General features: G+C 38.4%; 2 pseudogenes and 5 gene segments (V, D, J or C); all 7 read left to right on the forward strand.

Moving 5' to 3' along the window:
• Positions 1 to 5213, forward strand: part of LOC122125403 — a 7634-nt pseudogene extending 2421 nt beyond the window's left edge.
• Positions 5214 to 5247: 34 nt separating this feature from the next.
• Positions 5248 to 5797, forward strand: LOC122125405. The segment is given in 2 exon segments: positions 5248 to 5331; positions 5487 to 5797. Coding segments are annotated over 2 exon segments (363 nt in total).
• A 17510-nt stretch (positions 5798 to 23307) lies between these two features.
• On the forward strand, positions 23308 to 23864 carry LOC122125406. The segment is given in 2 exon segments: positions 23308 to 23398; positions 23509 to 23864. Coding segments are annotated over 2 exon segments (432 nt in total).
• Positions 23865 to 29561: 5697 nt separating this feature from the next.
• Positions 29562 to 30617, forward strand: LOC122125396. The segment is given in 2 exon segments: positions 29562 to 29638; positions 30171 to 30617. Coding segments are annotated over 2 exon segments (417 nt in total).
• Positions 30618 to 43477: 12860 nt separating this feature from the next.
• On the forward strand, positions 43478 to 45087 carry LOC122125399. The segment is given in 2 exon segments: positions 43478 to 43535; positions 43708 to 45087. Coding segments are annotated over 2 exon segments (516 nt in total).
• Positions 45088 to 53837: 8750 nt separating this feature from the next.
• LOC122125407 lies at positions 53838 to 54387 on the forward strand. The segment is given in 2 exon segments: positions 53838 to 53909; positions 54053 to 54387. Coding segments are annotated over 2 exon segments (381 nt in total).
• Positions 54388 to 70267: 15880 nt separating this feature from the next.
• Positions 70268 to 71039, forward strand: LOC122125408 (annotated as a pseudogene).
• Positions 71040 to 72089: the final 1050 nt, after the last annotated feature.

Consider the following 72089-nt stretch of genomic DNA (forward strand, 5'->3'; position numbering starts at 1 on the left):
AGAATCTCATAAAACAAAACAAAACAAAACAAAAAACCACCCCACAAAGCTGCACCAAGCACTGATGGCTCATGCCTATATTTATAGCTGCTCAAGAGACTTCAGTTCAGAGTCAGCCTGAGAAAGAAAGTCTGTGAGACTCTTATCTCCAATCAAGCACCAAAAAAGCTGGGAGTGCAGCTATGTCTCAAGTGGAGAAACTAGCCTTGAGCAAAAAAGTTCAGGGTCAATGTCCAGGTCCTGAGTTCAAGCACCAGAACTTGCACCAAAAACAACAACAATAAAACTGGGTTAACATTGCATGAGACTAAGACCTTTTTCCCTCTGATTTCATATGCCTATTGTGTACACCAGTTTGGGAAACCTAAATAGAGTTTATTAATTCCAAGACACTACATAAGTGAGGGGAAACCAGGTAACAAGACAGACACAATTCTTGCCTTTGCAGGTATCATATTTGATTATGGTGTATCTGGTATGGAATGTCAGCAGACAGAACACTAAGCAACTCTTAGAGTTCATTGCATAAATAACCAGTGTGGCATTAAATAAGTTTTTCACTTTTCTAAATTTCCATTTACATCTCTGTAAAATGCTGAGGTTTGGCCAGGCACCAATGGCTCATGCCTGTAATCCTGCATTCATTAATGCAGTTGATAATAGTGAGTCCTGCATTATCCATGCCTGTAATCCTAGATATTCAGGAGCCTGAGATCTGAGAATCGCAGTTCAAAGCCAGCCAGGGCAGGAAAGTCTGCAATACTCTTTTCTACAATAAACTACCAGAAAACCAGAAGTGGCACTGTGGCTCAACTGGTAGAGCACTAGCCTTGAGTTGAAGATCTGAGGGACAGAGCCCAGGTCCAGAGTTCAAGCTCCATGACCAACAAAAAAAAATGCTGAAGTTTTAATTGGACAATTTCTAGTTTATCATTCATTACCAGCCTCACATGAGCACTAACTTTGTTACCTTTTGTAGTTCCTAATGTTCATTATCTAGTCATTTTTATTTTATTTAAGAAATTAGCAGTTGCAGAAATTTCTTCCAATTCTTTTCCGAAAATATCTTTGTCTGATGATATAAAACTTCAATATTCTTAGAGACACAGCTACCTAAGCCAGAATATTATTGAGATTAATATTTATTAAGTACCTATTCTCTCATGTCATTAATTCATACTTTTATATAAGATGGTATTGCCTAAGATACTATTACCTTGAATGTTTGTGTATTTCTTCAAAACCAGATGTAGTGATTCCAAATTTCAAACAAAATCCAAATATCCAGAAAAGCATAGTGAAGACAAAGTCTGTCCTACATTAAATAACAGTAATAACGTGAAAGTCCTTGGTACTAGTAGAAATAAAAATGGGCTACTTAGTTTGCTGGATAAGAAGATGTAAGTCAGACATTAAACAAATCACATGTAGATTACCACAATGTCACACTAGCCAGTAGAAAAACAAGGTAAACTGCGAAGATACTTGAAAAAAATTGACTTCTTTTATCAAGTAGTTCAAATTACATTCTTAAAAGGTAAAATGTTAAGCACAATACAAAATGTCAGAATATTTTAAAATACCTTGGAGTAGATCTGACATTGAAATTAGGGTCTGAAATTGAGACAGCATATTGAACATGAACACATTTGAATAAACATGCAGTAAGATGACATGTATATAAAACCTTTCACATGAAAATACCATTAAAAAGTGAAAAATAGTCAGACATCAGTGGCTCATGCCTGCAATCATAGCTACTCAAGAGACTGAGATCTGAGAATCACAGTTCAAAGCCAGCCTGGGCATGAAAGTCCATGAGACTCTTATCTCCAATAAACCACTCAGAAAACCAGAAGTGGTGCTGTGGTTCAAGTAGTAGAGTGTTAGCTTTGAGCTGAAGAGCTGAGGGACAATGCCTAGGCCCAGAGTTCAAGCCCTACAATCAAGAACAATATAAACAAAAACAAAGAGAATAAGGGAGCATGTCTCAAAGAGAGACATGATAATCTGTTATAAAATGTTTTCTTTCCCAGTTTCAATAGAAAAATTATACTTATCATACACTGAGTTAGCATATTCATCTATTAAATTAAGAAATTTGAAAAGATTGTTAACATAATGTGTTCACTGGGGAGTGGAGAAGTAGACACTGACACATTTATTCCATGGAAAATGTACATGTTTTCTATCTCAGTTTTCTACATCTGAACTTTCTTACTGATGACTTGTTTGCAACTTTTTGCCTGAGGAACTTTATGTTGGTGTAACTTGTGGTGGTAGAAGATCTGAAATAACCACAAATCAAAAACTATAAATCATAAATTTACAAAGAGCATACATTCACTGTGAAAGTCTGTGGCCATTCTGTATGGAAAAACAGTAAAACATAGATTTAGATATAGATATAGATACATAGATAAATAGATATACACACACATATATAAATAATTCAATCTATATATTTTTCTGTGTGTGAGAGAGATAGAAAGTTGTAAAGTTCGTTTTTCTACATAACGCCTTGTACATCTCATTGTTGCAATGCATCTACCTGTATCTCTATTTAAAGATTTTTTTCCCTGACCCTCCCAAAATTATTCCAACATCAAATACAGTGAAAGCAGGGGTTACACTGCGAGGGAGGGACATACAAAGCAACAAAGAAATCATCTTATAAATATGTTAGAAACAATCACATGAAAGAAAAAAAAACATTTGAATACTTATCTTGGGGTTCATTTCACCTAACATCAACTTAATCTGACCTTTTCTGCTTGTCTCAGACATATACTAGTTATTGGAAATAAGGGAAAGCATGAGGCTATGTTTCTTTGGGCCTGGCTTACGTCACTTAATATAATTTTTTCCAAGTTTTTCCATTTCCTAACAAATGGGAGCAATGTCATTCTTTCTGATGGAGGCATAGAATTCCATTGTGTATATATACCACATTTTCTTGATCCAATCATCTACTGAGGGGCATCTGGGTTGGTTCCATATCTTAGCTGTGGTAAATAATGCTGCAATAAATATCGTTGTGCTGGTAGCTTTCATATGGTCTTGTTTGTGATCATTTGGGTAAATGCCCAAACATGGGATTGCTGGGTCATAGGGAAGCTCTATGTGGAGTCTTTTCAGGAACCTCCATACTACTTTCCAAAGTGAACAAGTTTACACTCCCACCAACAATGCAGTAGAGTTCCCTTCTGTCCACATCCCTTCCAGCATCTGTTGTTATTAAAGTTCTTGATTACAGCCATTCTAACTGGGGTGAGGTAGTATCTCAGTATTGTTTTGAGTTGCATTTCTTTTATGGCTAGGGAGGTTGAGCATTTCTTCATGTGTCTATTGGCCATCCTTCTTTCCTCTTCAGAGAAGTTTCTCTTTAAGCCTTTAGCCCATTTATTTATTGGGCAGTTGTTTCTTTGAGGATTTGTTGTTGGGGGATTTAATTTTTTGAGTTCAAGGTATATTTTAGATATGAGACCCTTGTATGTTGTATGGTTAGTGACAAGATGCAAACATAAAGGGGATCCAAATAGGGAAAGGTGAAGTAAAACTCTCGCTTTTTGCAGATGATATTATCTTGTTCAACAGCTGGTTCAATATACACAAATCAATTAATAAAATTCATCACATCAACAAGAGCAAGAATAAGAACCACATGGTTATCTCAATAGATGCAGAAAAAGCATTTGACAAGTTCCAACACCCCTTTATTATGAAAGCTCTAGAAAAATTAGGAATCCAGGGAACATTCCTCAATACAATAAAGACTGTATGTGACAAACCTACAGCCAGCATTATACTTAATGGTGAAAAACTAAAGCCATTGCCTCTTAACTCAGGAATGAGACAAGGATGTCCACTCTCTCTTCAATTTAGTATTAGAATGCCTACCTACAGCACTAAGACAAGATGCAAACATAAAAGGGATCCAAATAGGGAAAGCTGAAGTAAAACTCTCCCTCTTTGCAGATGACATGATCTTGTATTTAAAGAATCCCATAGACTCCACTCCCAAATTACTCAAGCTGATTCAAAACTTTGGCAAAGAAGCAGAGTATAAAATTAACCCTCCAAAAGCAATGGCTTTTCTGTATGCCAACATTGAGAAAAGCATGGCTGAAATCAGGAAAGGAACTCATTCGTAATAGCCCCACAAAAAATAAAAGAACTAGGAATTAAATTAACCAAAGAAGTGAAAGACCCCTATGATGAAAATTTTAAAAACCTGAAAAAGGAAATCAAAACAGAATGTAGAAAGTGACAAAACCTCCCATGCTCCTGGATTGGAAGGATAAACATCGTGAAAATGGCAATACTTCCCAAGGCTATCTACAAATTCAATGCAATACCTATTAATATTCCAACCTCATTCTTCAAGGAAATAGAAGAAGCAATCCAAAAATTCGTATGCAACAATAAAAGACCCCAAATAGCAAAAACTATCCTTAACAGAAAGAACAGTGCTGGAGGAATATCAATATCAAATTTCAAACTCTACTACAAAGCCATAGTAATCAAAACAGCTTGGTACTAGCACAAGAACAGACCTCAGGACCAATGGAAAATAACTGAAAACCCAGAAATGAACCTATAGACATATAGCCATCTAATCTTCGGTAAGGGAGGTAAAAAAATAGAATGGAAGAAAGACAGCCTCTTCAGTAAATGGTGCTGGCAAAACTGGTTAAATCACTTGTAGAAAACTCAAGCTAAGTACTTATATATCTCCCTGCACCAGAATCAACTTCAAATGGATCAAAGACCTCAGTGTCAAAGCAGACACTCTGAAAACATTACAGGATGAAATAGGAGAAACCCTAGGTCTCCTTGACACAGGCCCAAATTTTCTTAATAGAGACCCAGAAACACAACAAATCAAAGAAAGGTTGGACAATGGGATTGCATGAAATTGCAGAGCTTCTGCATGGCAAAGGACATAGCTAGCAGGATCAATAGAAAACCCACGATTGGGAGAAGATCTTCACTAGCCATTTACCCTTCTTATGCTGCATACTCACCAAGCATGAAGAATACTTCAGCAGGGACATGGAGTGAGCACTGTGGCCACTAGGCGTCAGTAGTTGCATTCTCCTCATTGCACAAATGCCCTGGATTTCAAAAGCATGAAACAACTAGAGGAGGTGCATTTGATTGGCTAAACTTAACTTTTCTCCACACATCTTAGAACAAGACCAAAGACGTGAAGGAAGCTCCCCTGAGAAGAGAAGGTTTGGAATCATTATAACTCATCTCAAGACGGAGAGCTCACCATGGAGAATATGTTGCAGTGCATATTCCTGGTCTTGTGGCTTCAGCTTGACTGTAAGTGAGAAATTAAGAGATGAGAACCCCAGGGCAGTTTCATCCAACCTGAGGAGTAGAGGGAGGTATTCAGTCTCAGCTCCTCCAAAGTCTTCTGTTGTAAATGTATCTGAACTGTAGACATTTTGTCATTTTGATTTTCTCCTCCTGAACAGGGCTGCATGGGAAAGATGAGGTGGAGCAGAGTCCTGAGAGCCTGAGCCTCCAGGAGGGAGGCAGTGGCAGCCTCAACTGCAGCTACACCACCAGCAATTTCAGAGGACTTCTGTGGTACAGGCAGGATGCTGAGAGAGGCCTCACACTCCTCTTCAGCCTATATTCAGCTGGGGATGCAAAGCAGAAAGATAGACTGGGAGCCACATTATCAAAAAAGGGAAGCTTTTTGCACATCACCAGTGCTAACCTTGAAGACTCAGCCACTTACCTATGTGCTGTGTATGCACAGTGCTCCCCAGGCACCTGCTGACTGCACTGAAACCCTGCAGCAGGGTTCTGAAACAGACAGAGGTGTCTCTGCTGCTTTCCTCAAAATGGGTATTTATTTAGCACCCAGAGATGTTACAATTCATTCCATCCAAGTCCTAGATTGCTCTCTGTCCATGGTCATAGTCAATCTGCTCTTCACAATGGATAAATGCTTTCTTCTCAGGAACTCAGAGGTGAAAGCTGGGATGTGGAGGGTCAAGGTTTCTAAGGCTCATTTGTAAGGGAATGCACAAGTACACACACTTCCCTTAGAGAATATTGATTCTCTCACAATATTGTGCCTACATGATAAGTAAATCTTTTCTATTTTAATAATCTCCTACAGTGGCCAACATGGCTATCATATCAGAATCAAAATCAAGTAAATTATCTATAATCTGACCCTTTACTTCCTCAAGTCCAGTTCTCCAGGCCCACTTGAATCTGTCCTCTCTCAGCATCTTTCCAAGGGAAGCTACCTAGAACACCAGGGATTTGTGGCTAATCTTGTCTGCAATGTCAGTAGTCTTTTCTCCTTTCCTTTAAAAATACTTCTATTTTAATTTTAATCTATTTAATCTATTTATTTACAATATTAAATAGCAATATGCATTTGGCACCAGCCCAGTGCAGACAGCAAGCTGGGCTGCCCAATGATAATTCTCAGGTGAGGGGTCCAACACTTACCCCAATACTTTGGAAAGCAATTTCCCAACACATATAATAAAGTACACAAAACATAAGCTTATTGCTGAATAAAATTTTATGCTAGGTTTTATTCTATATAATACCTTTGTATCTATATGTTGAAACTTTCTATTATTGAGATTTTCATGGCTCCTTCCAACTCTACAGCTCTCTCCTCTACCCCATTCACTTGAACTCCATCGTCAGCTCAAACTCTATAGGCCTGGAATCAGAGTCATTCTGTATCTACAACCATGTCCACCTTCCATCACTTAGCAAAATCTCTACAATTCATTGATGTTGTTGTGGGCATCAGTTCTTTTTTCTTTTTTTTAAATGGCAGTACTGAAGATGGAACTCAGAGCCTTGTACTTCCAAAAGTATCTATTCAAAAGTATCTATCCAAAAGTATCTATTCCTGGGCTATAATCCTCTTATGTTTCCTTGTGTTGCTGAAAATGACAGACCTGTACCACCACATCTAGTCATCATGCTTCCTTTTACCTGGAGCTTCAGTTTTGCCACTATGACCAGACATTTTAAGTGGGATGGAGGCTTCTGAACTTTCATGCCCTTACTGGCTTCTAACTTCCATCACATAGTCTCTACCTGCTGCACAGCTGGAATTCAGGCATGACCCATTATACCTAGTTCTCTCTCTTGACTCTAGAATTATTGAGTAGAGATCCTTAAAATAAATACACATCAACTTATTTATACATTCCCCTTGGAACAGACATTTGCTGTTGGATTATTTAGTTTGGTGCCATAATGAGAGAAGCAGCAACAAACATACATCAGGTTGTAGTGTAGATATGAATTCATTACCTTTGGCAATTGAACCAAAATGGATGTATGAGGACTTACAGTACACATGTGTTTAGGATTAGTGGTTATAAAAAATATATTCCAAAGAGTTGAGCCAATTAAATTCTCAACAACAACACATGGATTTCCAGAAGCTGACTATCCTCATCAAAATTAGATCTATTTTCTTTACTTTTAAATGAGGACTGGATTTTTATTAATTTAACTAGAGAAAGATAGGGATGTTAAACAACGGAACAACATGTGGCACCTCCAAGCAAGAATTTTGGCATCTTGGCAGTTCTAGCCTAGCCCTTGTCTCAGCCAAGGTGTTCCTCAAGCCAGGGAGGGTGACTGCTGAGTCACACACAGCCCTCTCATACTGTCCAAAGGAACCTCCTAGTATAACAATCATGCTCTGTAAAGATGAGCCCATTCGTCTAAGTAAAGGATGAGAATCATGTTGACAGACCTCTATTAGGAAGCTGAATTCTCTACATTTGAAAATTGGACATTGGAGGCTATTGATTTGGAACATGTACATTTGATGGATATTTCAAACCCCAAATCTCCTGCATTTGTTGGAACTCCATTTCCCCTTATGTCTGATGTAGTGTTGTAAGAGTGGACTTAGTTAATTAATGATTTCACATCAACAGAACCTGTCAACCTGAAGATTTTGATTCCATAATGTGTAGGTGGGGAAGTGCACAAAACAGTCTATGAGTCCTTCCAAGAGGCCTGTTGGGTAGTTATGGCTGGGTTCACTGCAGACAAAGGTGATGTCATGGCCATGTATCTTGATTGCATGATGGTGACACCAGGTGGTTGCAGTGGAGGAGCAATTTGGTCAACAGCTGGTGTTTTTATGGCTGCTGGGTGGCATAGAAAACCATTGTCAGATTATTGTCCACTTAAGATCCCTAAGGTGGGATGAGGTATGCCTCTTGAACTGGATGGATGGCCAGTATTAGAGCCTGATCCATGCATGGGCAGGAACTATGAAAAGTATATTGTTGGAGTCTTTCAAGGTGGAAATAATGCACTGTGTGTCAGATGATCAGAAGCAGGAGGTGGGTCCTGGTTCAACTCAGAAAGATCAGAAGAGAGTGAAAGAAGGAAGCCTTTGATGGTGGTGGTGTATGTATAGCATTATAATTGTTCATGAATGATTTAGTTGGTGAAGTATGGTCTCCAGGATGGGGATAATGACTGGTCCCATGTTAGGAAGGACCAAAGGACCAGCACACATGGGTAAAAAAGCACTGTGCTGCTATATGTCATGGATGATGTTTGGGGTCAAATGGTTAAAAACTAGAGAAGGGCGGGGCAAGCTAGAGGTGAATTGGTTGGGACTGGCGCTGTTACAAGCTGCTCCTGCTGAAAGTTATAGGTGATCTGGGGAAGTAAATAGGGGTAGAATGTAGGGGAACTGTTGAGTACTGGTCCAATTAGAATGCATCCCTGTTGCAGGCTATAGAGATCTGGGGAAATTGATAATGGTCAGAGCTGGAGAATAGGGAAGATCTGAAAATGACTACTTCAGAAGGTAGTGTGTTGGGGTTGGGAAGGTGGCTCAGTGGTAGAGCGCTTGCCTTGCATGCCTGAGGGCCTGGGTTTGATTCCTCAGCACCACATAAGCCAAAAGAAAAAAGCCGGAAGTTGCGCTGTGGCTCAATTGGTAGCGCGCTAGCCTTGATCTGAAGAGCTGAGGGACAGCGCCCAGGCCCAGAGTTCAGGCCCCACAACCGGACCTAAAAAAGAAAAAGAAGGTAGTGTGTTATCCACATAGCTGGCTGCGTGGTCACATGATCAGATACCTTGGGAAGTGTATAACAAATACAATGCTGGTGGTGTCAATGTTGCCAATGTTCACATTATTCCTGGTTGGTTGGAATACAGGGTCGTAGGAAAGAAGTGATGGTAAATGTGCACACATAGAAGTAAGGGATCCTTTTGTATAGTATAAGGCAAATGTTTAGAGAGTGGTGCTTTGGGGAAGAGAGAAGTAGGAGAGATGACAGCTCTGGATATATGAGAACTTATCATTTAGAACCCCCAAGTTAGATGCAGGGGGTACAGGGAAGAAGACGGTGTGCAAAAGAAGCCAACAGGGAACTCGATATTGTAGGTGTAGTGCTTGATGAGAGTGTTGACAGGACCTTAGGCCCTCAGCAGCCAGTTTGTCCACATTAGTGGTGTTAAAAAGAGGTGGAGTCCTGAAATAGACAGGGACAGGTCCCTGCATGAGGTGAAGGAAAAAAAGAGGCAGTATTGATGTCACTGCCATCACCTCTGTTCTACTCTCCAAGACTTCTAAGATTTCCTTTCCATGGTGAAGTTTGAGACCTGGGAATGTCATGGACATGCAATGGGGTACCTATAGGAGACATATGGACATCCTTGGAAAAAAATTCCACTGGGGGCTAGTAGAGCATCCCTTGAGAAGAGTCTTTCCTGATGTTCCCAGACTACATGGTGATTTTTCACCATTGCTAAGTTGACCCCTCTTCTCAATGGTCTGTCCCTAACCCTCTTCCTGAACTTTCAACTCCCCCTAGAGATCTTCTCGACCTTTGGCTTCTGTGTCTTTTGGGTGAGGAGAACAGCAATGGCATGACTTCTTCAGCTCTGAAAGCTAAGCAAAGGGCTTAGGTGTTGAAATCAGAAGCGTAGGACTACATTGAGAAGAATAAGAAGGGGTCGTCATGATTCTGGGGTTTCAACATCTCTGAGTAGCCAATTGGCAGTACAGGTATCATTTGCTGGAGTTGTTGTTGTTGTTGTTTTGTTGATGTTGTAGCCAGTCCTCTCTAGGTGCCAAACAGACATTCCATAGAGGCGAGTCTGTGGCCTCTGGCAGAGGGCACCTCCTCTTAAGGGCCCTGTAGTGACTGGCTGAAGAAGTCACCTAGCTGAGATCTGGTTGACCATCTGCAAATAGGCTAATCTGTGCTGTAAACCCTCCTAGATAAGGTTTGGTAGCCAGGCCTACAATTGTATTTACTGCGAACTTTCCCATTACAAGAAACTGTGTGAGAATAATCAGCAAAATCAAGAAGAAATGACTAGAGCTATTCCTTTTCCATTCTCTGGTAGCTATGAATGCACTGCTCAGTGTGGTCCTTCCTGACATCACCTGGCACATTCAACAGAATAGGTGTGTATGCACACTCTGGGAGCAAGGCCGGTTCAATTCAAAATGCTGCGAAAGCCATCCAAGGACCAGTAGGCCAAAGGCCATCCACGGGGATTTGTAGCTCCTGCGTTCTTCCAGCTATCCTTTGCAAGTACCGGCACCAAAAGGTAACTCTCTGGTCCTGTGTTTGACCAATATGTAGACTTTTCTAGCAACACAGGATGGCCTTGAGCTGGGTGCACCACTACCAGGACCAAGGCACCTGGTCCTCTAAGGTTTCTGGTTCTGAGAAGAGGACAGTGTGACATAAGCAGATTGGCTGCTGCAATATCCAACATCTTTTTGTAGCAGACAGGTTAATTAACATTTAAGTCTCACATCCTTCTTCTAGTGCCACAGGTGTTCGTGCCCAGCCAGACTCTGGACTCAGACTAGGTGGGTCATGCTCTGCATCCATCCACCTCCTTGTAATGAAAGCATCCTCCATTTTTCTAGTCTATACATAACCCTCATTCTCCATTTCTTATCCATAGTGAGCTCGAGCACTGTCTGGAAGAGTCATGAAAAGTCAAAGGCCCATATTCCAGGCTCTTGGGGAGGGATGTAGTACCAATGGTCAGAGCAGCTTCATTTCCCATCTCTCTTGGATTGAACCTTGCAGAATAGATATTTGTTGGTCGGAAGAATTCAGCTATGCAAACTTTATAAAAGATCTGTTTGGGTTTGTGCTGAATGAATTCACTACCATCTTATCCCATATAAATATGGAGAAAAGTTTCTGGTCTTCATGGATTGGGTTTAAAAATTAAATGCATTGAGCTGGGAAAGTGGCTCAGTGGTAGAGCGCTTGCCTTGCATGCTTGGGGCCCTGGGTTCAATTCCTCAGCACCAGATAAGCAGAAAAAAGAAGCCAGAAGTGACATTGTGGCTCAAGTGGTAGAGTGCTAGCCTTGAGAAGAGCTGAGGGACAGTGCCCAGGCCCAGAGTTCAGGCCCCATGACCGGACCCCCCCCCAAAAAAATTAAAAGCATTATTGATTTGTTAACAAAGAGTGGAATAATATGTTGGACTAAAGTAAAATCCACTTGTTTTACACATCGTGAGTACACCTGTTGTATCAACTCTGAACATTACTGTCCCTTTAATGTAACTATAGAACTCCTATGCTCAAGAGAAGAATCATTTTCTTGGGGTGACAAGAGCAATACATATGATTATCCTAAAAACTGTAAATATCAGAAAGATATGAAAGGTTCAAACACACATGGCATTCTCTAGGTTGGATCTTGTTGCTTTGACTTCATTCATTCAGTTGATTTTCTCTCAGGAAGAATTATTTTGAAACCTCATAGAGAGGTTTCAAAACCCTGAGTGACAAAAAGCTATAGAAGTATTTACATATATATATATATATATGCATATATGTGTTTGTGTACATAAATATGAATGTGTATATTTATATAATTTTTTTTAAATAGCATACATACATACATACATATGCATGTGTGTTTATGAGTATTTTTTGTTTCCTTTTTGAGACCAGTCTCAGTAGTCCTAGAATGCATAATCCTTCAGCCTCGGGCTCCCAAGGGCTGGGACATCAGGTGTGTATCTCTAAGTCCAACTTAATTGTTTCAATTCACAAAATAAATTTAAGATAACACTTTAAACATTTCATATATTAAAAGTAAGTTTTACTCTTCTAATAAGAAACTTTTCTTACCATATCAGAAAATATTTGGACATATATTCCTAACTCTGAGATGGATAGGACACGAAAAGTTTTATTTAGCCCCAAATTCTCTTTTAAAAAGTAATAAGTATTTCAGAGCCTTTTTACTCTTCTGAGAGCCAGAAGTAAGTTAGAATTGTTAAAATTAAACACAATTCTCATTTTCACCTTGGGTTTTTTTTAGCTTATATCAAGAGTGCCATGGGGGTTCATTAGGATAATTCTACAAATAATTTAGATAAATCTTCAGGTATATTGCATACATTGTCCTTTGAAGAAGTTCATCACTCTGGTACATTTCCTTTGCCTCTTTTGTTTTCATAACACTTTATCATTGTTTTGTGAGTTTCATTAGGCTATCTTTTTGTGTATATGTGTTATGTATTTCAATCTTCTTTACCTCTTAATATAATCTCCTTCTGCCTCTTCAATCCTGCTTATCACTACCAGTCTCCTTTTTACATACATATTTCATTATCATTAGCAGCAATACAATAACCATCATGATTATCATATTTATTTTAGGTTTACTTTCTACTTGATAAAAAATGTGATATTTTGTTTTATCACATTCACTGTGATGATTTCACAATTCTATACATTTTCCTTCAAATAGCAAACTTTTGTTCTTCTTTATGGCTGAAAAATACTGCATGAAGTATATACCACATTGTCTTGATCCATTCTTCAGTTGTTGGGCACTTAGCCTAATTTGCATTATGAAAAATGCAAAGACAAGCAGAAATGTGGAAAATGTTTGTCTTGAAAATTTATTTACATTTAGAGATATGTGCCAGGGTATTAAATGAGGTCTCATTTTAGTTGTTTGAGGAACTTGCATATGAATTTCTGTAGTTGTCTCACTGGCTTACATTCCCATCAATGGTGTATGAGAGTTCTTTTGCCCTGCCTGCCCATGGGTATTTCCTTGATGATTTCCACAATTGGGGTGAGAATCGCAATATCATTTTGATGTGTATTTCCTTACAGCTGTGATTAATATTTCTTGGTATATTACCATTACCATTTCTTCTGAGAACTATCAGTTAAATTCATTTGCTCATTTAATAATTACATAATTTGCCTTTTGGTGCTTTTTCTTGAGTTCTTTGTATATTCTAAATATGAATGGCTTATGTGGTGAATAGTTCACAAAGATTTTCTTTCATTCTATAGGCTGTTTCTTCATTCTGTTCTTTATTTTGATGTACAAATTCTTTGTACTTTGATGCAGTAACATTTTTCACTTCTTGCTTTTATTTTCCTTACTAGATTCCTATCCAGAAAATAATAGCATATGCTTATATCTTCCAATTTTTTCCCAAAGTTATGGTGAGATTGTGTCAAACCAATATACCACATGATTCCCACTTAAGAGAGGAGAATTTAATGGCAAGGGAAGAAAAGAAATAGAAATATATTTTGTTCTCTCAAAATTTTGAATTGAAGCAATGTACAAGGAGTACACATCTATGAAAAACCAAACTTATTTGTGCATTTTTTATTTGTTTACTCTTATTTCTAAGCATAGTTATTCTATATTAAGGTCATTTTGTGCATTGAAATCATTATAAATTGTCTTGACATTTGTACCTTCCATTGTACCTTCTATTTTCTCAGGAAGGTACAGGGATCTTCACATATGCTTAGATATTTATTTCAGTAAGTAACAGGTAATGAGGGAAGACTTCATAAGCTGATGTTTCTTAGAAGATTCTGTTATAGGAGTTTGACAGTTAATACAGAGAACTAAGCAGTAATCTACCAAATCTTTCTTCAAAGACAAGAAACCTAGCAATCAATACCATACATACTATGGTATTAAAATACCTGACAAGCTGCCAACCCTATGTCAGCTGGCACTCAGAAAGACAACCTTGATTTTCTATCCATAATTTCATCCTTGTTGTGTTACTATTTAGTGACAACTATAGTTACAGAAACTTGATAAAGGGATATATTCATGTGTAAAGGGAAGTTAATGAATGTCTATTTGAACTAAATAAACAGACCTGTGCTTAAGCAGTGTTCCAAGACTTGACTCATTGGCTAATAGGTGAGAGGAATATTCATGGCTGGAGAACGTAGTAAAATACAGTCATAAAGATGAATGATACTTCCAAGAGTCATTTTTATTAATTCAATGGTAAGAATTGAGCATAGGGCCTCACTCATGCTAGGCAAGCACTCTACTACTGAGCAAATCTTCAGCTCATGAAAATTAAGGAATAGAGATAAAGTATGGTGGTACGGGGGATTATTCCCTATCTGAAATGCTTGCACCTGAGGTGTTTCTGATCTAAGATGTTTTCAAATTTCAGAATATTTAGAAATATGGAAAGAAATTTCTTGGGGATGGGACTCAAGAAGGACATGGAACAAAAATAAGCATTTTTGTTTCCAAAAACATCTATGCACATAACATGAAGTTAATTTTATACTACAGTTCATGCATTTTGACTGTAACATGTCACATGACATGTTGTGGAACTCTGCTCTTTCAAGGTCATATCAATTGCTCAAAAACATTCTGATTTTGGATCATTTTAGATTTGGGATGTTTGAGTTAAGAGATTCCCAACCTGTATTACCATTTTAAATGTGAAAGAAATGAAGATTCCAAAGACATGACTCTAAGCATTCTGAAACTTTATTTGGGGATTACCAGTTTGATATGTTTAGCTCATATTAGCAAAGAACATGTATGAATAAAGTTTTCTCATTGTTTTTCTCCAAACACAGTTAAGAGTACATGTGCACAAAGCTTTAAAACTTTAGAAATCATAGAAAACTTTCCTAAGCCTCTGATAATGACTTTAAGTGGTTTAGTTAATCTAAATTTGTAGCACAGAACAATGGACTTACAACAGATTTGGCTAACCTTCCATCTGTGATTACCAACTCCTGGCCTCACTGATTCTCTGAAGCTCTTTCATTCTGCCTAAACCAATTGGAACCAATTGGTGTGCAGCCAACTATGTAAGAAATGGAAGCTGTAAGCTAAGTCTTGAACAACATCACCCTGTAAGTAAGGACCACAGTATTTTGGAAGCTAAAATTCAAATACCAAAGGATCAAAACTGAGCTACAGCTAATTCTATAGGTAATATAGGGACTATAAATTTCCCTATTGATCCCCTTCCAAACTCCCCACCACATAAACAAGTAAGCTCTGAAATTCTTTGAACTTTGTGGTTTCACTGCTGAATCCTCAAGAATTAGCACAGCCTAGGTCTTCATAGTGGCTCAACAGTGGCTGAATGAGTGAAGATGCATTCTCTGTAAGAGTTGATTGATGTTTTTAAATCATTCCCTGGCTTCCACTCTCTTCCTCTGCAGATATTCAAATCCTCAAGCCCCACCCAGAAGTACTGACTCATAATTTGCATTTTCAACACACTTTCTCCTGAAGCACTGCTAAAATAACATAAACTTCACTTTTGTGCACCTCAGATAATAAAACCTCTAAAACCACTCTGCAGAACCCAAGCTAAAATGACCCTTAAGTATCTGGCAGTGGGTGCTCTTAGCAATGGGAAGACAGGAAGAGCCAGTAATTAGGGGCTAGGATTTGCTCTTTCTCGGCTTATCTGAGAGTCCCCCCCGCCCCCTCCATTTCTCACTGTCTTCAATTCTCTTCTCTGTCCCCTCCCTTTGCTCACTTCCTTGTTTCCAGAATGACATCACCTCAGGGAGTCAGCATAGAATCAACTTTTCTGTTCTAACGAACTTTTTAAATATTCAGAATTACTAGACAAACCCTATAGAAAACTAAAGCAAAACAGTCATTTGCCCTTATCCGCTCTCCCTCCACCTATCTTCCTTCTGGGTAGCCTCACTGCCCCTCCTCCTGCAGCTCTTGGAAAGGAAAAGACTCTTGAGTTTGTGTTCACTGAGCAACTGACACGGGCAGGTGCATTAGGTTAGATTATGTGATCTCACCAACACCAACAGAGAACAAGGTGTAGTATCATGTGAGCTTCAATCAGACCTCATGAACATTCTCCAAAAGTATCCTTATAAGTAATTTTAGAGGATCATTGTGGTTATAACTATGTATCAAATATGAGGAAAATGCATTCGCAAAAAAAGAAGAACAAAAGGAAAACTGTGAGGCTATACAACAAAATTGTTATGGGACATAGGAACTTGTAACCTAATCTCAAGTAACCAAGACTGTGCTCCTTAAACCCCATCTGCCTTCCATCAGATTCCCATACTGCACTCTTCCTCTACACATTTCTACTTTGTAACTTTTTTGTTGCAAGAGGGGGACTTGAGCTCAGTAATGGATGCTTCCTCCATTGGCTGACACTCCACCAAGTGAGTCAAGCCTCCAACCCTACCTTGTATTGTGGAACTTAATTGACCATTGTTTTCATGTGACAACACCTACTACATATCCTTCTTGGGTTTGAGTGAGATTTCACCATGACTGTGTGCATCAGTCTAATTATGCACTACCACAGACTGGGTAAATTTCAACAAAAAAAACCTTTATTTTGTCTAATTCTGGTCTCAGAATTCTATTTTCCTTAAAGAATGGAAACTTGCCTAAGTGTACTATCAGGACCTACTCTGAAATTAACTATATTTCATTAAAATATTACAAGTAATATTGCTTATGTGCTATGGATGCTGGTAGCAAAGTCATACTAAGGGATGCAAATCTAAAGCTCGATCAAGATTTTTTATTTAATATCATTCTTATTATTAAATAGTTGTGCAAATGGGTTACAATTCCTTACAAGTCAGATGAATGTAACATTCTAAGTATCAATGATTTTTTGTTGTTGGTGGTCATGGAGCTTGAACTCTGGGCCTGGGTGTTGTCCCTCAGCTCTGCAGCTCAAGGCTAGAGCTCTACCACTTGAGCCACAGTGCCCACTTCCAGCCTTTTCTGTGTAAGAGGTGCTGAGGAATCGAACTCAGGGCCTCATGCATGCGAGGCAAGCATTCTACCACAAGCCATCTTCCCAGCCCCATATCAATGATTCTTAAACTATAATGTAAATATCCTCTGGATTTTTTTAAATTTATTTTTTATTGTGAAAATACTGTACAGAGGGGTTACAGTTACATGGTCAAGATAATGAGTACATTTCTTTTGGGGGGGGGGTGGGTCCCGTTGTGGGACCTGAACTCTGGGCTTGGGTGCTGTCCCTCAGATCTTCAGCTCAAGGCTAGCGCTCTACCACTTGAGCCACAGCACCACTTCCGGCTTTTTTCTTTTTGCTTATGTGGTGCTGAGGAATCGAACCCAGGGCCTCAGGTATGCAAGGCAAGCACTCTACCACTGAGCCACCTTCCCAGCATTCAAGCATTGTAGCCTGCTCTTTTGTTTCCCCTTCCCAGCCTCCTCGCCCCCCGCACCCCCACCCAATCCTCCCCCCCCCAACCAAACGCATTTATAAGATTATTTCTTTGTTGCTTTGTATGTCCCTCCCCTACAGTATAACCCCTGCTTTCACTGTGGAGGGGAAAGGGAAAAACAATTCGTTTAAATAAGGATACAGGTGGACCCGTTGCAACAATGAGAAGTACAAGTTGTCATGTCGAAATCTATCAAGATTTTTTAAATCACTATTTATTATTTAATGACTATATTTCTGACTAGTCAAATATATTGAAATTATTGAAGTTCTTCATTTCTTCATCTATAAAACGAATGACTGAACACATGTATCCTTGTCTTTACTCTCTGAATTTCTAGAGACCTTCCACATTCCAAATCCTAGTGGAAACTTCCTTCTGTATCTGGAATAAAGGTTTCCATGTAGGTAATCATCTTTCATTGGCTTTTAGCTTCTTTAGATTTATTTTATTACACAATTTTAATGATTACATGCTGCTCAGATCCAAAGCTCAGCTGAGGCCATTTAAGAAGGGAAAAAAACTGCAATATCATCCTTATCTCCCCACTTACCCACAACTCTCTCATTCCCAGGTGTGTATTTGCATATGCATGTGTATTCATGTATATGTAGATATATGCATGCAATGGAGCATTACACAAAAATCAAAAAATGAAACTAAATTATTTTTAGGAAAATTGAAGAAACTGGAGATACTATATTAAGTATAACAAACCAGTCTCAGAAAGAAAAATTCTGTATTCTTTTCTAATTTGTGGAATCTATATTTAGAAAAAAAAAGACATATAAGAACATGTCTTAAATGGTAGAGGGCATGTCTAGCAAGGGAAGTCCCTGAGTTCAAACCCCAGTACTGTTCTCCAAAAACTATCCTGGAGACATTATTCAAGTTGCAGAAGACAAACAATACTCTGAGTTCGAGTTTCAGTGCTAACTTAATAAATAAATAACTATATAAGAGTATATATAAAATTTCTTTGATCTATTTCCACATTCAGTATCACTCTAAAATGTATAATTATACAATGAATATGAAACATCACCTTGATACTATCTTATTATTTGTTATCATAAAGGATATTTTATGTTCTCTAATTATAGTTTGAAGTTTCTCACCATTGTATTTAATATAATTTCACCAAGTTGATTTCTACATATTTACCTGGTTATATATGTCCAGTTGAATTTCTTTTATATACCTTTACTAATATTTCAAGAGCAAAAAAGCTTTGTACATTGCATTGATTATTATGTTAAGAATTTCCAACCTACAAATATAGAAAATTTGCAATGTATTTTTACTAGATTTGCTGTTAAACTTTATTTATATAACTAGCCTAAACTTAAATCTAAAGTAAAAATAGTGGCAAAATAAAAATGTTCAGTCTTGTCTAGCAAGAAGGATGATAAAGAGAATTCTTCAATATAAAGTTTTTCATTGGGATATTTATATTAATTAATGAAAAAGCATAGCCACTATATCAGCAGTAAAATAGTAGGATTTATTTAAACATCTATTGACTTAATTACCTTCTATTAAAACATCATTGAGGGACTAGTCTCACACTCCTTATACTATGAACAATTTGACTTAGAAGATTAATAAATTCTAGCATGAAGAACTAAATTTCTACACTCTATGATTTATGGTCTATAACCATCTTATTCATACATTATTATGCTCTTCAGGGAGACACTGTGGAGGACAAACTCAATTGTCTCTTTCTTTTGCCGCTGGCTTTCATGGTATCTCTTTAAAAAGCACTTGATGCTATCATATGAATTAATTTTCAGTGTTGCACAACTCACAGTCTTTACACACGGGGATTTCCTAATTCTATCTCTCTCAACAACTTTTTTTTGTCAGTCATGGGCCTGAACTTTGGGCCTGTCCCTCAGCTCTTCAGCTCAAAGTTAGCACTCTATCACTTGAGCCACAGCGCCACTTCTGGCTTTTTCTGCTTATGTGGAGCTGAGGAATCAAACTCAGGGCCTCATGCATGTGCGGCAAGTACTCTATCACTGAGCCACCTTCCCAGCCCTCTCAACAACTTTTTAAGCTCTGAAATTAGAATGTCTGTTTTTGGCTGGTAATTGATTCTGTATTTTAAAATTCTTTTATGTTTGCACTCAGAAGATATAGATGTGATAATAAGTATTAAAGTAAAGCACTTTTCTACAGATTTCAAAACTAATTCAAGTTGTGGTAAATGATGGATAACAAAACAGTTAACCCTACCAATTCTTTTAGGTTATTGTCTAAAAGTAAATATGAATTGTGTGTTCATAGTGCTGTGCAATAATACCTATCTAGAATTCTTTCATCTTGTAAACTGAAACACTCTGCTATACGTTATTCTTACACTCTGCACCTTTGGATCTACTATGCCTTCTCCTCATATATAAACACAAGGTTGCAGCCAATTATCCAGAATTTCCCTCTAGTGTAGTTCAATGTAGGTTCTGGCAATGTTATTTGAAGGATGGTGGATATGAAAAGGGATGTGTGAACCAAAACAGTATCTGGGCCTGAGAATCTCACTTAATTTGTCCAAGTAATTACTAACAGATTGTCTCTGGATTCATGAGCCCCTTTGTCTGAATCTGTGGAGATTGATTACCAGGAAAAAGTATTGGCTAGGACTCTATGTAAAAAGCATCCTTCATGATCAAAAGACATTGAAATACATCAGTCTGTGGCCTGGATCCCAAAATTGGTCACCTTGTCTAGAGCTGAACTGTAGAGGAAGAAGACATCAATCCCAGACCATTTTATAAGAAGTTAGTAATTTTATTTATGGTGTTCTTCTGCATAGGATTCACACCTTTTCTATGAATTACTATGAAATTTGGAAGTTCTGATTTGAGTACTGATTATAAAGAGTAGATTTTCTCTCTGAAACATCTTTGCAAAAACGTGGCATTCCAGCTGAGCACAGGAGATTCATATCTCTAAATCCAAGCTATTCAGGAGGCTGAGTTCTGAGGATCAAGGTTCCAGGCCAGCCAGGAAAAGACCCTGAGACTCTTATCTCCAATTTAGCACCAAAATGCCAGACATGAAACATTGATTTAAAAGGTAGATCTCTAGACTTGAGCACAAAAGCCCAGAGACAATGCCTAACCTCTAAGTTTAAGGCCAAGGACGGCCACACACATAAAGAATGGCATTCTTACAATTATTCCACCAAAGACCATCTATTCATATTTCAGCTTCATTTGACAAATATTAATTAGGTAACCAGTAGATGTCAGTCACTGTTCTAGGTTTTGGGGAACACTGCAACAGAACAAAAACAAAAACAAAAGCAAAAAAAGCAACAGAATCACTCCATACTGACTTCACTTTACTACTTCCTATGAGTTCAACAGCAAATACTTGTAGGCATATCAGTAGATTATGGGCTAGCTGACAATAAGTGTATGAAAATATAATGTCCTTTTAAAATGTTAAAATATGCCAAGTAATTTATGTTTTCTTGGTTATACAGACTGCCAGGAATGCTCTACACAAAAGTGTTTTCATTTCAAGTACAATCCTAAGAGAAAAATAAAAGAAAAAGAAAAGTGAAAAGGATAAATGAAAAATATTTTCATATTTACAAAGTAGGGTTGAAGACTGATATATACCTTCTAAAGGAGGTAAATGTTGTGGTGTAGAAATTAAAGATATGGGGGGGGGGAGATGGGAAGGGATGGTAAGAGGAAACGAAGAGATAAGAGGAAACAAAGCTTGATAAGATTAGCTTGCCCATGTAATTATAACCCCTCTGTACCGTATTTTCACAATTAAATAAAGGTATGTAGGCCATGTAGAAATTAGAAGCCTCTGCTTATCGATAATGGATCATTTTTTAACTTTTGTTTTTGTTTATAAAGCCAAACTGTAACTCCACTTCTGCTACTAACTAAAAGTGTGACTCGCATCTTTTCTTCTATTCCCCAAGCTTCCTGTCAACAGTCCCTAAGCAGAAGGCCCCAGCAAAAAACTTCTGGAGAGTCCATTGCCAAAATAGACAAAGAGCCCAACTGTGCAAGCTCAAGTCTTTCCCCCTTCCCCTTCTGGTGTGGACTGGCATTCAGAGCCGTGCTCCAGCATCCCGACCTTGAACATGGTCCTGACCTGTCAGTGTATTGTTCTTTCGCTCAAATAAAATTAAATAAAAATTAAAAACCACAGCGGTTTTGGGGTCCTAATGTCTATTAATTCCTGGGCACCCTTACAGTCAAGAGAATTTTGAAATGTACTAGTCATTGCAAACAAGGGAAACCATGGGACCTATGTTTCTTTGGGCCTGGCTTACTTCACTTAATATAATTTTTCCAAGTCTTTCCACTTCCTAACAAATGGGGTGATGTCATTCTTTCTGACAGAGGCATAGAATTACATTGTGTATATACACCACATTTTCTTGATCCATTCATCTACTGAGGGGCTTCTGGGTTGGTTCCATATCTTAGCTATGATGAATAATGATGCCACAAACATAGTTGTGCTGGTAGCTTTAGTATAGCCTTGTTTGTGGTCTTTTGGGTAAATGCCCAAAAGTGGCATTGCTGTGTCATAGGGGAGCTCTATGTAGGGTCTTTTGAGGAACGTCCATACTGTTATCCAAAGTGGTTGAACAAGTTGACACTCCCACCAACAATTCAGTAGGGTTCTCTTTTGTCCACATCCCCTCCAGCATCTGTTCTTGCTAGATTTCTTGATTATAGCCATTCTAACTGGGTTGAGGTGGAATCGCCACATTGTCTTGATCTGCACTTCTTTTATAGCTAGAGAAGTTGATCTATTCTTATTTCCTCTTCAGAGAAGTCTCTCTTTAAGTCATTAGCCCACTTATTTATTGGGCAGTTGTTTCTTTGAGAATTAGTTATTGGGGGATTTAGTTTTTTGAGTTCTAAGTATATTTTAGATATGAGACCCTTGTCCATTGTATGACTAGTGAAGGTGGGCTTTCTATTGATCTTGCTAGCTATGTCCTTTGCCATGCAGACGCTCTGCAGTTTCATGCAATCCTCTTTGTCCAACCTTTCTTTGATTTGTTGTTTCTGGGTCTCTATTAAGAAAATCTCCCCTGTGCCAAGGAGCCCTAGAATTTCTCCTATTCCTTCCTGTAATGATTTTATTTCAAGGTCTTTGATCCATTTGGAGTTGATTCTGGTGCTAGTACATCTCTAGGACAAGCAAAGAAGGTCAAAGGCTTTGTACATGTGACCATATGAGATGATGTTAAGTGAAATGTACCCCAAGACAGGGACAGGAGTAGTTTTTTCTTCGTTGCTATTGTTTTAAATGTATTTATAATGTACTATGTGATTCTTTTGTTTTGTATGTTCTTCCCCCATGGAATAACCCCTGTTTTTACTGTATTTGGGGAGGGGAAGGGATATAGCGGAATGCTTAAATGGGGGTTCAGGTCGACCCATTGTGACAATGAGATGCACAGGACACTATGCTGAAAATGAACTTTACAATGTCGAGGGTGGGGCCTGGAGGAGTTGGAGAGATAGGGAGGGAAGGGATTGTTGGGGAAAAAGAAAGGAGGTAACAATACTCGATAGGAAATGTACTCATAACCCTACTCATGTAACTGTAACCCATCTATACAGTATTTTTACAATAAAAAATATATTTTAAAAAGAGAATTTTGAAAGGCATTCAGTTAAGCATTCAGCACAATTCAGTCCCTGTTCACCAGGGGGAGCAACTTCATAGCACCACTCATATCCTGACTGCATTGAAGGTTAAGTTTAATCAGTTCTCTTTCATTTGAACATAGTATATGGGAAGATTATTTATGCAATACTCTAAGATGTGTGCTTCTCCAAGCTTAGTAACTGTGATACTCTTACTACTTGGTAAGTAACATGCCAATTTTTTATTCTTTCTATTGCAAGCAAAAATTTTAACCTTAAGCTTACTTAAGGTCTCTATTCACAAAGTGACACACATCTCTTTTCCCTCCCAGGAAGGACTCATGGAAATTCAGTGACCCAGACACAAGGGCAAGTGATGGTGCTGGAAGGTGCTTCCCTAAGGATAAACTGCACTTACACAACCACAGAATATCCTTCTCTCTTCTGGTATGTTCAATATCCCGGAGAAGGTCCACAACTCCTCCTGAAAGCCATGACAGCCAATGACAAAGGCAGCCACAAAGGATTTACAGCCAGTTATGACAGAGAAGCCACCTCTTTCCATTTGGAGAAAACTGCTGTCCTGGAGTCAGACATGGCTGTGTACTACTGTGCTCTAAGTGACACAGTGACAGAAACCACAGGGGAAGCTGAACACAAACTGAGCATGACAGGTCCTAACAGCTGAGCGGCTGTGTCAGAGATTCCTATAGCTTCAGCACATTTATCTGCTGATGAAAAATCATACAAATATCAGAGAAAAGAAACAAGAAATGGACATCCCCATGCCTCGCTGTGCAGTAGTGAAACTGAGAGCAGCATCTGGCTATTGAGTCTGATGGACAGAAAGATGGAAAAGCTTTTAGGAGTTTCATTCAAGCTTTTCTTGTAATAACTGCTTGGGAAAGGGTGTCTTTCAGAGGTCTATAAAGAGGACAGATTATTGTAATCTCCTATGTAGGTCTGGAATTTCCACAGGGAGCTGAGAGTTGTTGTGCTCATTTGTGGTCACCATTTTTAGAAGAACGTATAAAAAGTAGTTTTAATACATCTCCTCTGTGTGGTTTCCATTTAGACAGGGTGTGTAACTGTCTGTGTGTAGCAGAGACTTTCATTTATGAGGACCCAGAACAAAACACCTGCCATTCTCAACTACAATTACCAAGTTCTTAATTGCTTTGGTTCTAGCAATGTCCTGAGGAAGGATATCTCTCTTTAGTGTTAATTCCATCTGCTCAGAAGATAAAAAGTTATTGATAAACCTAGAAATAATACAGTCCATAGTGTTCTGAACATTCCAGCCTCTCATCCTGTTGATGTACCTTCCTTCTGCACTTTGAAGGTCAACATTTCCAAAACATCTGAAGGCTGAACCATATCACTCTACCTGAGCCACATTGCAGATCCAGGCCTGGCCTTAAGGTAAACAGTGAAAGTTTCTGCATTTATTTTTTTCTGGAAATTATCATCAGCTTTTATTTCATGTCTTTTTATTTTAAAATTAGTGTACAGAGGGGTTACAATTAAATGATTTAAAATAATTTAAGGTGGGATTTTTCCTTTTATAACCAGTGTCTCCAAAGAGTGTGTTTATAACATATCAACTACTTTATGTGATGAATCTGAACTTACCTTGAATTAAATTCCTTTTTCTACTATTTCATTCTTTGAAATGATAGGCTACTGATTTCTCTGAATTTTGCCTTTTTCACAGCCCAGCCAGACCTTGTGGAAGCAAGTAACATGAAAGCATCAATTAGTTCAGAACCACAAACACTCCATCTCCAGCTAAAGTCCCATCAGAAGTTAAGCCTAGTGAGACAGAAAACATTTAAACTGTAACTAGTCTCCTCAGTAAGACAGGAAACATTTAAACTGTAACTAATCTCCTCTACCCAAACAATATGTAATTGTTATAGTAGTTGTAAAACACCAAGAAAACAGAAAAGTAAGTAAATCCTGGTATGAAAACTAAATGGTACTTTGTGTATGTGTTTATGTTTGTGTGGCGTGGAACAGCCATGGGGTAAAACTCAATGCCTGGCACTTTCCCTGAGTTTTTTGTTGTTTGTTTGTTTCCCACAGGGCTAGAACTCTACTACTTAAGCCACAGCTCCACTTCTGACATTTTTTTGCCAGTCTTAAGGTGTGAACTCAGGCCTTGACACTGTCAGTGGGCCTCTTTGTGCTCAAGGCTAGCACTCTACCACTTGAGCCACAGAGCCACTTCTGGCTTTTTTGAATAGCTTATTGGAAATAAAAGTCTCATAGTGACTTTTCTGCCCAGGCTGGCTTCAAACTGCGATCATCAGATCTCAAACTCCTTAGTAGCTAGGATTACAGGCCACATGCACCTAGCTTCCACTTCTGACATTTTGTTTGGTGGCTAATTGGAGATAAGTTTGTCACCAACCTTTCTACTTAAGGTAGCCTTGAACTCCAATTTTCAGATCTCAGTCTCCTGAGAAGCTAGGATACTAGTTGTATGCTAATGGTGCTGCCAGGCACCATTAACAGTATTTTAACTGTACATCTTGATAGTCTATAAATGGCCATACACAATCCCACTATAGATTTCTGCTACTGATAGAAATAGAAGGGGCTTGTAATTAAAGCACAGAGCTTGGGTGCTTTGATTGTGAAAAGTTTGTTGAAAGAGTAATGCAAATGATATAACCCAGAACTCTATTAAGTCAGTAAGATCGCCATGAAGGGGAAATTACTCAAAAGAATTTCACATGAGTGATTCAGCAACATATTTTAAACATTCAAGAGAAAGAATCCTCAAACCTGGTGATAGGTAAGTTGACATTATCCAGCTTAAAGAGGAAAGAAATAGAAGTAGAGACTGAGATATTTGAGACATTATCAAATATGGAGACATAGGGATAATAGTAATCCTAGAAGGGGAAGGGAGAGGGTAGAGTAAAGAATGAATAAATGAATCAATGACCAAAACTTCCCCAATTCAGTGGAAGACTGAATGTATATATCCTTGAAGCTCAAAATGTGCCATAAGGATAATGACTAAGAAGTCTATATTACACACTGTAATCCTTCAGTTGAAGACAAGAAGAAGCTGAAAATGATGAAAAATATGACAGAGAAGTGACATGCTATGGACTTTCAATTTTTATCAGACATCATGGATGTCATAACACATTGGAATGACATATGCAAAAGGCTGAAAGTAGCAAACAAAACAAACAAAAACAAAACATTTCAACCAGTGCCTCTATATCTTATAAAATGTCAAAAAGAAAAAGAAAACTGGAGTATCTAAAGATATTCAAGGCATATAGAGTTCATCATGTATAAACCTTACCTCTAGGGAGCTCTAGAGCTGAGCTGTGAGACCAGGAAAGGTTTTAGAGGTTGGAAGGCTACCTCCTCAGTACTCAGAAGGTTGACAACTGGGCCTTGCAAAGGTCAAAACAGGCAAGGCAAGAAAAATGTGTAAGTTAAAACTAACTGGACCCGATGTTGTATAAGTCACAGTAGACTGGCCCCTATAATGCTTGAAGCAATGGGAATATGATGAATGTGTTATGGTCACTGCTTCTCACTGCTCCCTAGCTATAGGGAGTTATTACTTTGTACACAAATTAGGTCTTATGTCAAAGACTGTAACCACAAGATAGATTGAACCTTGTTTTCTGCACATACCTATAGTAACCTTCTCTGTGCTGAACTAAATAAATAAATTCACTTATGGGAGCTTGGGGTTCAAAGGCCAGTGAGAGATGGACTCTATGATACCTGGATTTTCTATCCTCTGCTCCCTTTCTCATTGGGCTGTCTATCCCATTGTGTTATCACTGGTTGCCATTAGCAACACTGATCTACAGGAAATGCTGTAGGAAGTGATCTGGACTGAAATGAAACAGCACTGGGCACCAGTTTGGAACTATAGCAAACAAAGAACAATGGGTCATGATCATATAGATGATTAGAAATCTGGTATCTTATTTTGTTTTATTCATTTTTTCCTATATAATTTAAAAGACAAATGTGTACAACACAGAGATGAACAGAATAGGAAAAGCTCTATATTATGGATTTCTACCTATATAAAGGTTTCCTTCATTCATATTTTTAAAATACAGTATATATAATACAATGGCCCAAATAACTACCATTGGTTTTGGTATTTAACTTAAGATAATTGTAATTGTCTTGAATTGGAAACTGGCATTTTTGTATTTTGATGTTCACAAGTTGTGTCTGAAAATGATCGGCACAAAGAAAGATGACTGTATATTTCTTTGGTGATTAATGGCTATAACTCCACCGAAGGCACTGGGAAGAATTCTGTCTCCTTTCACATCATCAGGCATGTGAGTTCTGAAGGACAGTTTTGATGGCAAATAAGTTGCATCATATTGCCAGTGCTGATGTGGCTCTTTGGTCTACTTTCACATTAATGTATTCATACTATTTTTCCTGCTTCCTAGTAAAAATGTTGCTTTGGGGCTATATCCCATATTTAAAGTTCTATGTTTCATTTTCACTCTTGTCTAGTATGTTATGGCTGTGTTCACATGCTGCTGGAACTCCTCCTTTAGACTGTACGTTTACCGAGACAAGCTATTTTACTTTTTCCTTTTTTGGTCAAGTACAGTGAACTCTTGAAGGAATGAATTTTGCTATGAACAGCTTTTCTCTCTGTTTCCGGTGCATTTCTTGGGGAGAAAGGGAAGGGTCTGACTAAACAATCTTTTCTGGGTACTGATTTTGTGTTTCTTGAGTAGGCAGGGCCTTCTGCCTTGTTAGTCAGTGTTCCTCTCATTCTGCAAGGCCATGGAGTAGGTCATGGAACAAACTAGGGACAACAGTTCCTATGTTTGTTTTACTGTAGTTGAACATTGTAGGCATACAGAACATGGATTCACCATAGCTCTTAGAGATCAACTCTTAGAAATCACAATTATATTCTAATGAATAAATAAGATAATTTGAACAGATTCACGTGATACAGCTGTATTTAATGTCTAAGTATGGAATCCAGCTCTAGTCCTACTGCATCAACCTAAATCAGTCCTCTTTCCAAAAAATGTGTAATTGATGGAAAAGGAAAGAACAATTCTGAGCAGTTAAGTCCTCACCTTATTTGTTAAAATGTTTCCAAGTCAAAACTACATTGAGATTCAATCACACTCTAGTTAGAATGGATATGAAAATATGCGACAGATGCTTGTAAGGATTTAGAGGCAAAGGAACCCTTATATGCTGTTGGTAAAAATTTAAATTAATCCAGCTTTCTTTGTAAGTCAGTGTTGACATCCCTCTGAACATTAAAAGGAGATATATCATATGGTTGAACTATGTTTTTCTAGGTTTATGGCCAGCCAAATGAAAGTAAGCAGATAAAAATGTATCTGAACACTCATTCATTATTACACAACTCATAATGACCAAGTTGTGCAATCAGCCTTAGTGTTTTGCAGTGGACAAATAATATAAGGAAAATATAGCATTTGCATAACATTCAAGCATAAAGAAGAATGAAATGAAGCCATTTGAAGAAGAAAGTGTAGAACTAGAATTCAGTGTGTTTAATAAAATAATCCAAGTTCAGAAAGACATGTGTCACCAGTTTTCTCTCATTTATGCATTCTAGAGAGAAAAAAAAAACATGGAAGTCGAAGGGAGCTAGTAGGAAGAAAAGGGGTTGGGAAGGAGGATGGTTAAGGATTAAAGCAATAATGATACCAAAATACATGTATTAAAATATCACAAACCATTATTTTATAAAGTTAATTTAAACTTTGTAAAATAAAATTTAAAATAAATGCTGCTCCAACTGTGAGAAGCAATTATGTTAGCTAAGCCAAATTTTAAGACATTCTGTTTTAAAATGATATTTTAAATTCCAGGAATTAAAAAATGAAAGCAGGAGCATGTGTTGGGGTGCCTTGGCAGAAGAGATCTGCAATGTGAAATGGTCCCTGATCTCATAAACCTCACCCAGATTTCTATAGTAGAAGAGTTATGAGTGATTTTCAGTGCAGGAAAGTGGTATTTGGAAGTCACTCCTCCAACTCAGAAAAAAGCTGACATCTGATAGGAAATACATGCACAGAAAAATGACAAACAGATTGATTTGGAGAAAAGTCTCTATTTTAATTTAATTATATGTCTGATTTTTAATTTAAAAGTCCACCGGAGAAAATTTTGCCCTTTGAATATAAGTGAGAAGCCACAAGATGGCAGTGTCTTCTCAGGGACGTGGAGGATAGCTCACAAAAGCTTCTGAGTGTGAGTAAAGGGGAGGAGAAGGTTGTGTAAAGATCCTCTCTTCTGATTGGTAGATGGGATTCTTGAGAGCCCAATAACTGGAAATACCTGAATGAGTCTCATTTTTCTTTTAGGCTTTGTTATCTGAGTCATCCATGAATCAGGGGGAAAAAATAATGAGATCCTTTAGCATCTTTTCAGTGACCTGGTGGCTTCACATGAGCTGTGAGTTAGTCTTTTTTTTTTTTTTTTCTTATTTTCCTTTCCTTTCCTTTCTTTCCTTTCCTTTCCTTTCCTTTCCTTTTCTTTCTTTCTTTCTTTATTCCTCCCCTGTTCTTTCTTTTCCAGTCCTGAGGTTTGAACTGAGCCTGAGTGTTATCCCTGACCTCCTTTTGCTCAATGCTAGCACTCTACCATTTGAGCCACACCTCCACTTCTTGCTCTTTTGTGATTAATTATAGATAAGCATCTAAAAACTTTCCTGCCTGGGCTGGCTTAGAACTATGATACTCAGATCTCAGTTTCCTGAGTAGCTAGGATTACAGGCATGAGCCACAGGTACCTGGCATGAGTTAGTATCTCTATGGGAACATAAAGTTCAGTTTTGGGAGTTGTTGTCTGTCACGGGTCTATGAGGAAAAACATGAAGGCACTCATCACTCGATAAGAGTGGAGGCCCATAGAAAGATAAATTACAATCTGCAAATGGAGCTTACACTACCCAACCACTATGTGTGACCTTCGTCTTTCTGCACAGGGGTGAGCTGTCAACAGAAAGAGGTGGAGCAGCATCATGAGTCCCTCAGTGTTCCAGAAGGAGCTACCGCTTCTCTCAACTGCACTTACAGAGACAGTGCTTCTCAGTACTTCTGGTGGTACAGACAGTATTCCGGGAAGGGCCCTGAACTGCTGGTGTCTGCATACTCTAATGGCGATAAACAGGAGGGAAGATTCACAGCACATCTCAATAGAGGCAGCCTTTATCTTTCTCTGCACATCAGAGACTCCCAGTCCAGTGACTCAGCCACCTACCTCTGTGCAGTGAGTGCACAGTGCTCTCCTGACACCTGCAGACTGAACCCAAATCTATGGGGGCCCCAGTAAGGCCTGAGCTGCAGCACAGACCCCAGAGCAGAGAAATTCTGCTACATTCTAGATGCTGTAGGAGTTAAGAGCAATAGCAGGGAGGGTTTGAGTAATTGAATATTTCCCTTAAGGCTTTGGTGAGAGGGGGATTGGATGGGGGTTTGGGGGGAGGATGGGAAGGACTGGGAAGGGGAAACAAAGGAGGAGGCTACAATGCTTGATAAGAAATGTACACATTATCTTGCCCATGTAATTGTAACCCCTCTGTACAGTATTTTCACAATAAAAATAAATAAAAATTAAAAAATACTCATAACAAAAAAATAAAAATATATTTCCCTTAAGGTAAATTAAAAACACAATATTGTTCTAGTCAAAATAATTTTCTATTTTCTCTTTTCATTCTCATTTATTTTTTATATGCCAGTCTTTGGGCTAGAAGTAGGCTATGCATACTGTTCCTAAGTGTTTTTGCTCAATGCTAACACTTCTCCACTTAAATTACAGCTCAACATATAGCTTTTAGTGATTGAGATAAGTGTTTCACAGACTTTCTTGCCCAGGTTGGCTTCTAATCTCCATCCTCAGATCTGAAGCATGATTATAAACATGAGCCACTGGTGCCCAAAAATTTAAATTTTTATGGTGCTATGAACAAAAATATGGATATATGTGTTGCCTACATCTTGCAAAGTTTAAAGAAACTATCTGTAAAACTATCACTATAAACAAGTTTATAAACTTAAACATTGTCCTTAATACTCTTCTTTTTTCCTTAGATAGATAGATGTGCAAAATGTCCACATTTGACTATTGAGGGCTGAATTGATTAAAATAATGTATCAAGGATACTCAAAACTACACCTTTGTTTATTTCCAGACCAACGTGTATGATAACATTTATGCAAACTGTTTTTTTTCTCTTTTTTATTGTGAAAATACTGTACAGAGGGGTTACAATTACATGGGCAAGGTAATGAGTACATTTCTTATCCACCATTGTTGCCTCCTCCTTTGTTTCCCCTTTACATCTTTTCCCATCTCCCCCCTACACCCTCACCTCCCCCCTTTCCACCCTTTGGCCAAAGTTGTCAATGGAATACAAGAATATGCAACATAGACTTGATTTTCAGAGAAGGGCAGTGACTGTTACAAGAGCAGGGAGCTATGGACCATGTCCCAGGTTTCCCTAGTCCCTGCTGCATTTAACCCATGGAATTTATTCCAGAATCCCCTGCATGCATTGCCACTAGAAGCCAATGTGGAATGCCAAATTCTTCATTCAGTCTCTCCCAGAAAGATAGAAAGACAGCTTTAAAGGGGGCTTTAATTAACTACTCTGGCAGCAAAGGTAATGGTACTGGTGTGTGTGCCATGGTTTAATGATGGAGGGTTGAGTGAAAATTCTAGGTAGTTTCCATTCAAGTCTGTTCTTGATAGAAAAGAAACCAAAGGTGTAAGTCTTGGCAGCTCTTTAAGGAGGTGGTAGCCTGGCTGGGCCCAGGGCCAGTCAACTGTGAACAGCCACAGCCCACCGGGGATGACTGCCTCAAAGTATGTCCCCTGTGGCCATCCCAGAAGGGCTTAGGCTGAGGATCCTGAGGTGCTGCAGGGTCCCTGGCCCTCTGGAACCATGCTGTTCTACAAGATGACCCCAAGAGTTCAAGTCTTTGCATCTGCCTAAATGCTCTCCACATGAGCTGTCCTACACAGTGGCTACTCCCCAAATGGCTCTACTTAGAGTCCCTGTTGACCTCGGGGAATCCAGGTGGAGGACACTGTGGTCCAGGCTAGCAATGAAAACACAAACCTGGAGCTGGAGCTCTTGTGGGATGCAATGGAATGGTGTCTAGCACCCTGAAGGCCTCTTCATGCCTTTGCCCTGGGCAGTAGGTGGCATCTGACATTCTGGGCCAGAGGCTCAGAGGCTCATCTCTTAGAGGTCAATGCAAGAGACCCTGCCTCCTGCTTAGGAGTTTGAAGAGAAGACCAGGAATGATGGTTAGATGGGGAGCACAGGATCATTTAGAAGGGTTTGTCTATGTTTTAAATTCCTTTGTCGCTCATTGGTGGAAACTAATTGGGCAGAATTCATGCTAATAACTTATTCTTATTTATTCAAATGAAGAGGTGGGAACTGGGAGGGACCTGCTTCCTGTCCATTACTACAATCTCCTAGAGCCAGGACATACTGATGCAGAAGGCAGCATAATTGTCTTTCTAATCTTGCAGGTTTCAAGACTGGAAAATGATGCATTCATTGGATGTGTTTGAGAAGAGAAAAATAAAGTTACATTGGGGAGGAAAGAAATGATACACCAAAATATTTGGTCATTCATTCAACTGTCCATCCATTGCTGTCTCCTAGTAAATGTCTCCAAAATATCGGTCACCTTACAGACTGAGCATGTCTTCTCACTTCAGTGTCTTTCATGACAAAGTAATTTCTCTCACCAGTCATATCCACTTACTGTTTTAGCATCATTAGTCATGTATTTTTGAGCAAAGTTTATGAGATAGTGGCTTCAATATTTGTGATATAGACCAGATATTCGAAAGAGTAAGTTTCTGAACTTAGGAGCACCAATCAGAGCTTGAGAACCAAAACACACAGGATTCTAATAAGGCATGGGAAGAACAGGGACAGAAGCACATATGTTGGAAGAAGAGGTGAGACTGATGCAAGAGATAACTGGGTTCTCTCATCCAGAGGTGGGATACCTGTTGGTGATTGAACAGTGACTAGGAGTTACACAGGCACAAGTCGGGGGGAGGGGGAAGGAGGATTTCTGAGCAGAAAGGTCATCTTTCAGAAGACCCATCTATTCGTGAATACATCAGGAAAAGTGTTATACCGTGTTATACTCACAGTCAACTGTAAGGTGCATCAAATTATCTTAACTTTTGATGTGACTGAACAGTAGATGCAAGCCTGTGGTGAATTCAGGTACCATATTGCCTAGTAGTCAAAGATGAAAGGAGAAAGAGCCATTGTTTAGGCCTCATACACCCCTTTGAAGTCTGCTAAAATGTTTGGTGTTTTCTGCTTTTAGCCATATCTTGACCATAGACATCTCTTTTCCTGATGCTCAAGGCACTGCAGACACATGGGAAGCCAGTCTGTATAGGCTGATGCCTGGTGTGCCTTGCTCACACTGAGACACCCTTCCCACTGGCCTTCATTTGGCCTGAAAGGTCATTGTTATGATGTACTTGGTCTGAAGATCTTGGCTATCAGAAGATTTGAATTCTAGACAGCCCTTCTGCTGTGAAGCCCATATATTTTTCTTATATTGTGATTGTTTCCGTGGTTCTCCTGCAGCATTTAAAGCAAGGAAAGAACTCAGATATAAGGGGAGGGGCTCACGGGCTGCAATTCACTGGCCTCAGATGGTTAATATCCTGCTCTGTTTCTCCCTAGTCTGGCTCCCACACAGAGGAAGGAGACCTCTTACTGAAGCCCTAGGGTTCAGCTCATCTAGAGAACCTCCCTTTACTTTCTGAAGTTCTGGGCTGTTCATTCCTTATCTGGGCTTGCATATGTTGAAATGGGTTTTGGAGGCTGGGAGCAGTTCTACTTTCTGAAGTTCTAAAGAGAAAGGAAGACAATCGCCAAATACAAGTCTATGGCGTTTATAATCTCCAGAGGCCCTGAGACAAACACTTGGTGTAAATTCACAGTAACTAGGTCTGGGGTCCTGTAGAAGCCATTTTCCTCTTCCAGTCTAACAGACTGTTACCACTTCACTCTTGACTCACACTGATTAGTGGGTTCCATCCTCCACTGAGGTATTCAAACCCCTCAGCTATCATTCAGAAGAGTATGTTTTATCACTTTGAATTTAAATAATTGTTTTCACGAAGACACAATTTATAAACATTAAATTCACTTTTAAATATATTGGCAGAAATATCCAGTCATCACTATTTTTTAATTCCAGAACATCAGGACAGTTAAACTATTCTATAGGATAGATACTGTAATGATGAACACTTTTCAAAGAGATTTATCTAGATCTGAAGAGCAAACAATAAAAAGAATGAACCTTAATGTCACACATGGAGTGTGAATGACAATGACATCTCCATGAGAGTTTATCAGTAATCACAAGTATATCCCTGGTAAAACAAGTAAATAATAGGAAAAGCCATGAACATGGGGTAAGAGAGCTTAAGGAAAAACTGTGTACTTTCCATTCTATCGCTTGTGAAATAATATTCCTCTAAATCACAAAATCTATAGAAAAGTAACTGTTTGAACATATCTGTTATCTTAAAATATTAATCTATAAGGAGCAATAATTCAAAACTTTGAAGCAGTTGGTCTTAGTGTAAATATAAGATCTCTTAGGGATGTATATGTAGAGGAGTGATGCAAATTTATTAATTTAACACTACAAAGGTATATTTTCCTGAGACAAATTCCAATAGAGCTTGAGTCTTATGTCAGCTTTTTTCTTGGACAGGGTCTCACCATATAACCCAGGCTGTTCTAAAATTCCTGAGTTTGGAGAGTACAAGTGTATACTAACATGCTTGGCTTCACTGGTGGTTTAATAGGTTTTCTACTATCTTTGCTAGTGTTCTGGTGGCAAATGATCTGGTTAGAGCTTCTCACTTTCCTAATTTCCACCAAAGTTAGTGTGCATGCTCTAAAGGAGCCACAAGCATCTTTTCTTGGTACATGCATTGGATCTTAACTGAGAAACCCATACCAGGCCACTATGTGGAAATTTCTGAACTTTAAGTTAACACATACCATGTGGAGCACGTACATGAATATGATCTCTCCTCTGTGACCACTAGACATGGCGCAAACATGAAAGATTTTTAGATCAGAGGCATGCTTGGAAATCATGAACATTTCTCATACTAATTTTTGCTATAGAAACATGGGCTAAAAGCTAGAGCCTTCATTTTAGAATGTTAAATTGTGTAGTTCCTTTATACCTGTGATCTCTCTGAAAAAAAGGAGACATATGCAGGACCTAAACAAGTGTGGAAGTCTGGTGCAGTGACTCAGACCTCTAACACCTGCTACGTAAGAAGGTGGAGGAATTGAAGCAAATGTGGGCAAAATTAGTGAGACCTCATCTCAAGAAATAGTGAGGTATTGTGATTTTATCTGTCATTGATTCTGCTGGAAGCATATATATGCTTGAGGTTGGACAGAACAAGAACATTATACTCTTTCGGAAAATATATCTTATAATAAAAACAGTTAAAAGTGTGTTCCAAGTTGAAGAGTGTTTTTCTAACAAGTTCTTGGTTCTGAGATCAAACACCTGTACCAACCCCCAAAAGAAATTCATGAGTATATGACCTAGAGTTGATAATAATGTGAATGTCTTTAATTACTTGCGCAAAAAAGAACAAGTGAACTCCAATGCATTTATTTGGATCATAGAACTTTTACCTATGTAAAAGAATCATAAAGATAGCTATGTGCTGGTGGCTGACACTTAGGTACTCAGGAGGCAGACATCTGAGGATCACAATTGAAGCTAAGCTAGGCATAAATATCTATTTTCAATTCATAATATTTTTAGATTTTTACAAAAATGTGTCTTGTAATTTTTGGAACTAATAGAAAATAAATCAAAATAGAAAATAGATCAAAATAAATTATCTATAGTGCATTGTATTCCAAAAGGATAAAAATTTAAAGCAATAAAAAGAAAAGGAAGATAAAGAAGTTATTAACATTCATGCAGCTTAGTGAGGCATGCATTCAGGCATTCTTACCATGTGCTACAGGGGCAAAGTCCATGCTCACATTTCCAGTGAAAAAGAAACAAGAAAAACTTCACTGAATGCCCATGTATGATGAATAACTGTTGGGGAAAAGTTCAATTTGTTTGTTCTACTTGTCTATTTCCCATTCGTGGTTTTGAGTCTTGAATGAACTGGTCACTCTGGAGAGGTCTCCTTGCTTGCATGAGATTATGTGATCATACTGTCAAGTGGAGGTGAGTCAGAGCTTCTCTCTTTATAGTGTTTCTGTTAAGTGTCCAGTTGTCCTATCTTTATTAAATACAAAGTACTGAAGTCCCAACTATTATTGTTGAAATGGCTGTGTCTCCCTGCAATTCTACTAGCTTTTACTCCCTATTTTGGGGGCTGGTGTTAGGAGCATATGTATTTATAAGGGTTTTGTCTAAATAATTGACAATTTTATTATTAAAAATAGTTGCTCTTATTTTTGGCCCCTTCTTTCATTTAAAGTCTGTTTCATCAAATAATAATACAATTCCATTTCTCTGGCTCTACATATAGTATATATTTTCGTTGCTTATCAAATTTCTGTCTGCTTGACTTGGAAATGGAATATTCTGATTATTGTAAATTGGTTTATATAAAAATAAGAATATCCTTTCTCAGAAAGTTTTCCTTACATTTCCAAACCACAGAATAAAAGAAAGGGTTTAAATGTTTCTTTCTTGCTTGCTATTGTTTCTAACATATTTGTAAGATATTTCTTTGTTGCTTTGTGTGTCCCTCCCCCATGGTATAACCCCTGTTTTCACTGTATTTAATGTAGGTATAATTGGTAGAGGGGAAGGTGGACCCATTGCAACAATGAGCTGTACAAGACGTTATGTCGAAAAATGAACTTTACAATTTTGGCATGGGAAGGGGGGGTCGGGCTGGAGGAGGGATAGAATGGTTAGGGGAAACAAAGGAGGAAGCAACAATGCTTGATAAGAAATGTACTCATTACCTTACCCATGTAATTGTAACCCCTCTGTACAGTATTTTCACAATTAAAAAAAGAAAAAAGAAAAGTAGACCCACAATTCATTTTCATTTAATAGATTTGGATGCTTACTTTAAATCATTTTCCATCATTGAAGTGTTTTTTATCTTAACTGAAAATTATTGACTATGTAATTGCAAACCTCTTTATCTAATATCTACTTCTTTTACATTAATCCAATATCTACATTAGGGACTCATCAAAGAAAGTATTGTAGACCCATTTCCTGGATAAACATAGATGCAAAACCTCTGACTAAAATTCTGGCCAACCAAATTCAACAACTAACAAAAAAAATCATACACTATTACCAAACAGGAATCATTACAGGGTTGCAAAGCTGGTTCAATATATGCAAGTAAATTATTGTAATTCAATAACAGAAATAAGGACTATATCCACATGATCATCTCAATAGATACAGAGAAGCACTTGACAAGATTCAATAACCCTTTATGATAAAAGCTCTGGAGAAGCTAGGATTCCATGGGGCGTTCCTAAATATAATAAAGGGCATATATGACAAGCATAGAGCCAGTATTATACTTAATGATGAAAAGCTAAAACCATTTCCTCTAAAATCAGGAATGAGACAAAGATATCCACTCTCTCTACTCCTGTTCAACAGAGTGCTGGAATTTCTAGCCAGAGCAATAAGGCAAGAGATAAACATAAATGAGATTCAAATAGGGTAAAGGGGATTCAAATAGTGAGCAAAGGAGTAAAACTCTCCCTCTTTGCAGATGACATGATCCTGTATTTAAAGAACCCTATAGAGTCCTCTCCCAAGTTACTTGAGTTAATATCAAACCTTGGCAAAGTAGCAGGGTATAAAATTAACCCACAAAAATCAACAGCTTTTCTGTATGACAACAATGAGAAGAGCAAGACTCAAAGCATGAAAGCAATAGGCATTAACTTAACCAAAGATATGAAGGACCTCTGTTATGACATCTTTAAAATCTGAAAAAAGAAATAAAAGCAGACTTAAGGAAATGGAAAAACTTCCCATGCTCTGGGGTTGGAAGGATTAATATCGTGAAAATGGCAATACTGCCCAAAGCTATACCCATCAAAATCCCAACAACATTCTTCAATGATATAGAGAAAACAATTCAAAAATTCATATGGCATAATATAAGATCCCAAATAGCAAAAACAATCCTCTGCAGGAAGAACAGCACTGGAAGAATACCAATATCAAGTTCAAACTTCATTACAAAGTTGTTGTTACTAGCACAAGAATAGGCCTGAAGATGAATGGAATAGAATCAAAGACCCAGAAATGAACCCACAGACAGACCTATAGCAACCTATCATTTGATAAGAATGTCAAAAACACAGGATTGAAGAAAGACCATCATTTCAACAAATGGTGCTGGTAGAATTGGCTATATACATTTAGAAAACTGAGCTAGACTTACATGTCACCCTGCAAAGAATGTGAGACCAGATGCCTCTATACTACAAGAAAGGATATTGAAAGCACTGGGGCTCCTAGGCGTATGTCAAAACTTTCTAAATAAAGACCCAAAATTACAACTGATCAAAGACGGACTGGATAAATGGGATTCAGCAAATCAAAGAGATTCTGCAAAAGACACAGCTAGCAAGGTAAATATAGAAAGCCTACAGAATGAGAAACAATCTTTACCAGCTATGTATCAGGAAAGGGCTTCATATGTAAAATGCACTTAGAGCTCAAAATATTAATCTCTCAAAAAGAAATCCTCGGGGGAGATGGGAAGGGGTTGGAAGGGGAAAGAAAGGAGGAGGCAACAATGCTTGATAAGAAACATATTCATTATATCTTGACCATGTAATTGTAACCCCTCTGTACGGTATTTTCACAATAAAAAAATTTGAAAAAAAGAAACCCTCCAAGAAACAACTACCCCACAGTAAGTGGACTACAGACTTAAAGACAGACTTCTCAGAAGTAAGTATGGCCAATACACACATGAAGAAATGTCCAACATCTCTGAAGAAAAAAGAAATGGAAATCAAAACAACATTGAGATTCTACCTCACCCCAGGTGGAATAACCATTATGAAGAAAACTAACAATAACAGATGTTAGTGGGGATGTGGCTAAAATGGAATGTTACTATACTATTGGTGGGAATATAAACTTGTTCAACCACCCTGGAAAGCAATATGGAGGTTCCTCAAAATACTAATCATAGAGCTCCTCCAGGACCCAGCAATCCAGGTCCTGGTAATTTATCCAATAGATCACAAACACTAAAACTACCAGTACATCTATGTTCATTGCAGCATTGTTACCATAGCCAAGACACAGAATCAACCCAAATGCCCTTCAATAGATGAATTGAACAAGAAAAGGTGATACATATATACATACATACATACATACACACACACAGACACAATGGTATTCTATGCTTCCATCAGAAAGAATGACATTTCCCTATTCATAAAGTAATGCAAAAATGTGGAAAAAATTATCTTAAGTGAAATAAGCCAGACTCAGAGAAACATATGTTGCATGGTTTCCCTTATGTGTAATAATTAGAATGTTCTTATAAGTCCACAAGTAAACATGATGGTAAAAGACAAAAAAAAGTTACACTTAGATATGATAAATTATACAGGACTCTAAACATTCACACAGTGAGACCAAAGGGAGAGGATCATATAGCTATGTCCATATAGTCATATAAAATGATGTTTAGTGAAATGCACTCCAAGAAATAGATACAATTATTGCTTTACTTTTTTCTCCCTTTGTCACTAGTTTTATTTCTATACATTTTACCTTGTATGTAAGTTTATCTGTTTTGAGGAGGGTAAGAGGAAACATAGAAATGTTGGGACAATGGGTAAACTAATGCAGCAGTGGTACTCACTAGATGCTGTGTTGAAAATGAACTATACAAATTGTGGGGTTGGGGATCAGGAGGAGAAAATGAGGGAAGAGTGACACTGTTAAAAAAAAAAAAGAAATGTATTCATTACCTGACTTACATAACTGTAACCCCTCTATACATCACCTATACAATAAAAATAAATTAATTAAAAATAATTCAAAAAAGATAAAAATACTTCATGCTGATCTAATGTTGATAGGGAAGGGAGAAGAGCACATGCAGTATCTTAGCCTCAGGACCAACAGCCACTCTCAAAGGAACCCAACTGAAATGTGGTGCATATGCTAAATTTTTGTAATCTTGCTCTCCCCTAGCAATAACAGCCTACCAAATAGTTCCTATAGACCCACTTATAGAACAATGGAAGTCTCTCTTAATCTGAGGAGATCATTGGCCACAGAAGAAGACCAAACACTTTCTTGTAAAGGACAAACTTTGCTGAGGCTGAAGGAAATTATCCCGTGTAATCTTTCTTTATGACCATGAAAAGGCAACACTACCTCAGTGATCAAACTTAATTTCTCTCATCCATATCCAATAATTAGCAGGAGACTATCCTTTAACATCTAGTAAATTATTGTCTTCCACTATGGTTCAATTAATGTAGATGTCAAGGGTATATCTAAGAGCTGTCTACTTAATCAGTAGCTCAGAGTTGACATTGTTACTTTGGAATGAGAAATTTCTATGAAGATACATATTAATCCTTCAAGGCTAGAGCCACATTAACTTATCTAAATGCATTTATTATACTTTCTCCAATAAATGACCCATCTCTGGCTCAACTTTTTTCAGAAATCTGTTGTCCACCCTTTCCACTGGGAAATGTAAGCACGGAAGACCCAATTCAAGCATCTCCTCCAGAAGACCCTTCTCTGACTGAAACCTAAAGCAGAGTTTATTCTTCTCTTCTTTTTCTAATAGTCTGGACACACAGATCTCTCTGGTTGCCTTATTTTGCTGTCATACAGCACTATGACTCAGGTGACTGAAGGCAGGGACTGTTTCTTTTGTGAACAAGACCCATATACTGCCCATCCGGGAGGCATTTGTTAAGTACACAATACTTCCTTGTCATCCTTATGCTCATTTTCACTATATCAGGACCCTGAAGCCAATCATAATCTGATAATAGTAAATGAAGAATTCAGCCATAAATAATTAGTAAGCTGTAAAGTGTACACCATGCTGAGTAGCATGATAAAATCAGTGACCTCACCTCTGTTGTCCCATCCAGGACAACTGTAATCACTGTCCAGTGTGTCCATGTGAAGTAAGGAAACTGGGTCTCAGTAATATGCCTTGTCCTTACTGCCATGTTGGTGCCTTGCTGGGTGGAGCAGGCTTTCTACACAGCTCTGAAAAACTCTAGAGGTAATAGAGGACATTTTTGGATCACAAATGTGTCCTGAGTTGTTAAGCTCCAGGAAAGTCTTACTTCCCTCAAATAATTGCCTCTAGATTTCCTCTGATATTTTTCCTTAGATTTGCTTAGATTTAAAACCTTTATTAGATTTAAGTGGTCATATGGTTTTCTTTGCTTATGGAGAACAATTTTGTTAGGATAAATTCCTTACACCTTAGATGATTTTGACATATATAAGCTTTTTGCTAGCTGGCTGCTGGTCTTTAAGTCCACCAGCAGTCCACTGGTTCTCCAGAGCCAAATTCCGGAGTCAAATGCCAACAGAGCTTCATTCCTATGGATAACTTTTTTTGTAGACAGCATTTCATGCTCTAAAAGTCATGAACTTTCTACTGTCATTTTCTTAGTGTGGAGATAACAAGTGTTGTCGAACTTGCTTGGCTTCCTCTGCTGGTAAAGTTTAATAGAGTTTCTATTGTCTTTACTAGTGCTCTGGTTACAAATGATTTATTTTGATCTTCTCACTTTGGTAATATCCTCAAAAGTTAGGGTGCATGTTTTAAGGGAGCCACAAGGCTTTTCTTAGCACATAACAGAGGAGGTTTCTGAACTTTTAAATTACTTGTGTCATGTCAAATACATTCACAAATGTTTTCTCTTTTCTGTGGTCCCTAGACATGGCACACACATGAAAGACTTTTAGATCAGGAGGCATGTTTTGAAATCATTTATGAACAACATTTCTCATAGTGATTTTTACTAAATCCTGTGACTGTTAAAGTAGGAACACAAACTGGAAGAAAAGTCATTGCTTCCTTTTCAAGCTTGGTTCTGTCCAAAGAAAAGAAAGCATATGTTGGACTTAAATGTGCGTGAGAATCTGGTGCAATGACATGGGAGGTAGAGATTGGGAGTATCATGAATTGAGGTAGCATAGGTAGAATTAGTGAGACCTCATCTCAAAAAACAAGCAGAGTGGAAGTGTTGTGGTTTACTCCTGTCATGTATTATGCTATAGGCATTGGTGAGATCACAATATGAGATTGTCCATAGCAAATATATCATACTCTATCTGAAAAATAAACTACAAGGAGCTGGAAGTGTGGTTCAAGTGATAGAGTACTTACTTAGCAATCTTTAGGTCGTGAGTTCAAATCATTGTACAACCTCCCAAAAAGGACACATGAATATATGACATCATGTATTCATTCTTGTTGATAATAATTTGTATGTCCTGAATTACCCATGCAACAAGAATGATTTGAAGCCTAATGCATTAATTTGGATCATAAGCCTACATTTTAAAGTACCATAAATATAACTAGGCAATGGTGGTTCATACCTTTAATATAAGCTATTCAGGAAACCAAGTTCTTAAGATCACAATTTGAAGCCAAACCAGACATAATTTTATGTCCATTTTCAATTTTTAATAGTGTTTCCAACTTTTAAAAGTTGCCTGATAATTTTTGTCTTCACAAAACATAAATATTTCTCTATGAATTATAATATTGAACCCTGGAATAACATAAAAAATAAAGTTCACTGAAATGGTGCCTATACTGTGTATACTTTTTGTCATAAGAGGGCACTGTTGGCTATAAAGGAAATAGCTTTTCTGTAGATTAAAATTAACCTTCCTACTCTGCAGCTAAAGGAGGAGTTCTGACTAAACATTTGTTTATTCAGAATCATAAACTCAGGTGTCAGAAATATGTACATTTTCAATAGATTATTTCTTCCTAATAGCACTTTCTATGTTCTAAGAAAACATCAGAATCACACTCTCCCTCTCCCCCTCCACTCCATGAAGACACTCAGCTAGGTGTGGGGGATGGGCTTCCTGCACAGAGGCTGTAAAGGAACTCAGCTGATTGGTTGCAGTAGAAGGAACAGTGCCAGAGTCAAGCCCTGACACACCTGGCCCAGTTGAATTATATATACCTATCTCACATAACCAGACAGGCAACATGAAAGGGCTATTGAGCACTCTGTTGGGACTTTTGTCAGTCCAGATATGCTGTGAGTTGGGCTGTCCCACATCTAGGGTACACAGAGGGTTTCTCAGCTGTAGCATGTGGAGGAGAAGCAGGAAGATGTGTCCTTCTCATTCATAATCTATGGCAGCACTTTCAGAACTCTGCAGTTGTGGTAATGACGATCACATAAATGATCATTTCTCTCTTTTATTCAGGTGTAAGAGGAAATCAGGTTGAGCAGAGTCCTCCAGCCTTGCTTCTCCAGGAGGGAGAGAACTCCACGCTGCAGTGCAACTTTTCTAGCACAGTAACCATTGTGCAGTGGTTTCAGCAACATCCAAGAGGAGGCCTCATCGGCCTGTTTTACCTTGCTTCAGGAACAAAGCACAATGGGAGACTCGTAGCCACGATAGACACCAGGGAACGCAGCAGCTTGCTGTACATCTCCTCTGCCCAGAATACAGACTCTGCCACTTACTTCTGTGCTGTGAGAGACACAGTACTCCCTAGGCACCTGCAGCCTCTACACAAACCCTCAGCCTGGTGTAGCCCCTTTAAACAGTTTCATGTCTCTTTCCTACATTGGCAGTTTCACCCACAGTTGCTCCATGGGTTTGGTCTTTTCTTCCCTTCTCAGTCTATACCTCATCTTTCACTACAAATAACTTACATGGAATGAGCCAAGTGGCTGATACAAGATGGTATCAAAATAAATTAACTGCAGTGTGTTGGATCCCCACAGGACAAAATGTAAGAGCAATAAAAAGAAAAAAAAAGTTGGGATAAAGATGTTATTGACAGCAGTGCAGCTTAGTTTAGCATTTCCAGAACATTCGGGCATTTTCACTCTAAGTCAGCTTAAGTCTTCACAGGCCTAAGCTCCGCAGATGAGGCACCACCCACCTTCAACCACAGGTAACACCTCCAGCCCCCAACTGTATATAAAGGGTCCTCCAAGGAGCCAGATGACGCCATCTTCTCCCTTCCCTCAAGACAACTTAGCCTTGTTTGCTCTATTGGCAATAAATCTTTTCCTCTATGTGACTTTTGTCCCAGTGGTCTTTTGGATACTTTCTGCTTGGGTTATTTTTCCTTTCATTCACCACATGCCCCAGGGGCAAAGGCCATTCTCCATTTCTTGCAGCCTAAAATATCAGTGAAGCAGAAATAGGACAATGTCTGAGGAGAGGGTCCACATGTATGTTGCATTCATCTAATTCCCATTCATGCTTTTGTGTCTTGAATGGTCTGCTTACACTATAGCGGGTTTCTTGCTCAATTGAAATGGATGTGTCTTCTCCTGTTGGGTGGAGATGTGTCAGAGTTACTTGCTTTATAGTGTTGCTGTTAATCTACTAAGTTGTCCTAGCTTTTACTGAAGGCAAAGTATTAAACTCCCAAATATTATTGTTGAAATCTATTTCCCCCTGTATTTCTGAAAGCTATAAGTATTATATGTTTCTAATGTATTGACTTTTTATTATTAAAAGTAGTCCTTAACTTTGGATTGCTTATTTGGTTAAAATTTATTTTATCAAATAATGTTATGGCAATTCCATCTTTCAAGCTGTATGTGCACGATACATTTTCCATCCTTTATCTTATTTCTGTTTGCTTGATTTGGATATTAAATGTTTCCATAACTTGTAAATTTGAATTTAGTAAAAAAATTTAAATGCGCTTTCTTAAAAAGTACTGCTTTAGAGTCTGAAAATGCTGTCTAAATGAATGTAAGTTGAAAGTTTTTTTTTTTTTTGGTCTGGTCGTGGGGCCTGAACTCTGGGCCTGGGTGCTGTCCCTCAGCTCATCAGGTCAAGGCTAGTGCTCTACCACTTGAGCCACAGCACCACTTCTGGCTTTTTTCTTTTTGCTTATGTGGTGCTGAGGAATCGAACCCAGGGCCTCAGGCATGCAAGCCAAGCGCTCTACCATTGAGCCACCTTCCCAGCCTATGTTGAAAGTATTTAAAAGTTGAACCTGCTGTTCATTTTTATTTGCTAGATATGGATGGTCACTTGATTTCTTTAAGTCATTTTTTCTTTTTTCATTAAAATGTTTCTTACCTAACTGAAAATTGTTGAATGTATATATGTAAGATTATTTCTTTACTACCTACTTTTTCTATACTGATACAACATCTACATTAGCCTATGTGTCACATTTTCACCAACACCATCTGTTTCACTGTTCTTTCTAGTAGATCCTGATAGGGTGAGTTCTCCATATTAATCCTTTTAAAATTTCTTTTCATTATATGAACATCTTTTCATGATGTGAGTCACTATATCTACGTAAGCAAAAGTAGGTCTGCTCCTCATGTGAGCAGCATTACGTAATGTACAATTTGTGTGAATTAAAGCTAATAGTTTTATTTTCCAGTTTATTGAAGTTTCTTTATTTTTTAGCATTACTTTCAACTTTTCTGTACAGTAATTTGTAAATCTTTAAGGAAATAAGATAAACCATTAGCAAGGATAAAATCTATGGAGAACGTAAGTTGTGAAATGATTGTTTTTACAGAACATATATAGAGCTTTACAACTCAATAAAAGAGAAAAAATTTAAGGTGAGAAATATTATTGAGCAGACTGTTCACCAAAAAATTATAGGAATGACCAAATCACAGATGAAAAGATTCTCTACATCAGAACCTAAAAGGCAAAGCAATCTTGTCTATACACACCATCTTCTATACCACTTGAGGAATGACTTCAGCAAAAGCAATGTTATTTGCCTCATTCTTCAGACATCCTTGACACAAAACAAGATAATGTGAACAAGGAGGCAATGTGGGAGCTGGTGGGATTGTGAGTCAACAGGGAGATCAAGGGCAATGCCTGAGAGGTTCTGAGTGCCTGGAACTGGAAATCTGCAAATACTTGACATAGTTACTGAATCACAATTACATTACAAATCTTCTGCATGACTTCTACAAGCTAAACCACGCAGGAAAGTAGGTGCAGACAGAACTCAAGGTGACCAACAGGTGATGTGGTAGCTGTATACAGTCCTAGTTATGGGGAAACAGTGTATAGCTACCACATCACTTATTTGTCACTTTGAGTTCTGTCTTCACCTACTTTAATTCCAAGTTCAAATAAAGCCATTAGTACAATCATACTTCTTCCTAATATGATACAGTACTCTTCATTCAAACACAAACTCCCTAACCCTCTTCCACAAATAGGATGATGAGCTCATTTCCCAAATATGAGATATATTTCTTACATTTCTAGATGATTCACACTCTCTACTGAAATCCTATAGTTTAACTACTGAGTTATGAAGTATAACATTACATCATGTCCCATCTTCCTGGTATTAATTTTGCTAAATTGTTAATAGTTCAAAAAGTTTAAAGAATATTCACTGTACACATATGAAAAAAGAAGTGGGAAATATGAGATGAGGCTGGAGAAAGGATACATTCATAATGCCAAAAGTTGTGATCCCAATCTGGACATTTTCACTTACATGACATGGTAAATTCTAAGCCCCTTGTACAATCTTGTTCTTAATTTAAATTTAAATATTATTGTAAATGTTATGTACAGATGGGCTACAGTTACATAAATAAGGTAGTGAGTACAGTTCTTTTTGAACACTGTGACCCAGCCCTCATTTTCTCCCACTTTCCCCCTTTCCCTACCTCCTTTCCCATAAGTTGTAAGGTTATTTCTAACATAGTGTCTAATAAGTATAGCTTTGAATTGGTTCACCCTTTGTCACACTGTTTCTGTGATGCCCTTCCCTTCCCCAAATCAGATAAACTTATATACAAGACAAAGGGTACTGAAATAAAAAAACAATGACAATGAAAAAAAGAAAGAAAAAAAAGAAAGGAAGGAAGGAAGGAAGGAAGAAAGAAAGAAAGAAAGAAAGAAAGGAAGGAAGGAAGGAAGGAAGAAAGAAAGAAAGGAAGGAAGTACTGAAAACAGTAAATAAAAAAGTTCTGTTTCCATTTCTTGGAGTTCATTTTGATAAGCATCATTTTATATGGTCATATGCACATAGCCATTGTGGTCCTTTCCTAAGAATATCCTCCTTTGTTCTCACTGTGCCATACTTCAAGTTATGTTTAATTAATCATGTCCAAGTGTAATTGTCTTTTACTACACATTGGATTAACGGGGGAAACCAAACATTCTATGTTTCTTTGGATCTGTCTTACTTCACTTAATATACTTTTTTCCAAGTCCATCATTTCCTTACAAATGGGCCACATCATTCTTTCTTATGGAAACATAGAATTCCATTGTGTATATATATATATATATATATATATCTCATTTTCTTGATCCGTTCATCCAGTGAGGGGCATCTGGGTTAATTCCATATCTTGATTATGGTAAATAATGTTGCAATGAACATGCTTGTGCTGGTGGCATTAGTGCAGGCTGGTTTGTGATCATTTGTGTAAATGCCAAGGAGTGGGATTGCTAGGCCCTAGGGAAGCTGTATGTTGAGCCTTTTCAGGAACATCCATACTGCTTCATCCATACTGCTTCATCCATACTTCAAACAAGTTTAAAATCTCATTTAATTAAGTTCTCATAAATCATGGCCACATCCATGTCATCAACTGTTATTATTAGTTTTCTTGATAATGGCCATTCTAACTGGGATGACATGGAATTGTTTTGATTTGCATTTCTTTTATGGTAAGAGGTGTTGAATATTTCTTCATGTGTCTATTGGCCATTCTTATTTCTTCTTTAGGAAGTATCTCTTTAAGTCTTAAGCCCACTTATTGATGGGAATTGTTGTTTCTTTAAGGATATTTTTGAGGGAGTTAATTTTTTGAGCTCTCTAAGTAAATTTTATAGATGAGACCTTTGTCTGATGTATGGCTAGTAAATATCTTCTCCCAACCTGTGGGCTTTCTATTTATCCTGCTATCTATCTCCTTTGCCATGCAGAAACTCTTCAGTTTAATGCAATCACATTTATCCAGCCTTTCTTTTATTTGTTGTGTTTCTGGTTCTTTACTTGCAAAATAAAGACGTTTTGACCTGTTCCAAGGAGCCTTAGTGTTTTTCTTATCCCTTCCGTTAATAATTTCAGGGTATTTGGCCTTACATTGAGGTCTTTAATTGATTTGTGATTGATTATGGTGTAGGGTCATACATCCTGAAAGGATGTCAGTTTGGAGTAGTTAGGACATTTTGAATAAACTCTGAGAGTTAATTATATGTAACTTATATGATAGAAATCTAGAGTCTAGAATCTAGAAATCTAGAGTGTCATTGTGATTTGTCCAGAGAATAATCTTATTCATAGAAAGTCTATTATGTTTCATTTACTTGATTTTTCTCACTATAAACTGTAAAATATCAGGAAGAATATTTAAATACCTTACAAAGCTTTCATACCAATAAGTCATGGCTGACATTTTGTTCTATATTAATATATTATTCAAATAGGTTCACACATTCTGATACTTTTATTTATTTCCTCTTAATATATTTTAACATAGCATTTTACAATTGTCCAATCTTATAAACTTAAATTTTAATGATTGTAAGAATGATTTTCCAAGTCACAATTTAATCTCTTATATTCATCATCTTGTGTTTGCATGGAAGACCTTTTTTTTCCTGAAGTTAGATGTGGCCCTTTACCTACATGATTAGCTTCTTAAATAGGCTGTTTTACATTTCTTCTGGTATAGGACAATGCGCTTCATTGTGCATGTGCCGTCTCATCATTCTTGAGATGTTGAGTCTTTTTATTCTTATACTTTTAGTATTTCATAATATTTATAAAGGTATATTTTTTGAAGTATTGATTTTTGAACTCAGGGACTTTCACCTGCTAAGTAAGCCCTCTAACTGCTTGAGCCACACTCCCAACCCTAATGAAAGTAGATTTTATATTGACAACACTGTAATCTGAGGTTTCTCATATCACTGATGGACACAGATTTATTAAACATTCTTTCAAGGCAGACAGGGAGGTCATAGCTCCCTTCCAAAGGTCAACACATCAGATGCTGGTAGGGATGGTCCCTTACTCATGTTAATACCACAGCTATGGCAGTGACACTCACTGGATGATCTCCCAGAGCAGTCTTCTCCATGCTGGAATATCCAGTTACTTCTGCCTCCTGTGTGACAGCTTCAGCATAATAGGGAGAGAGAGAGCACGCAGTGACTGAGCACAGCTGGTTTCTCTCCTTATGCAAGATAGTAATGCTGCTTGATGTCATTTTAATAGCATATAAGCAAACTGTATTGTTTCCAGGACAAAAGTTTTGTAGGAAAGCAGATATTTCTTTTCTGAACTTTTTATAGAGAATATTTTACAGAAAAAAATCAAAAGCCATCTTTAAAGAAACTACAAGTTTCCTCACATCCTTGTGAACTGATGATTTTTCCCTTTTCTTTCTATCTGTATTTTCTGCATTCCCTAAATAAACTGTTTGCATTCAGTCACTTTTCCAGTGTTGGTATCTAGAAAAATCCGGGGTAAGAGATGATGTAATATTGGTCCTACGAAACACATACACAGATTGTGATTCTAGAACTTAATGGTCCATAACAGCAGGATCTCAATATTAGAAGGAAGTGAAGGGTACTGAAAGCGTACAGTATCACACATGCTAATCACCATGGTGATTGCTAAAGATTCAGGGCCAAGTTGTTGAAGTAGTTTATGTGAAATCTTTGGCATTCTAGAAGCATTTGGAGTTCCCAGTTTGTATGTTAGGAGACTGTTACTATTGCAAATGAGAGATCTTGGATAAGAAAACTAGAAAGCATAGATTTATGAATTTTTAAAAGTACATTTACTGAGAATAGGTGAGCCACAGATTTATGCTAGGAGACTTTTAGTTTTCATCTCAATGACAAAGAAAATTTCCTGTGTCATCTATTGCACATTCAATGATATTTATCAAACTTATGAACTTATTTTGTATTGAACATAGATGTCACTCCTAGTGAGGTCTCAAAGTGCCTTAAGACTCATATAAGAAAGATAGACAAATGTTAAGAATTAGCCTAAATTTTCATGTTTTGTATGTTTCTTTCTATGTTCAAGCCATTCTGGGAAAAAATGGCAAAATATCTAAGGAGAGTGTATAAGACATTACAGTGTTTATACTCTCAGTTCAGCCACTGTCTTCTAATGGCCAAATATATTTCTGTTACATTCCCTGAGTTTTACCTGTATTTCACATAGTAACAATAACTTAATTCACTTGTTTTTCTTAAGACTCCAAGGCCCTGAAGCAAGTTGAGTTCTTAAAGTTAGGACATGTGAGTCTATTACTAGCTGGAAATTAGCTTGTGTGATTTTTCTCATTGATTTCTAAGTTCTTCCACATTCCACTCATAGCCCTGCTGCAACTCCCCACCAATACTCATGTCCCAGTTCTGGGTCCTCTATTCTGTTTCATTGGTCAACGTGTCTGTTTTTGTGCCAAGACTATGATCATTTTGCTATTATGGTTCTTCTGAATGAAGTCAGATATTATGATATTTTCATCAAAGAATTTGACTTTTAAGGCTAGACCATTTCTTCAACCACACTATTCACCATGTAAATTAAAATAAAGATATTTCTTATTTACTGTATTTATCTACTTCTGCTTTTTCTCCCCATTACTTGTGGGGCTTGAACTCGGGGCCTGAGTTCTGTCCTTGAGCTTTTTCATGTAAGTCTATCACTACCATTTGAGCACAGCACCACCTCTGATTTTTGGTGGTTAATTGGAGACAAGAGTCTCACAGAATTTCCCCCCTGAGCTGGCTTCAAACCACAATCCTCACATGTGAGCCTTCTGAGTAGCTAGGATTATAAGCATTAGCCCCCAATGCCCAACTTTATCTACTTATTTTTATTAATATATGCTAGTTGTACAAAGGTAATGATGTTCGTTATACATTTCTCATATGTAGAATTCAGTGAATTCTTTTCTAAGTTTTTTTCAGAGCTTTTATCATAAATAAAGTTGAATTTGGTTAAGGGCTTTTTATGTGTCAGTTGAAATGATCTTGTGAATTTTTTGTGATAGTACTTATGTAATGTGATATATTTATTGATTTATGTATGCTGAGCTTTCCTTATATTGCTTTATATTCTTTATATTCCTTCTATTTCCTTACATTCCAAATTGTTCGTGGTGTATGGTCTTTTTAATGTATTGTTGAATTGTTCGTATTTTAGTGAGTATTTTTCCAGAAATGTTCATCAGGAGATTGATTTATAATTCTCTCTTTTTTGATTGGGTATCTGCCTAGATTGGGAAAAGTACAATACTGGCTTTATAAAATGAGGTCAGTAGTATTTTTTTCTTTCCTATTTTATTGCAAAGCTTGATGACTATTGGGATTAGTTCTTCTTAGAAGGTCTGATAGAGTTTGGCTTTTAATTCATACAGTTCTGGGCTTTTCTTTGTTGGAATATTCTTTATTACATTTTTAATTTCATTCTTTATGTCAGATCTGCTTAAGTGACATATCCTCAATTGAATTTGGGTCGATAAATTATATTTGAAAATTTGTTAATTCTTTCTGGAGTTTCCAGTTTATCTAAACATAAATTTTTAAAGTTTTCCAACATGACCTTCTTTATTCTTTGGTGTTTGTGATATTTATTCATTTTATTGTTGTTATTATTTTATTGCTTGTCATGGGGCTTGAACTCATGGCCTGTGCACTGTCTCTGAGCTCTTTTGCTCAAAGCTAGTGGTTTACCAGATTGAACCACAATAACACTTCTGGTTTTCTGGTGGTTAATTGAAGATAAGAGTTTCAAGTACTTTCCTGCCTGGGATGGCTTTGAACCAAGGTCCTCAGATCTCAGCTTCCTGAGTAGTTAGGATTACAGATGTGAGCCACTATCACCTGGTTTGTGTATATTTTAAATTATAATTTTATTAACTTCTTCCCTAATCTTTATTATTTATTCCTGTCCAATAATTCAAGATTTTGTTTGCTTTTGTTTTTCTAGAAGTTTGATGTGTATGTTAGTCTTTGTATTTGGAAGTTTTATGTGGCTTTTATTTTTTTGGTATAGAATCTGGGCACTTTTAATTACAACTGACATCATGTCCTTTGCTGTTTCCCCAAGATTCTGGTAGTTTGTGTTTTTTATTTTGATTAGATTCCAGAACATTTTAGATTTTTTTCTTTTATTTCTTTATTGATCCATTTGTCATTCACAATGTGTTTACTCAATCTTCAAGTGTTTAAATATTTGTAGTATCTTTTACCAAACTGAGTTTTTTAATTGCTTGTAATCTAATAGAATGCAGGGGATTTTTAATTTTTTCTGCATTTGCTAAGATTTCTTTATGAAATAAAATATTATGTATTTTAGAGAATGTTCGGTGGACTGCTGTATGAAATACTTTATTGATGTTCCTTAAGTCCATTTTATCTGTTTTTGTTTAGTTCTGAGTTTTCTTTATTGATTTTTTTGCTTGACTTACCTATCTATTGGTGAAAGCAGGGTATTGAAATTTTCACTAATGTATTTTTGTTGGGACAAGGTCACTGTCTATGTAATCCAGGTTGCTTAAAAGTTGCTATGTAGGGGCTGGGAAGTTGGCTCAGTGGTAGAGTGCTTGCCTTGCATGCCTGAGGCCCTGGGTTTGATTCCTCAGCACCACATAAGCAAAAAGAAAAAAGCCGGAAGTGGCACTGTGGCTTAAGTGGTAGGGCACTAGCCTTGAGCTGAAGAGCTGAGGGACAGTGCTCAGGCCCAGAGTTCAGGCCCCACAACCTGACCAAAAAAAAAAAAGTTGCTATGTAGCTCATGCTAGCCTAGAACTGATGCACATCATGCCTTAGCCTCCCAAGTGCTATGATTAAACTACCATTTATTCATTTAATTTGCATTGATATGTATTTATTAATTACCTGGCAGATTTCTGATATTATTTGAAGTGTGGGAATAGTAAAATTTAAGTCTCTGCTATCCAAACTGACCTAATGCCTATCTATCCTAAAACTTGTTTTTCTAATTTTTCAGTGACTCACTGGGTGACCAAAAAATAAAGTCAAGTAGTAAAGATAAATACTTCTTACAAATGTTTGGAGTAGTGTTCCCAAATAAGGCAATGTAATGGCTCAAAATAAAAAAAGAAAACAGAATTAATCACCAGAAAGCTACAAGTAGCTGTGGGGAGGTGGGGAGGAGGGGAGAGGAGGGAGAGGGAGAGGGAGATCCAGAAATGGAGTTATAGAACTGGCCTTTGAGATGTTAACAGTCCTCTGAGTTTTGGATCTTGTCCACAAGGGGGCGCGTCTTCCAAACACACACCAACTTCCTGCTGTCATCCTCAGCTTACATTCATCTTTCCCTATGCCTTCACCTTTCCTTAGAACAAGAGGTCAAGATTCACAGACTGCAGAAGCTCTGAAAATGAGCTGCTCCCCAGGACCAGTGATTACACTGCTCTTATTGTTTGGTGAGTGATATGGCACACAAAAAAATGATTCTTCTGTTCATGATGCTGAGGGAATCTTTAATCATGGTTTCGCTAAGAAACAGGAGGGTCATAATGGAGCATATCAAGGTAATTCTCACTGAATTCTCATATTTTGTTTTCAGGAGGAAGCAATGGAGACTCGGTGACCCAAACACAAGTCCAAGTGGCCGTGTCAGAAGGGGCTTCCCTGACTGTGAACTGTTCCTATGAAACCAAACAGTACCCCACCCTATTCTGGTATGTCCAATACCCTGGAGAAGGTCTGCAGCTCCTTATTAAAGTCGCCAAGGCCAATGAGATGGGAAGCCATAAAGGATTTGAAGCCATGTATGATAAAGAAAACACCTCCTTCCACTTGAAGAAAGCCACAGTCCTAGTGTCAGACTCGGCTGTGTACTACTGTGCTCTGAGAGACACAGTGGCAGAAACCACAGGGGGAGCTGAACACAAACAGTGACATCAGCCTGGCTTCTGAGCCCCTGCTGTGATAGCTCTGCTTCAGGGAGAGGAACCAGACTACAACTGTTGCCATCACCACATCCAGCACTAGAATCACAATAGGAGAACATGGAATAGACATGCCTCACAGAGCTTTCACAGTGAGAAGGAAAAACAGTCTGTACCATAGTTCCCAGACTGAGTGGGAAATTTGTAATTTTAGAATTACAAAACTTAGAGATGAGTGAAATGTTCTATATATTCAAGTTTTGTTTTGGTTTTGGTTTTGGTTTTTTAATTCTTATGCTCTGTGGTAACATGGATTGAATTCAGGGCTTTATACTTGCTAAGCAAGTCTTCTAACATTTTAATCTCATGCTCCAGTCTTCTTGCTTTTAGATTGTTTTTCAGATAAAGTCTTGAACTTTTTCCAAGGCCATGATCCTACTCCCTATACCTTCCAACTTTCTGGGATTATGGCATGCACCCCCACACCTGGCTTGTGTATGTTCATCCTCTGATATCACTCTATCCCCCTGAACTTGGCTAAGGTCACAAGCTTTTATGTTCAGAGGCACAGCTGAAAATGTAAATATTAATGTCTTCCTCATAAGTTGATGATCTAAAGAAGGTTATTCCAGAATAAAGCTGAGTTTATCTCAATAAATAACATGTTCTTAACAAAAGAAATTGAATTTCTATTCTGGTAGCTTGGAGGTTGTGATCCTAGTGAAGCATGGCTTTCCTAGTATCTGCCAAGCCAAAATGGGGAGGAGATGACCATGGTTACTAGACAGAATGGATGGCAAAAAAAGAATATACACATGTCTTGGACTGTCTATTTTAGGCATTACCTATTTATCATTTTTTGGCCATGTAGTACATTTTTCCTTGTGAGAAGTATTCATGGCACAAAAAGTAAGAGAGAAGGGAAATATATACTCATTCACTGTCTCACAGTCTGTAGGGAAATGTCTTAGTGATCTATATCTATGTTTCTCTATCATCTATCATCTATTTATCAATCTATCATGCATCTATGTATCTATCTATCTTCAATGGCTATAACAAAGTTGGGCCATTTCCATTTTTGGTTATTGTAGCAAGTGCAACAATGGACATAGGTATGCAGGTGCCTTACATTCTGACTTATATTCTACTGTATAAATGTTTGAGGAATATGGCTGGGTCATACAATAATTCTGTTTGCTTATAGTTTTTGTTAAAATTTCATACTGATTTTGATAGGGGCCTCAGAGGTTTAGGGTTCCTTTTAATTATATCCTCAGCATTTTTGCTTATATACATATTATTGATCATTCATATTCTCTGTGTGTGTGTGTGTGTGTGTGTGTATGTATGTGTGTGTGCTGGTACTGGCCCTTGAACTCAAGGGTAGCAACTACCACTTGAAGCACAGTTCGGCTTCAGGCTGTTTAGTTTTGTGGTGATTAATTGAAGAAAAGTGTCTCAGGAATTTTGCACTTGGTTGACTTTGAACTGCAAATACACATCTCAGATTTCCTAGTAGCTAGAATTACAAGTGTTAAATCCAGCCTCTCAATATTGTTTTGGTTTGCGTTTATTTTATGGCTAGGAATGTTGAACAATTCTTCATATATTTGTTGGGAATTTTACCTTTTTTGTTGATCGTCTTTGACTGTTAATTAATTAGGTTGTTGATTTTTTGACAGCTTAATTTTTTAGAGCTCTCTGTATATATTTTAATCAGATATATAGCTCTCCTCACATATTCTGCTTCACCTTTCCACCAAGAATGAGAAATCAGATGCTGCAATTTCCAGACTTTCAAATTTTGGGATAAGATGGATCTTGGAGGGGTGTTTGGTATTGCTGAAAAGATTACAAGTTTGATCCTCACGTCCTCAACCACATCTGATGACAGCTATTCCTGTGCACCAAACATGATCAAAAGTAAAGGCTTACTCTCTGGAATGGTCTCTGATTTGGGGGACAGCCTGTAAATCACAGGGTGCCATGAGCTATAAGTTGAAAATAGATTCTTGCAAGCATTTTACAGTCATCTTTTACTTGGCTATCACTGAGTGCATATTCTTTTCTTCAAAAACTTGTAACAAAGCAGCCCTTCCTTAGTCTAGCAAACTCATAAACTTCAAGTAGCAGCCAGGCACCAGTAGTTCATATTTGTAATCCTAGTTACTGAGGAGGCTGAAATCTGAGGACTGCAGTTCAAAGCCAGCCCAAGCAGGAAAGTCCATGAGACTCTTGTCTCTAATTAACCACCAAAACCAGAAGTGGAGCAGTAGCTCTAAGTGGTAGAGCGCTAGCCTTAAACAGAAGAGCCCAGCCCCTGGGTTCAAGCCCTACAACCAATCAAAACACAGCAACAACTATAAAAGCATGTTTGGAAAAAGTGCAAATAAAATAAATCCATATATGTTGTAACATGGTTCAAAACCCTTTTTCATATGGGTGGTTTAAGTGGTTAAACATAAATGTAATAATTACTACTGATCTATATACATACATGGTTTATATGTATATATACAAACTTTTTTGAGATCGTTTCTCACTACATAGCCCCATGTGACCTCAAAACCATGACCCTCCTGATCTTTTCCTGCCAAATTCTGTGATTATAAGCATCAGCTACAACTCTGAGTGCAGGGTACACATTTTCTAATCAACTCAACACTGATAGTTTTTCTCAAAAACCATCTGGTTATTTTTTATTTACAATATATGTAGAATATATGTATCTGATACAAAGTTACTTTTAAATTTTATAAACTAACTATGAATAAATGTGAAATTGAGTCATTTGCTATTGACCGTTCTCTTGAAATTCTAACACTTAAACAATCACAAACAAGGCCACACTAAAGCTCACAGCACATCCATGTTCATGGCAGCATTGTTTACTATAGCTAAGATATGGAAACAACCTAGATGCCTCCTCAGTACATGAGTATACTAAGAAAATGTGGGGTATATCTAATTGTAACTCCTCTGTACAGTATTTTCATAATAAAAAATAAATAAAAATTTTAAAAAAGAAATGTGGGGTATATATACATATACAATGGAATTCTATGCTTCCATCAGAAAGAATGACATTACCACATTCATAAGGAAATGGAAAGCCTTGGAAAAACTCACATTAAGTGAAGTAAGCCAGACCCAAAGAAACATAGGTCCCATGGTTTCCCTAATATGTAATAATTAATATATGTCTACATTAGTTCTAGCAGAAGATCACACAATAGCTCTATGTACACATGACCATATAAAATGATGCTAACTGAAATAAACTCCAAGATATGGAAACAAGAGGATTTTGTTGTTGTTGTTATTGTTGCTGTTGTTGTTGTTTTGGTCAGTCGTGGGGCCTGAACTCTGGGCTTGGGCACTGTCCCTCAGCTCTTCAGTTCAAGGCTAGCGCTCTACCACTTAAGCCACAGCAGCACCTCTGGCTTTTTCTGCTTATGTGGTGCTGAGGAATCGAACCCAGGGCCTCATGCATGCAAGGCTAAAACTCTACCACTGAGCCACCTTCCCAGCCCTGTTGTTGTTTTTAACGTGAAGTTATTTTTTTCTTTTACTTTTTTTCCCCCTTTGGTTTATCCCCTGTCATCACTGTTTTTTATTTTGGTAGCCAGAGCCTTGTATATATGTTAATCTGATTTGGGAAGTGAAGGGGAATAACAAAATGTTGAGACTAAGGATAAAGGTTGAACCAATACAACAGCTATACTCAAAAGATACTATGGTGGAAATGAACCTTACAACTTGGGGGTGGGGAGCTGGGAGTGAGAGAAAGTGGGAGAAAAAAGATGAAGGGGTAACAATGTTTAACAAAAAATGTACTTACTACTTATGCAACTGAAACCCTTCTGCATATCACCTTTACAACAAAATCAAATTAAATTTAAAAAACAAGGAAAAGTATTTTAAAATGAGCTAATGCTTTTAGCTACTTGTTTATCTGCTAAGATCAAATTCTGAAAGATTATTTTCAGCTATTTTCTTTTTTGTGGTCACTAAAATGAGTATTTTAGTCCCTCAATTTAACAACTTTTAACACCTCCCAAGGTCCATCAGGGAGTTGTCCTTATGATTCTTCTAAATGTTTTACCAAATTTAAATTGTGTATAGTCACAGCTCTTCTGATTTCATTCCATGATTGGACAGAGCACATATACATTTACACGTAAGTTTGTCTCATTAAAAGTAGACGCCAACAAAAGACAATTTTCACAAGTTGCGTATTACTACACAAAAAGAGAGAAAGAAAATAGGGACAAATTGCTTTTCATATGTAAAAGAAAGAAACTGACCCAACCTTCTGCCATACATAAAATCAAATATAAATGGACAGTAAATTAAATATGTGCTAGCAGTATTATAAAAATAAATACAAAATATAAAAGCTTTCATAATATTGATTTGGGTAAATCCTTAGATATGATACTGAACTGACAGGCAACAAGAGGAAAATGGACAAATTTGTCTTCATCACAAATACAGATATTTCAGCTTCATGCTACTTCAAAAGTAAAAAGAAACCCTCAAAATGAACGAAATATTTATAACTCATATATCTGATAAAGCACTTCCAATGAATATATGAAAATAATTTTTACAACTTAGTGAAAAAGATAAAACAAATCATATATACTAAGAAATTGAATGACATGAGATTAAGACCGGCTCGCTTGAGAGGTAGGTACCAGAAGGAGGCATGAATCATGGAGTAGCACGGAAAGGCTAAGAATGAGTGTTGTTAAAGTAGCTCAAATTCATGCATGAAAATAGAACAATTGAATCTGTTTAAACTATTTTTTTTTGTCAGTCGTGAATCTGGATCTTTGGGACTGGTACTCTTCAGTTCAAGGCTGGAGCTCTACCACTTAAGCCATAGCACCTTTTCCGGCTTCTTCTGTTTATGTGGTGCTAAGGAATTGAACCCAGGGCCTCATGCTTGCGAGGCAAGCACTCGACCACTGAGCCACCTTCCCAGCCCATGTGTAAACTAATTTAAGACACAAACACAAAAAGGAGAATGAGAGATGAGGTAAGCTTGATTGGGATATATGTATATATGGAAATGAGACAATGAAATCCTGTTGTACAGTTAATATATGGTAACATAGGTATTAAAAGCAAATAAAAATGAGTGCAATATGAAAAAGACAATGTATCCTTTTAGAACTGAGAAGAAAGTTAAATAGGCATTACTCCAAAGATGATGTACAAGTGACTAATGACTGCAAAGATAGTCAATATCGAGAGGGGGGACCAAGATGGCGACGGGGCAGTAGGGAAACGCCACAGCTCTCTCCAACCAAAAAGAGAGTTCGAGTTCCAACGTTTAATCTCCCCAAGAGACCGACAACAACAAAAAGACGAACACTCAGAGAAAAACCAGAGGTGGAAAATAACAAAAAAAGAAAGAGAGGAAAAGAAGAAATTCAGAACAGAGAAGAGCGAAGACCCCTCCCCCAACCTTTACTGGCCGTGCGGCAGTGCGCCAAGCCGCCGGCCAGCCGGCCCGGCGGGGGCTGCCGGAGCCCAAGAGACACAGGGGGCTGCTTGCAGATCACCAGGTACCGGATTGCAGAACAGCGGATCGCCAGGAACAGAGAAACCTACCAGCCGGGAGTCTCCACGAGGATCCCACCCCCACCCCTCACTCTCCACCGGAGCGGAGAGGCTCCATCCCTCCAAAGCCGCCCAGCACCAGCAGCACGACAAAGGGACCTGTAGGCAGACCACCCGCCCAATCGTGATCGCAACTACCCGGCGGGGGGCCGCCCAACCCAGCCCACAACCACCCCAACTGAACTCGGATTGCAACAACAACTGACCACCTACAGGGTGAGTACCCAACAGGGGACAGTGAATCCCTCAAGGAAGACCAGAGCTGGAGGGAATCTCCAGACCCTGACCTAGACTCCCTACCCCAACACCCGGACCACAGGACCCACTAAAACTGGGAACTGTTCGAGAGCTCCACCAGCCGGTGGAGGACACTCTGCTGGCCAGGCCAGAGCAAGAGTGCCCCTGGAAGGGAGCTTAAATGCCCAAGCCAGGAACAGCACCCCTGGGTCAAGACTACCAACAGTAGAAGAAATTTGAACTGTGTCCTCCAGGCTGCATAACCTAGGTGGTATACACATTAGCACAGGCCTAACGAGCGCACTCCAGGCTGGGGCCGGAACCAGGCCCGGGGACCGGCGCCTGAACAAAGCAAAAAGGGTCAGAAGTGGGGCTGTGGCTCAAATGGTAGGGTGCCAGCCCTGAGCTGAAGAGCTGAGGGACAGCACCCAAACCTAGAGTTCAAGCCCACAACCAGCCCCAAACAAACAAACAAAAACACATCAGGAGCCCATAGCAGACTCCAGTATTTGGGAGAGTGCATGCAGAGCATCTGATCTTCCCAAGAGCACCCGCAGGAGCAAACACAAGCAGTCTAGGCTGCTCAACCCTTCCAAAGGCGGGAATTGCTACAGCAGAGAGCTGAGAATCCTAAGTAAGTCAGAATAGCAGCTGGAAATAGGCTCCCAACAGAATCCAGATCAGGCACAGACTCTCTCTACCAATACAGAATCAGCAACCAAGCAAAGACAGACACACCAAAACAAGATTAAAGAGCAGTCTCCTGAACCCCCATGCGAAAATCACAGAGAAAAATCACAAGGTTTACCACTACCCAGGACAGCAAGCTCACCTCAAAAGCCAGCAGCCACGCAGGGGAGAGCCCCAGTGGGAGCAAAGCAGGAATGGAAGACAAAAACTACATCCAAGGGTTGCTGGAGGCAATGACTCAAGAAATAAAGCGAGAAATGGATCAGAAATTGAAAGAGCACAAGGATGAACTATCAAAAGATATACAGGACATCAAACAAAAGTTGGATGCAAAAATAGAAGCTGCACAAACCTCAGTAAGAAGTGAGATAAACGCCAAATTAGAGGTAATGCATACTGATCTCACCTCATTGAGAGGTGAGATCAGTACTCTGAGAACCAACATTGAATCCATAAAGGGATCCATTTCCACCATGCAAACCACAATAGAAGCCACGGTCAACAGAGTGAATGAAATGGAAGGTAGAGTGTCAGATACAGAAGACAGAATACACCAACTGGACCAAAAAGTGACAGATATGGAAAAATCACTCAAATTAAACCAAAGGGAAATTCAAGAGCAAGCAGATAATGCTAAAAAATTTAACCTTCGCATAATCGGAGTGGACGAAGGTGAGGAATTCCAGAGCAAGGGAATGCAACACCTATTTAACAAGATAGTCAATGAAAATTTTCCCCACCTCAAAAACGACCATCTTAACTACATCACAAAAGCTTATCGAACACCCAACAAGCAAGATCCCAGGAGAAACACTTCTAGGCACATTATAGTAAAAATGATGGATCTGAATAATAAGGAAACAATCCTGCATGCAGTAAAAATGAAGAAGGAGCTATACTACAACGGGAAAAAAATTAGAATCACTGCAGATCTCTCCACACAAACAATGAATGCAAGAAAAGCCTGGGAAAGCACCATACGAGCCCTGAGAGCCAATAACTGCCAACCCAGACTGATATACCCGGCAAAGCTAGCATTCACATTCAATGGAGAACTGAAAACTTTTAATAGCAAAGAAAAACTAAATGAATACATAAACATTAAGCCAGCATTACAAAGAATTCTAAGAGGGGGGACACAACCTGAAGAAAGCAACCAGGAACTGGGACCTGCCCCAAACAGGCATTACTCAAAGTCTAACTGAGCAAGCACAGGAGGAAAGGAAAGAAGAAAAACTTAGGAAAACGGAATGGCAGGGACAACAATGCATCTCTCTGTACTTTCTCTTAATATAAATGGGCTGAATTCGCCAATTAAAAGGAAACGAACGGAGGACTGGATCAGAAAACAAGACCCATCCATCTGTTGCCTTCAGGAGACCCACCTCTCAGCCAAACATACAAACAAACTCAGAGTGAAGGGGTGGAAAAGGATCTACCAATCAAATGCCCCCAATAAGAAAGCAGGTGTAGCTATCCTGATATCTGACAAAATAAACTTTTCATTAAAATCAGTACAGAAAGACAAGGACGGACACTACATATTAATAAAGGGAACAATCCAAGAGGAGGATATAACCATCATCAACTTATATGCCCCAAATATCGGTGCACCCAGATATGTTAAACAAATGCTCTCAAACTTACAGAATAAAATAGATCCCAATACGATAATACTAGGAGACTTTAACATGCCACTCTCAACAAAGGACAGGTCTACCAACCAGAGGATTGGCAAAGAAGCTACCGAATTAAGTGAGGCCATACTTCAAGCGGAATTAACTGACATCTACCGAGTATTTCACCCTAAAACAACACATTACACATTCTTCTCAGCAGCTCATGGAACTTTCTCCAAAATAGACCATATCATAGTTCATGCAAGGAACTTAAGCAAATACAAAGGGATCGACATAATCCCCTGTATCCTATCTGACCACAGTGGAATCAAGCTAGCTCTCAATAACAAAGCATACCGCAGAAATTTCTCTAATACATGGAAATTGAACAGCACACTCCTTAACAAGGCCTGGGTAACAGAAGAGATCAGAGAAGAAATAAAGCATTTCCTACAACTCAATGAAAATGAAAACACCTCACAAAGAAACTTGTGGGACACAGCAAAAGCAGTCCTGAGGGGCAAATTTATTGCCCTCAGTGCTCACATCAAGAGAATGGAGACAGACCAAGTAAATAATCTCATGTTGCAACTAAAACAGCTAGAAAAACAAGAAAAAATGGGACCTAAAGCTACTAGATGAAGCCAGATAACCAAATAGAGAGCAGAGATTAACCAATTAGAAAATCAGAAAACCATAACCAAAATAAACCAAACAAAAAGCTGGTTCTTTGAAAAAATAAACAAAATTGATGGCCCATTGGCAAGATTAATTAAAAAAAGAAGAGAGGAAACCCATATTAAAAGGATTAGGGATGCCACCGGAAACATCACAACACGTACCCAAGATATCCAAACAATTCTAACAGACTACTTTCAAAAGCTATACTCTCTAAAGGAAGAAAATCTGGCGGAAATGGATGCATTTTTAGAGAAATACAAGTTACCCAAACTGAGCAAAGAAGAAGTTAACCAATTAAATAAGCCAATATCCTATAATGAGATACAGGAAGCTATCAAAAGTCTTCCAACAAAAAAAAGCCCAGGACCAGATGGATTCACAGCAGAATTCTATAAGACCTTTAAAGAAGAACTAATACCCATACTCCTCAAGCTCTTCAGAGAAACAGAGAAGGAGGGAGCTATCCCAAACTCATTCTACGAAGCCAATATCACACTCATCCCCAAACCAGGCAAAGACACAACCAAAAAGGAGAATTACAGGCCAATCTCCTTGATGAACACAGATGCAAAGATCCTTAACAAGATTCTAGCTAACAGAATCCAGAAACACATTAAAAAAATAATACACTATGATCAGGTAGGCTTCATCCCAGAGACACAGGGATGGTTTAACATACGTAAGTCAATAAATGTAATCCAGCATATCAACAGAGCCAAGGTCAAGAATCACATGATTATCGCCACAGATGCAGAAAAGGCCTTTGATAAAATTCAACATTCATTCATGCTAAAAGCTCTGGAGAAAATAGGAATAGAAGGAACATTTCTAAAAACAATAAAAGCCATTTATGACAGACCAATAGCCAATATTATACTTAATGGGGAAAAGCTACAACCAATCCTCCTAAAAACAGGAACAAGGCAAGGATGTCCACTGTCTCCACTCCTCTTCAACATAGTCCTAGAGCCCTTAGCCAGGGCAATAAGGCAAGAAAAAGACATTAAAGGGATCCGCATAGGGAAAGAAGAAGTTAAACTATCCCTTTTTGCAGACGACATGATACTATACCTCCACGATCCCAAAAACTCCATCCCCAAACTTTTAGAAATCATAAGTCACTTCGGCAAAATAGCAGGATACAAAATAAACCCACAAAAATCAGTTGCCTTCCTATACACTGATAACGCACAGGAAGAGAGGGAAATAAAGGGAGCAACCCCATTCACAATAACCTCCCAAAAAATAAAATATTTAGGAATTAACCTAACCAAAGATGTAAAAGAACTATTTAATGAGAACTATAAAAAGTTAAAGAAAGAAATTGCAGAAGACACTAGGAAATGGAAAGACCTCCCATGCTCCTGGATAGGCCGACTTAATATAGTAAAGATGGTGATACTTCCAAAACTAATATACAAATTCAATGCAATTCCTATCAAAATCCCAATGACGTACATCACTGAAATACAGAAAACAGTCCAAAAATTTATATGGAACAACAAAAGACCTAGAATAGCCAAAACAATTCTAGGGGATAAAGACAATATGGGAGGGCTATCCATGCCGAACTTCAAACTCTACTACAGAGCTATAATCACAAAGACAGCATGGTACTGGCACAAAAACAGACCCGAAGACCAATGGAACAGAATAGAAGATCCAGATATAAATCCACGGGCCTACAGCCAGCTGATATTCGACAAAGGAGCCAAAGACATACAATGGAAGAAACACAGCCTCTTCAACCGCTGGTGCTGGGAAAACTGGGCAGCCACATGCAGAAAACTAAAAGTGGACCCCAGCCTATCACCATGCACCAACATCAACTCAAAATGGATTAAAGACCTTAACATTAAACCTGAATCTCTGAAACTACTACAGGACAGAGTAGGAGAGACACTTGAACTAATAGGCACAGGAAGGAACTTCCTGAACAGAGTCCCAGGGTCACAACAAGTTGGAGAGAGACTCGACAAATGGGACTACCTTAAAATAAAAAGCTTCTGCACAGCTAAATCTATCGCAACTAAGCTAGAAAGACAACCAACTAATTGGGAAAAAATATTTACCAGCAATATATCAGACAAGGGGTTAACATCCTGTATATACAGGGAACTCAAGAAACTAATCCCTCCCAAACCTAACAAACCAATTACTAAATGGGCAAGGGAACTAAAGAGGGACTTCTCAAATGAAGAAATAAAAATGGCAAAGAAACACATGAGGAAATGTTCATCATCCCTGGTGGTGAAGGAAATGCAAATAAAGACAACCCTGAGATACAACCTTACCCCAGTCAGAATGTCCCACATCCACAAATCAGCCAACGACAAATGCTGGAGGGGATGTGGAGAAAGAGGAACCCTATTACACTGCTGGTGGGAATGTACACTTATACAACCACTTTGGAAAGCAGTCTGGAGGGTCCTTAGAAAGCTAAAGATTGACCTCCCTTACGACCCAGTCATACCACTTCTAGGCATCTAGCCTGAACAACAGGAACCAATATACAAGGACACGTGCACCTCCATGTTTATTGCAGTACTGTTCGCAATAGCTAGGATATGGAAACAACCTAGGTGCCCCACCACAGATGAATGGATCCAAAAATTATGGTATCTATACACAATGGAATATTATGCAGCCATTAGAAATGACAAAATAATGGCATTTGCAGGGAAATGGATGGAGCTAGAAGGAATCATGTTGAGCGAGGTAAGCCAAGAACGAAGAGACAAACGGTACATGGTCTCCCTGATAAGTGGATGCTAAATCCAAAAGGTTAGGTGATACGACAAAACTAACAGGACTTAAGAAACAAAGAACTCCCGCTCATCTGGTTGAACCACTACTAAATATCCCCATGCTGCTGATCACAAATATGGTATATAACATGTGAACACTGTTATATATTACAGACTGTGGTAGACAATTTGCTCCAGGGAAGTTAGAATGAACTTGTGACTTTGAAATTATGTAATCATTTAATCACAATCAAAAAAAAAAAAAAAAAGAACCTCGGGGAAGGGAGGGAGGGAGGGGATGGTAGGGGGAAAACAATGGAGGGGGTAACAATGTTCAAGAGGAAGTGTACTCATAACCTCACTCATGTAACTGTAACCCTCTGTATAGTAGCTTTACAATAAAAAAAAAAGATAGTCAATATCACTAGTGTTTATGGAAATGCAAATAAAAGCTATTGTACGATGTTACTTTGCCCCATTAAGATAGGCAACATAAGACACAGGGAATGTAACCTGTTGGCAGAGCTGTGCAGAAACTGAGGTCCTCCTGCATTGGTGATAGGAAGGAAACACAATACAGCTGCTTTGGAAAACAGCAGTTATAATGAGTAATGAAAACATATATTGATAAAGATAAGCTGTACATAAATGCTCGATCTTGGAAAGGCAAAGACTTACAAATAACACAATGTCTATCAATTGATGATTGGAACAATAAAATACAATGTTACAAACAAGGTAATATTATATACCAAATGGAATGCCATATGTACACATACACATGTACACATGATATGGATGAATTCCAAAACTATACAAAATTAAGAGGAAGCCACACACAAAAGTCTACACAATATGTGAATGTATTTATATTCAAGTCTTTTGTTTTTCTTTATTTTATTATTTGTGTTTTATATGATTATGTGACTTTCTGAACAATAAGAACTTATATTAAGAAATAAAGCCTGGTGCCAGTGACTCATACCTATAATCCTAGCTACTCAAGAGATTCAGATCTGAGAACACTGGCTAGAAACCAGCTTGTGCAGACAAATCTCAGATATTCTTATCTCAGATTAACCAGCAAAAAGCCAGAAGTGGAGTTTTGGGTCAAGTAGTAGAGTGCTCACCTTGAGTAAAAAAAAAAGAGCAAGAGTGACAGGCTCTGATTTGAAATTCCAGTACTGGTAAACACACAACACACACACACACACACACACACACACACACACACACAACACACTGACTATTTTGTTTTGTCAGTTGTGGGGCTTGAACTCTGGGCCTGGGAGCTGTCCCTGTTGCTCTTCATCTCAAAGCTAGCACTCTACAACTTGAGCCACAGTGCCACTTCCAGTTTTCTGGTAGTTTGTTGGAGATAAGCATCTCATGGACTTTCCTGCCTGGGCTGGCTTTGAACAGTGATCCTCGATCTCAGCCTCTTGAGTAGCTAGGATTACAGGCATGAGCCACTGGCACCTGTCTTAATTCTGGTTATTTTATCAATGAAATGAATAATCCCCACTCTTCATATAACTCTGATCTTACCACAGATCTCATCATGCAGGAGCTGCTATTTACCATTAAGGCAGAACAGCTGTGGGCTGAGTTCCAGTATGTGCTAATGCGAGAGAGTATTTTCAGAAATCTGTTTAATATAGTAGCTGCCTCAGCAGCTTGTCTTAATCTTAACCTAAATGGATTGAAACTGTTATACTATGTCATCTTTGACAATAGCAAAAGTTCATTTTCTGAAAGCTTTTAATATGGTCTGCTTATTTCTCATCTTCTTGACATAAAACCCACCATATCTCACAACTGCTAACCAGAACAAAGTCTAATGGTCAACCCTAGGATCTTGTGCACTAGTTACCTTCTGTGAGTGTGTTTTTTCTTCTTATTTATGCATGTGTTTTCTTTTAAGTAGCCAATCTAAGGCCTAATATATGAGGGAGAGTCTGAGAGACAATGACCATAAACCTCTGTTACCTGTTGTCACCCTCCCTGTACATTACCCTCTTTAAGATCTGTAACTAATTAGTACCATTTGTTTTGTAACAAATTTCATATGTTCCATGCACTTTGTTTTCAATTTCTCATTGTGTCTCACCTTGAAAACCTATCAGAGAATCCTTGATTTATGATTATTCTAAGGAGAGAAACCTTAAGACCAAATCAGAAAGAATCTATGTCAATAAAAAAATCACAACAAAAACTATGAAGGCTTTGTTTTGTTAGATTCAGCATGAACCTTGGAGTCAGAGACTATCGTGTGAACTGTTTTCCATATCATCAAATATATATTTAGTAGATCTATATTGAGCTAATTCAGAGTTACTAACAAACACATCTCTATATTCATCAATAGGAGAAAGTGCTGTACAAGTTCAAGATGCCCATAATAAGGACGCAGCAGACTCTAGCAGGCCTAATCTGATAGAGCCACAAAATTACTACTGAGTTTATGAAGCATGTTAACCAAAATGTATAAACAAGAAGTACCATTTTCTATCAAACAACAACTACAAATGTATACATGTGAGCACATTTATCATTTTAGTATAAAATTGTAAATCCATAGCAAAGCTCTGCAAGCATCACCTCCAAATGAGAAGATGCAGCAGGAGAGTCAGGATAACGTTTGAGGAGAAAGCTAGGATGGTAGAAAAACCAATGGATATTTTAGCCTATATCATTCTTTTTCTTTTTGTACCAGCATTGGGGCTTGAACTCAGAGCCTGCACACTGCCCCTTAGCTTTTTCACTCAAAGCTAGGACTCTTCCACTGGGTTTTTTGGTGGTTAATTGGCAGTAACAGTCTCATAGTTTTTTCTGCTTGGGATGGCTTCAAACTGTGATCCTCAGGTTTCAGTCTCAATGAGTAGCTAGTGTTAGGGATGTGAGCCATAACTTTTAACAACTCATATACTCTTACAGTTTCCTAATATTAAAACTAAAGTACACATAATAGCTACCCTAAATATTTACCCATTTTATCTCTGCCCCTGGTCTCTGAAAGTCTAGAGCATTCAGTCTACTTTTTTCTCACAGTCCTTCCTTTTTCTATTGTGCGCATGTATGTGTATTGTGTCCTTTCCATTAGAGTTAAGGAGATTCAATACACCAGTTTCTTCTTTTTTTATATATTTATCTTACTCTTATCAAACTTCAATAAACATTTATAGGTTATCTTAACAACATGACAGAAATCCAATATTCACCAAAAGCTGAGAATTATCAAATTGTTTTTCAAATTAACTTTCTGCGGAATGTCTTATTAAAACTGTTTTAATCCCAATTATATCTGTACAGTGATTTTGATTTGTATCTTTATTTCCTCATTAAAAATTGAGAATAAAGCCTGGCGCTGGTGGCTCACATCTGTAATCCTAGGACTGAGAAGGCTGTGATCTGAGGATCACGGTTCAAAGTCAGCCAGGGCAAAAAAGTACATGAGATTCTTATCTCCAATTAACCACCAGAAAATCAGAAGTGGCGCTGTGGCTGAAGTGGTAGAGTGCTCGCCTTGAGCTGAAGAGTACAGGAACAGCGCCCAAGCCCAGATTTCAAGCCCCACAATCAACAACAACAACAACAAAAAGAGAGAATGACACTTATCAATTGTGGTTTGAAGCCAGGGAAGGAAAGTCTCTGAGACTTTTATCTCCAGTTAACCAGAAAAAGAAGCCAAAAGTGGAACTGTGATGCAATAAATAAAGTGCCAAAAATATTCAGGCACAGTGGCCAGGTCCTGAGGGCAAGCCTCAATACTACACAAACAAACAAAAAACAAAATAGGGAATACATAGGGGAAGTTGAGTTTTGTGGCTGTTGTAAGAAGTTATGGTTTCTGTCCACTAGGGGACCCTCCAGATTTTGAAGAAATGACCAGAACCTTCCTGAAGGTCCAGAAGCCAGAAAGTATATAAATCAGTCAAGTCACAAAAGACAAAGGTCATCTCAGGTATCCACTCTGGCATCGTGTATAAAGACTCAGAAAGTTGGGACAGAGTATGTACAGCCGTGTAAGGAAGAATTCCTTATCAGTGACTTCAATAACTTTGAGAAGGATCTGTGGAGTATTAACTTTCTTTTTCTCATACATTTTCCCACAAACTTGTTACATAAACTTGAGGAGAAAAGTCTTTTAATTCTCCTGTGAAGGAAGCATTGCTTGAAAATCTGACCAGCCCTCACCGCAGCTCTGCAGGAGAGCATCTTTCAAGCAGTGAGACTGGTTTCCTGTTAGATGAAGGGCAGAGCTCGGAGGTGACTGGCTCTGATGAGCAGGAGGAACCTGCTGTCTGTGGCAAGAAGTGTGTGTGGGCTGACGACTTGGCTGCCTCCAGAGCTGGGGAGAAGTCACCCCAACGAAGTCCAGGAGCCAGGGGGAACAGGTTGGGGGCTGCTATGGGAGTTCTGTGGGTGCAGATTTGCTGTGAGTTGGGACCATCACAGGCAGGGACAGGGAGCTCCAGAGCTGATAGGGAGGAATGAGGGACAGCTGCCACAAAGCTCCTGTGCGTCCTCCTCATCCTGGGTATTTCCTGGGGTGTTCTCAAACGGGGAAGCTGCCTCGGTAATTTCCCTGTGACACATCTGTGCCTGCTGTTCTCTTTCCACGCAGGGTTGAGAGGGCTGCAGGTGGAGCAGAGCCCTTCAGTCCAGAGGCTCCAGGATGGAGCCAGCTCGAACCTGAGGTGCAATTTCTCTACCACGGTGTACAATGTGCAGTGGTTCCGACAGAATCCTGGCGGCGGCCTCCTCAGGCTGTTCTTCATGACTCCAGGGACAAAGAGAAGGGAAGGCTACAGTCAACACTGGATTCCAAGGAACGCTACAGCAGCCTGCACATCTCTGCCTCCCAGCTGGAAGACTCGGGCACCTACCTGTGTGCAGCAGAGGTACAGTGCTCCCAGACACCCTGCAGCCTGGCCCCAAAGTGCAGCTGGGCTGCAGCCCAGCCTCTGCTTCAGGGAGGGTGCACAGCAGCATTCCCCAGCTGTGGGTTCCTGGTTCACCTGGAGTCGCTGTCAGCTCTTCTGATCTCATGACCGTCATTCATTTGATTTGTTCCATTTAGCATCCAGGAATTCTTTTATAAGAAAAATCCCTCATGGAACCAGTGACTGAAAGTAATGGAAAAACAGGTCTTCTGGCAGACTGCATCAATTACACAGGAATTACTGTTATGGAACACATGTTTTAAAAATAGATGATTGTTTTGGTCAGTCATGGTTCACGTACTGGGGTTGCAGCCCTAGAGCCGTCCTCAAGTGAAATATCCTAGTTTCCTGGAGTCAGTGGGACTTGAACCCACAACCAATGAAAGGAGTCACCAACACTCAGTCAATTGGGCTAGAAACCTTTATTAGCCCTGGTGGTGTCTGATCTACGTTATACCAAGACAGTGAAGACCTGCAACCAAGCTCTCCTGAGACAGGTTTTTAAAGGGACAAGCAGGTCACACACAGGTGACAGTGTACCTGATAGCAAGGAGGTTTACAGAAACAAAACTAGCAGTTAGTGATCACAAATAACAATTACAATTTCAGTAAACAAAGCAATAAGTTATAGAGGGAAGTTATACTTCCAGGCTCCTCCTTTGTTTCCTCCCCAATATTAATTTAGCTGACATTTACCAAAACACATTCCAAACTTCTTATCACATCCAAACTCAAACTACCTTTAAGGTTTCCTGTCTCTTTCTGAGTTTCACTGTTATTTAAATACCCACACTTAACATATCTAACTCCCTAATTTTCTCTGAGTCTCTACTTCTGAGAAGTTCCTTTAATAATTAACCTGGAGTTTCTCTGTATAAGAGGCCTGCCTTTAATGTTTTCCCTATCCCTACTGTATGTGGTGGCGTTTCAAAGGGGACAATGATCGATGATATTAATTGGAGTACGTTTGAGAGCTTGCAGGCTCATAGGCTACTAAGCTCTGGGGTCATGCACTCCTCCTCTCCCAAGGGAGAAGGGCTCAGGAGAGAGGATAAGTTCCCTGCAGCAAGAAGGACTGTGGCCAGACAGCAGGAAGGATTTCCTGCCAGTGAACAGTAGCTCAGATGCACTAATTTTGGTGGGTGGGAGTGTCACCTC

This window comes from Dipodomys spectabilis, unplaced genomic scaffold (genome assembly GCF_019054845.1).
Source record: "Dipodomys spectabilis isolate Male_0828 unplaced genomic scaffold, ASM1905484v1 ptg000265l, whole genome shotgun sequence".
Lineage (NCBI taxonomy): Eukaryota > Metazoa > Chordata > Mammalia > Rodentia > Heteromyidae > Dipodomys > Dipodomys spectabilis.